The following is a 72089-nucleotide window of genomic DNA, read 5'->3' as shown; positions in this document are numbered from 1 at the left end:
TCTATCTCAATTTTTCAATATTCGGAGTGGTTTCCATAGGGCAGTAATTTTTCACTTGACAAAAAAATCATCAGTTTCATTCAATGAAAATTTGCCACGAAGCCCAATTCTCATTCTTCTCATCATGGGCGTGAACCATCAATTTCAAAAAGTTTGGCTAGGCATTCTTACCCTAGGCATGCTCCTATTTTCCCCCCACTCAATCGAACACTCAAGGTCATACCCTACCGGCATCGTCCCTCAAATGCCTTAAGTGTGAAAAATTGTCAAAATTTGACAAGTTCTATCTCAGAATCCGTGGCACCTACAGATGATTTGTTTGAACTTACAAGGTCACGTGAGGGCTGCCTACAATAGCTTGTCTCGGATTTTCAAGATTTAGAGCAGTTTTTGTAGGGCAACGATTTTTTACTTGACAAAAAAATTGTCAAATGCATTCAATGAAAATTTGCCACTGAGCCCAATTCTTGTTCTTCTCGTTGTGGGCATGAACCGTCAATTCCAACACATCTAGTTATGCATTCTTACCCTAGGCATGCTCTCATTTTTCCTCCCCATTCAGTTGAAAGCTCATGGCCATACCCTACCCTCACTGTCCCTTGAGCGAATTAAGTGTGAAAATTGTCAAACAAGCCTATATTAAATGATAATGAGGATGAAAAGGATAAATATAGACTAAAAAGCCTATATTAAATTATAATGAATTTAAGGAAGCAATAATGATCATGATCATCAATATTTGCATATATTCTAGACACATAATTACCATGACACTTACATATGACATCCATGAACTTACATAAGTGGGCCATACACATAAGATTTGTTAGTCTATGCATGTTTTTTCATCATAATCAATACAACTACACCAATGTACTCATGTACAAATACATTATATATCATCAATACAACTAAACTAGTGTACTCATGTACAAATACATTGCATATCATCAATACAACTACACTAATGTACTCATGTACACTTAAATTACATATCATCAATACAACTACACCAATGTCCTCATGTGCAAATACATTATATATATTTATAATCATGTACAAATACATTACATAACATCAATAAAACTACACCAATGTGCTTAGGTGCAAATACATTGTATCTATTTGTACTCATGTACAAATATATTGTATATCACATAACTAAGTCACATCAATGTACTCATATACAAATACAATATCCCACGTCATGTGTATATGATATCCTTACATCTTAAGTGCCAAGCATATGTAGAGCAATGCCTACATATAAATGAAGACCAACATAAGAAACGTGAACAACATAAAAAAATACCTACATTTTTAAGAATTATTAATCTACACATAAAAAAACATGATAATAAATGGAGAGGTGGGATTATATACGATGAAGATAGGTCCTTTCAAATTATATTGAGTGTACCAACAACGTTGATGCAAAAATTGTGATGCAATATTATTGTATATCATCAAAAGACTTGCATTTTTAAGAATTGTTAATCTACACATAAAAAAATGAACATAAAGTTTTTATGATCATTATTTGAAATGAAATACATGATAATAATCGAAGAGGTGGTACTATATGCTGTGAAGATACATGCTTATGGATTATATACCATGGTGATACATCCCTTCGAATTATATCAAGTGTATCCACTATGTTGATGCAATAGTATTGTATATCATCAAAAGGACTTGCAATTTTAAGAATTGTTAATCTACATATAAAAAACATGAACATAAAAGCTTTATGATCATTATTTTAAATGAAATACATAATAATAAATGAAGAGGTCAGATTATATGTCATGAAGATAAATCGTTATGAATTATATCGAGTGTACCCACTACGTTGATGAAAAAATTGTGATGCAATAGTATTGTTCATAAAAAAACATGCATTTTTTGAATCCTTAATATACACATAAAAAAATAGAACATAAAGGTTTTATGATCATTATTTGAGATGAAATGCATGATAAAAAATAAGAGATAATAAAGTCCTGCTACTCAAGTGTGCTTGAAGGGTCATATCTTTGCTTAAGAGTATCTATCATTGCTTCATGATCACCACTAGTCACTATCCATAGTTCTTTTGTCTTCCGTCTTGCTTGATACTTCAACAACTTGACATTTGTAGCTATAATAAGGTGTGAACACATGAGAATGGTTTTGTGTCTCTTGTAGTCTTCAAATGCTTCTTTTCCATTCTTTCTAATCATGTATGCTCACAACCAAGTACCTACAACAACAAGTGAACATGTGGGATATGTGAACCCATCATCATTTGTCATCGGTCGTGTTAGCTTCTACTTTCCCTGTACACACCATGCTAATGAATATTTTGATCTCTCTTCATTCCCCTACAGTGAAACCACTGCAAAAACATGTCCTGGCTGTAGAAGATCTAAAAAATGGTCATACTCAACTGAACTTTCCATTTCATCATTTAACATGGACATTGTTTGAGATAAAGGAGTTAGATATTGTGGAACCCACGTATCAACCCACTCACTTGACTTGCACTGATCCCAATCACACTAAACACAACTCTGACAAAAATAAGACAACTCTTGTGTCCAAATGGTCCATGTACTTGCATCTGAGCTGTGAAATGAATGTATCTTTGAAGAATCTTTAATTTTTTGTCTGTCCAATTTGTCTCCCATTGTGTCCTCCTCAACCAACCAAAAGAATTTGCACATTTTTTAATCAAGAGTCCCTCCCTGTGATATTGTTGAACTACACCAATCAACAATAGAACATGCATCAGATAATTTTGCACCTGAAATCCTTTGTTGCTCCTTAACTAGAGCTCTCTTCAAACATGCACTTGCTCCATCATGCTCCCCCTTGTTGGCATTATACACTCAAATAAGAATAGTTGATGTTGTCATTAATGGCAACCAACTGGTAACATGGTTCACAGGTTACACCGGCAATAGACATCATCTACCGACATCCAGTCTACATCGATAGCAAATTATACCAGCACTCTAAGCCGACTTGAAATAATATTGTTTTGTATTGTAATTATATGTGTATAGCTGATATGATGTATTGTAAAGACTCATATATGTATGAGGGTAAAAGCACAAAACTTTGTCACGTTTCAGGCTAACTTATCAACACAAGTGAATTTAAGTAATTTTAACTTAAATTTAATTTTATTCAAACATATGGTCTATATAGATTCATTATAGCTAAGTTATATGTGGACCACAAATTTTCCAATTGGAAGTGTGTACTAAATGTATGTTTTATACCACTTTGGGTCCAATTGCAAAAAAAATAAAGAATAAAAAAACTCGATGTTTTAACAACTCCTGCTCTTATAAATAATATTTTTTTTGAAATGTAAAAATACCCTTTTATAGATCTATAAGTGAATTTTCAAAAATATATATCTTTTAATATTTTAATTACTCTTTATATTTTATATTTTATTTTTATTGAAAGTAGGTCATCAACACTAAAATATAAGGTTGATTATCTTGTCAAGGAAAAATATTAAAATTTATTTAAAAATTTTGAAAAAAATATGATGCAGTAGATAAGGGAATTTATGTCAATATGATATAATTCTTTTCTAATTTGGATAAATAATTAAGAAAAAACTGGTGGGAATTGGAAAGAGTTATATTCCAGCACACACAACTTTTTCAAATTTATTGAAAAATATATCCATGCACTAAAGTTTCAAGTTATCAATATACACAAAAAAAATTGATTAAAAAAGTAAAATTTACTAATTAAAGTGTGGTGGCTTGTGTAACTTCAATTTCAGCATTTTATCAGCAACTAAATTATGGTGTTGACTTTATAAAAACCTACATCCAAATAATTTTTTAATTTTTTTTTAAAATTACAAACATAAAAGAGACAAAAGAATAGAAATTTTATTAGTTTACATCATTTCAAAATTCAAAACATATATTTCATTTTTTATTGATTTACTATAAAAATTTGAATCAGCATTGACCATTTCCTTTATAAAAGTGTGACACAACTTTGTACTTTTACCCATGAGATCTTGTAGGTCATTATGAAATGTAATTTAGGTAATGTAAGAAAGCGATATATGAGATGCGATAGGTTATGATAGCGAATGAACTGCATATGCATTGTGATGTAATTATCCTATGAGCGAATAAGAGCAAAGCAGAGCGAAGCAAGGTTTATGGCAGAGGTATCCGATAGAGCTTAAACCGGTACTAAATCTAGCATTGTAGATGCTATTTTGAGCAGTGCATTGTTATTGGATTTAACCATCCAATTTTAGTCAGTGGGACTCCATTTTTGTATTGAGCAGTGAGCTCTAGGCTGTTGGCCTTCTTGCATGTGCAGGCCCCTATTATACAAGTAATATTTATTCATATTGGCCAGTGAGTAAATATTGTGGGTCACAAATCCCACCGAGGTTTTTCCCCTACCGGGTTTCCTTGCCAAAAATATCTGTGTTATGGTGTGCATTGATGGTTATACTTTTGTTTCTCTTTACTGCATTATTATTTGTCTACTGGTATATTAATTTGGGTTGTAGTTACAAATAAGTTTAAATCTTTTATCTACCAGTTAGAAATTGATTCACCCCCCCTCTCAGGGTCTTTGGGACTGTCCTAGCATCTAACAATTGGTATCAGAGTGTAGTCCTCTATTTGCAGAAGCTTAACAACTTGAGGAAGATTCTAAAACTGGTACCGATGGAAAGTTTCAGACAACAGTTGGAAGGAGCTCTTGAAGATTTTGATGCAAAAAAATTGAAGAATATCAAACTGGAAGATGAACTCAAAACTGCTTGGGAATTTATCAAATCACTTCAAGACAACTTGGTTATAGCAAAGAATAAGAGAAAATAATTACATGTACAATTGCAAAATCAAGATGATGAATAAAAGGAAACTCTTAGAGATATTGTAGAGAAATTGAGACAAGAGAACACTAACATGAAGAATGAGATGCAAGATTTAACCATGAGATTATTTAAGGATATTGAAGATAGAAAGAGGAATGAAGAAGATTTGGCCAGAAGACTTAATGAAAGATCAGATGACTCTCTAAGGCTTAGTTATGAAAATGATATGCTTAAAACAGATTTGATTCACATGCAACATGACAAGGAGGAACTTATGAGACAAGTTAGCACTTTGGAAAGTAAGTTAGTCACTGCAAATGAATACAAAGATAAATTCAAGAAGAGTTCAAAGAAGCTTGATGATTAGCTGAAAAGTCAGAAACCTGATGGAGAAACAATTGGACTTGGATTTGAACATGGAGAGAGTTCTAGGACTGCAAACAATCACAATCACAACAAACTAGCAAGGAAGCCTAATGCTTATAAATTCAATGGAAAGTGTTTTAATTGCAACAAATTTGGTCATAGAGCAAATCAATGCAGATTTAGGAATAATCAGAATACAAACTCATCCATCGATCAATGTTTCAAATGCAATAAACATGGTCATAACTCAGACAATTGCAGAATGAATGTGAAATGCTATGTTTGTGGTAGATTTGGACATTTATCTAATCAATGCAGAACTCAAACCAGTCAAGGTTATGGAAAAGCTATTCAAAGAAACAATGTAGCTTGTTATGCATGTAACAAGATTGGGATTATTGCAAAATTTTGTAGAAGCAAGAGTGTACCAGCGAACAATAAAGGTAAAGAAAAAGTGAATGAATTCAAGCAAGAATTCACTAAACAATGGATCGGGAAGAGACATCAGAGAATTGATGAATCTGTCTCTACATCGGTAGAACATGGCAATCCTTTACTAGTAGGAGATTCTTCATCTAACTAAGGAATAATCCTTAGGGGTAAGGCAACTAATTGAAAATCATGCATTTACCCTCAGTTGGTGGTAAGAAGTTATAATTCTTCTTTACTGGTAGATATGTGCAGTTTTCACTTCACCAACAAAGTATTTATTGTAGTTGTAAGTTAACTTTTTTGTTATAAAGGCATTGTAACCTCTCATTTCATCCCACCAAGCATTCAAGAATTTGAAGAGAGAAAAATTGAGAAAATGCATACCAAAGGCAAAGCAACAAAGGTTTCTCAGAGCATCCAAGGATTTCTCAGCTAAAAGGTATTTATCTTACGCAATGACATCTTCATCTTCTGTTCCTGAATTTGTTGCAAACCCTACCATTATGGAGAACATAAAATGACCTAGACCCATTTTCAAAATAATTCCTAAGATAGCAAAACTGGATGACTCCATTGGTGCATTTTCTAGAATTCCAAAGGGATTCACGTTTGTTGAAGACCCTAGGGCATACATACATTGTAACATTGAAATTTTAGGGTCCGAAGATTTGAAGAATATGTTCATAAATGTTATCACTAACAAACATGGGGTAGTTAAATCAAAACACAAGGTTATTGAGGATTTAAGGTTCATTGACATCCCCCATATGCTGGAATTCTCATATGAAACCATCCGCTATGTTCTTAGCAGGGTTTGTGGTGAATTCATGTGGTTAGACTCAGCATTTAAGATCACTAAGGAAGCTATAAGGGCTATTACTGGTTTACCCTCCACTAGTGCTAGGCCTAACAAGAAAAAGAAAATTCTAAACAAAGAGGTTATGAGCTTAACCAGAGCTACATTTGACAACAAATCACTTAGGGTCAATGATATAAAATATAACAATGTTAAATTTGCAAGTATGGTCATTGGTTATAAATTTTATCATACCAACAGACTGAATTCTGTATCTAGTTTATGCATTCATAGTGCTCATGAGATGATCTTGAATAATGCTAAAATTGACATCTGTGAATGATTAAAGGATGAATTGCTAGAGAATTTGGATAAAATAAAAGGAGATAAGAAGGGAACCTTTAAATTTGGAAATTTGATTGTGTGTTTAATGCTTTACTTCTCAAATAAGATTCCCGGTATTGGAGATAAGTATTTTCCCTATGATACTTCTGTTGGAAAACAGATAAAGGAGGCAATTACCGGGATGCGACCTAATAGTGACAAACTGGAAAAAGAATATTTCAAGATTTTTCAAGAAAAAATGAGACAAAAGGAAAGGATCCCCAAAGCATTGCTGATAAGTATGATAAAAAAAATGCTTTGTGATTAAAAGAGATGAAATTTGGATGGAGGCAGTTAAACCTAGAACTGTCTGGATTACAGAGATGGGATATGAGGTAGATTCACACATATTAGATTCATATGCTAAAATACTCCTAGATGCTCTACTGGAACCGACAAAGGAGATATTTGGTAATGTTGAAACTATTGAGAAAGGTATTGAAGTTAAGAAGCAAAAGAAGATAAGAGACAAGGTAATGAAATATGCTTCTAAGTTTGTAGAAATTGTTAAGATGAGCTTATTGAAACTAGATCTAATGAAAGATGTTGCTGAACAAGAAAGAAAAATAGAACAACAACCGGTAGCATATATCTCTCCTGTGGCTACCTCATCTGACTCTAATAGTGATAAGGAAGTTGAATTCAAAAGGGTGGATATGAAGAAAAGAAAACCCTCACCAACACTTGCTCCATCTCCTAAGAAATCAAGGACACTCAAAAAGAAGCAACAACCTGTAAGAGAGCCTAGTGGTCCTAAGAAGAAAGTTACTCCAAAGAAGAAATCTGAACCAAAGGAACCGGATACTCTTTCACCAGAAGAGTTAGTCAATAAAATCACCCAAGATGGTAACCTCAACAATGTAAATAAATTTTATCATTCTTTTAAAGATTTGGATAAGGAAACTATAGAAGAAAGTATTATTTTGTATCTAGATATCTACAAGAAGATCCTTATTGAGGTAATAGATGTTCTACCAAATGATTTGTACTTAAGATTAGAAGCAAAGAGAATGTCTGTTATGGAACTTGATAAGAAATTGAAGGTAGAAGCTCTATTGGTTGTGCATCTTGTTAATTCCAAGCAGGAAATTGATGACCTTATATCAGAAGCCAATAGAACTATTTTTGTGAGTGGTCATCGACAAGTTAGTCTTATGGCCAATAGAGTTAAAGAAATTGCAGATGAAACGACTGATAAGTGGGACATTTTTTTTTATTGAGAAAGAGAAGAAAGAAGAGAGAGACAAACAAAAGGTGGATAAGTCATTTACTAAGGTATATCAAAAAGATAAAGGTAAGGGTAAGATTGATAGTATACCAAATATTATAGTTAAAGACAACTTACCGCCACCGACACAAGACATCCCACCAATAACTTCAGAGGCACCAGCACAAACGAATAGTCATCCTGGAGAAGATAAGTCAGAGGAAGCAAAAGCAGATAATGTTGATCCTGAGTCAGACATTCTTTGTACCATGAATGTGGACACTCAGGATTTTAATATTGTAATGGACAAGGAAACAACTAAAGTTAAGAGATCAGAATCCATCCCTGATGATACTCAGCTTAACACTGAAATACCAGTAGAAGCAGAAGCAAAAGCATAAACTGGAATAGAAACAGGGTATGAACAACCGACAGATAGTAAGACATAAAGTAAGGTTGAAAGTAAGGTTGAGGACAAGGCAAAGGAAGTAGTCAAGGTAACTGTGAAGACATATGGAGAAGAAAAGAAACCAATTGCAGAACCAAGCACTCCGCCTAACACCTCTACTATGGATTATAGACCAACGATTGTTACAGATGTACTTTTAGATTCAATAAAGAGGATTACTGAATGCAATGCCTTAGCATTTAAGGTCATTGATGATACTTTACCAATTTTGTAAATGATTGCACCAACATGTAAAGTTGATCATATTGATGGATCTATAGGTAAATTGGACACATTGTCCAAATTCATTGCTTCTAACATTCAAATTATGGATAAAATAAATGAAGAGACCGTTAAGGAAAGAGTGAATAAGGAGAAAAATGAATTCTTTGACAGGACAATTAAAGATTGTACTGGGCAGATTGATTCTTTGTTATCGACACTAAATTCCAACATTTTGGAATACAAAGAGTTGTACAAGGAAGCATTTAAGCCTCACCATCTAACCAAGGATATTGATAAGGAAATAAGGAAAACATAAAAGGAAATTGATGATATAGCTGATGATATGATTGGTTCTTCGAAACTTACTTCAGTCTTGGATCAAGAAATGGCAATCTATGAAGAAAAGATTGAGAAATTGGAAAGGGAGAAAGAAAGGCTAAGAATGAAAACCTGGGAGTTGAATAACAAGCTTGGTCCTAGATTGGACAACTTATTAACACACCAGAATGAGCTATCTAAAGTGACTATTCAAGGAGAAAGATCACCGGAGCAACAAATGTATTATCTGACTGGGATGATCTGATAGATTGAGACCATAATTTCTAACAGTACTAAGTTTTTGCATGGTCTTAACTTAGTTTTGGCAGACATTTTCTAGATTGTACATAGCCAGTTACAGGTTTCTAGGTAAATTTTGAATTCCTTTGATTCTTTTGACATTCTTTATCATTGATGCCAAAGGGGGAGTAGTGTATGAGAAAAATGTACAGAAGGAGATCATTTTCTTAGGGGAGCACTCTCTATTTTGGATCAGTTTTTGGACTTCATTTTTGGATATCAGTTTTTGGATTTTTCTCATGAGTGTTGCCATCAATGCGAAAGGGGGAGATTGTTGTAATTATACACTCATATGAGAATAGTTGATGTTGTCATTTATGGCAACCAACTGGTAACATGGTTCACATGTTACACCGACAACAAACATCATCTACCGACACCAATAGGAACTCCAAGTTTATTCACACTAGCATCCAGTCTACACCGACAACAGATTATAATGACACTCTAAGCCGACTTGAAATAATATTGTTTTGTATTGTAATTATATTTGTATAGTTGTCATGATGTATTGTAAAGACTCATATATGTATGAGATCTTGTAGGTCATTATGAAATGTAATTTAGGTAATGTAAGGAAGCGATATCTAAGATGTGATAGGTTATAATAGCAAATGAACTGTATATGCATTTTGATGTAATTATCCTATGAGAAAATAAGAGTAGAGCAGAGCGAAGCAAGGTTTATGGTAGAGGTATCCGAAAAAGCTTAAATCGTAACTGAATCCAACATTGTAGATGCTATTTTAAGGAATACATTGTTATTGGATTTAACCATCCAATTGTAATCAGTGGGACTCCATTTTTGTATTGAGTAGTGAGCTCTAGGTTGTTGGCCTTCCTGCATGTGTAGGCCCCTATTGTACAAGCAATATTTATTCATATTGGCTAGTGAGTAAATATTGTGGGTCACAAATCCCACCGAGGTTTTTCCCCTACCAGGTTTCCTCGCCAAAAATATATGTGTTATGGTGTGCATTGATGGTTATACTTTTGTTTCTCTTTAGTGTATTATTATTTATTTACTGGTATATTAATTTGGGTTGTAAAGTTGCAAATAAGTTTAAATCTTTCATCTACCGGTTAGACACTAATTCACCCCCCCCCCCCCCCCCTCAGTGTTTTTGGGACTGTCCTAGCATCTAACACCCCTTCCCATGCTCTGCTTCAAAAAAAAAACTCCAACTATGAGGTACACACCTCTCTACATGCATTCTACTCAACCAATAAAACATGTGAGCATTATTGAATTGATTCATGCAATTATTTGACCATATGAGATGTCGATCTATTACAATACATTTCTCCTGCAAGAACTCAAAAAAATTCTTGAAACAATGTTGCACATACTCAGAGGAGTGAGATCTATTATCACTCATATAAAAATGATACTCCTTGATTATCTTCCTATTCTCTTATGTACTATCAAGGGCATGTCTATATGTTATGTGAATAAAAATAGCAATCTGAATTGAATTGTAATATTGAGTCTGTACCTCATTTTGTGGTTGCAATGTATAATTTTTTGCAAAATTGATGACCGATATAATATTGCCAATCAAGAAAGAGTTCTTACACATCCTGAGCTGTTGATCCAACCACTAAGACCTATGGGTGTGCCTTGCATACTTGTAGAAAATATTTTCCTTAAAATCCAAAATAAAAGCAGCAACACTAACTTATCTAGAGACCAACTCACATCTAGAACCTTGACCTCCACTTTTCAAAGTATATTTCACTGTCTCATGTCTTTTTTTCTCAACAATATTCTTTCCAAACTCATTTTCACTGCCCTCATGAAAAAATGAAACAAAATTTGACAACCCACCACATTGTGAGCACTTCTCATTCAAATAATCATTTCTATAGAAAAAGCATTCATCATCTCTAGGACATAAAAAAAGATCTAGCAAGTCTCTTGATGATCTTAGAAATTGCATTGCACCGCACTCCTCCAACATATCATTAGTATGCATTGAAGAACAAATATAGCATAAAAGTTCATGGTACATTAAAAAATCCACATGGTATTTGCAACAACTATTATGAATCTTAAGAGGTACACCAAAAAATGGATTCAAATATTCAAATGCCCTTTGCGATATTTGCAGAGTTGGATGTGTTTCACAATTTTTTTTGTATAACATTGTTTGGATTGATTCCAAGAAATGTTTGGGATGTGGTGGTGCGGTCTCGGTTGTTGATTATTAACTTCAAAACATCCTCTATATTGGTTGATATTCTAGAATTAGAGCGAAAATATTTGAATTTCTTGTTGGATATTAAAGTTGTTGGAATGTGTTGTTGTCATTGATGTCAACATATTCTTGTGTTCTTATGTTTTGGTATTGCAAAGAGTTGATTTGGTTGGTATATTGGTTTGATATGCTGATGCGGATTTATGGATGCAGATATTAGTATCTCTAGTTGATTTAGCATAAGTTTTAGTATTCTGGAAGGTGATTTGATCATGTTATGCGGTCCAGTATGAGGATAGGTTTTGTATCACAAAGTTGTGGTTTCTGGTTTATATTGCTCCAGAATGATTATATCTTGAGTTGTAGATCTGGGAGAGAGTTTGGGATGTCCTTGTGTGTCTTCAATTTAGATGGTTCATGATTTTGTGCTCTCCAAGTTATCCTTCAAAGTTTCTGATGTTTCTATTGAGTGTTCTTGAGTATTAGTGTGATGATCCATGAAGATTTTGATAAGTGGTGTTGGTGCAGCTATTGCAGATAGATATAACATGCTTGTTGGTTTTCCTAATCATGTCCTATTTTATTTTTTATCCGCATTGATCATTATGCGCGATATTGAAGAGTTTATTGATTTGGTGGTGGTGTTCATGTTCTTAGCCGACATGGTGATTGTAGCGTGTTGCAAATGATCTTGGTGAGTTATTTGGTGGTGTTGCATGTTCATGGATTTCATTTAGGTCAATGTTATGTCCTTGCCAACATTGTATTGGTCTGGTTATTTATTTTGTGTATCATGTGATGTAATTTTATAATTAGGTCTTATGGATTGAGCCAACCTTGTGATCAAGGTTGATGATTCGTATAAGTAGAGGTATTAGTGAGCAACTAGTGAGAGAGTAAAATTCTCTATCTTCTCTTTTTATCAGACTACACCTTCTTCTCTCCTGAAGGGGTGGATGACTGGATTTGGATGCATAAGTCCTTAGGAATCTTCTCTATTAATTATGCCTATCATAATATGGAGGAAGACCCAAAATAAACATTCAATTGAAAAAATATTTGGATTAAAGGCCTGATCCTAGAGATCAACTACTTCTGGTGGGTCACGACTCATGGAAGAATCCTAATGATAGATAACCTAAATAAAAGAGTGTTTTCCTTTTAATAGGAGTGTGTTATGCTACAAGGACCTAGAGAACATTAACCACCTCTTTCTGCATTGTCAATATGCCAAGGAAATATGGGATGACCTATTAGGAGACTTAAATACATACTAGATCCTACTAGAGAAAATGAAAGATCTTATGGAGCAATGAGCCCTTACTCCTTACATTCATCATGTGTCCAAAAATATTTGGCTTCAGATCCTATCGATTATGGAATGAAATATATGGAAATAATGGAATAATAGAGTCTTCAGGGATGAAGCAAGAAGAAGTAAGGTACTATTTAATATAGTAAAGTAGCAAGTAAAAGAAAGAATTAAAGCAGATCAACCATAGAGTTCAAAAGTTATGCTGACCCTATTGGATCTAAGGCTATAACAAAAATGGGGAATAAGTCATGGTCTACAAAGGATGAACTGGCACACTATGTTCCTAAGAAAAAATTGCATTTGGACTCCTCTTGAGGATGGTTGGCTAAAGTGTAACTTCGATGGTTGTTGAAAAGGGAACCCGGGCTTATCGGGAGCAAGAGGCATAATAAGGGATTGCAGAGGCTACATGATAGAAGGGTACTGCACAAATATAGAAAGTGGGTTGAATAATTTAAAGAAAAAGAAATGGAAGAATGGATGGGTCTTATACGACTATAACACCATAAAGGCATTAATGTGATTCTAGAAGGCGACTCGAAACTAGATGTCGAGTGCCTAAAAAATATGGTGAATTCTCTGTGGGAGATAAGAGGAATAATTGAAAAGTATAAGAAGCTATTCAGTGCCTTTAGGAAAATAATAGTGCAACATTCGTATAGCGAAGAAAATGTGACAACGGATGAGGCTGATAATCTAGGTTTCACAAAAATTGGATAGTGTTACTTTAGTTATTTGGACAACCCGATGAGATTAAAACATATTTTAACCAAAGAAAGGGTAAATTCCTCTCTAGATGATGTAGTCAACTATTCGAAGATGTAGCGGTGTTGGTGGTATCTCTTCTTTAAATTCCATGAGCACCAAAAAATTTCAAATTCAAATTACCCGCACGTACCCCTATAATGTGATGAGTAGGATGCTAATTACTTGGCTGATTGGGATGATGTGTAAGCTGCCAAGTTGGTAGGTTGTAGATATGGTTGTCATAAATGCAAAAGGCCTAGTTGGCTATACGAGACTGTGCTTCCTTTGCCAAGTAGTGATTTTAAAAGATGGTGAAATCATTTGTGGGAAAGGTAGTGGTTTTGTTTCTTGAGATACCTTAATTTCCCATAAAATGAAAAGAAAGTCCAAATGTGTAGATAACGCTACTCATCAAGCCAAAAATAACCTTTTCAAGGAGTATTGTTTGAAGGAAAAAGAAACTTCTAAAAGTCCTAACTGCTCTACAAGTGAATTTCACATCTACTATTTCTATTCTGCAAAGAAAAAGATAGACACGGGGGGTCCTCTTAAAATAACAGAGACAAAGAATTGTGAAGGTCTTCAGGAGAATTAAGAGGTTTGGGAGCTTTTCCTTAATGTGGGTATGACTGGTGCAGGGGAACCTCTTCAACAAGCCAATCATGGATTTGATGATGAAGATTAGGATCCTTGAGTCATTGTGAATGTCTTTTGTTTGTGAAGTTTTCTTGTATCCAATAAGGACCCCACCATGTAAACCATTGTCACAAATTAGGCAGCTTGATAAGCCAATTTGGACAATTTGGTGTATAAGGGGTGATTGATGTTTTTTTTTTATGTTTGATAGGATTTTAGGGTGTGTAGGTGATTTTTGGTTTATCCAAGTTGTGTGGATCCCAAATTTGTGTGATTTGACAACTTTATCAAAAAGTGCAACTTTTGAAAATGCAACTTTTGCAAGCAAAAGTGAAACTCTTCCACTTTTGGTTGTTGTAAGCCTCTCAATGGCTCCAACCTCTTCAAAAATTGGTTGGTAACCATTGGGGAAGGATATAAGCCTTGTGGACATGATTCCCAAGGGGAGAGTTACTGTGGGTTGAAATTTGAAGACAATTAAACACTGAAAATTGAGTTTTTCCCAGAAATTTTGAGTTTGCAGAGGTTGTACACCCTTGTATGGATTGAATTTGACAAAATAACTCATGGAGTAGATGGAGGGTTGAGTCACCTTTGTTTTGGTGGTGGTTTGAGGATTTTATCTTTTGTGTGTAGGGAGAACCCTTCAGTTTGTTGACTGCAACCCGAAAAACAAGGGTTTGGCTAGGGTTTTACCTAAAAATGGCCATATCTTGCACCTCCTTCCTCTAGAAGTTCTTTCCTTTAGTGGAGTGCAGGGTTAGCCAATGTACTTTAATTTTTTCATGGGTTTTTGTAGGGAAGTCTCAGTTGTGGAGAGTATGATGCAAAACTAGGTAGGCATCTCTATGTGACTACCTTAGACAAAATTAGGACAATCACCCTAAATCTTGTAGCGGTGGATTCCAAGCATGCAACCCTAGAACATGAGGTTATTTTCCACCTCCCACATGCTCATGAAGTTAATTTTTTGATTGAGGACCAAGAAATAGGTGTTTCTTTGTAAATTAGGCCTAATAGCCCTAATTAGGTCTCCAGGCTCCTAAAGGATTCAAACCCCTAGATTTCAGATATTGCCAATCCCTTTTGTAGATGAGTGTAACTCCATAAAGGGCATTTGTAATGGTAAATGTTTTACTAGGTTGTGTTCAATATTTTGGAGTTAAAGGCAAAATACCCGTCAAATAGGGCTACCAGCCAAGGGGGTAGGTTTCCAAAGGAAGTAGAGGGCATTGATGCCAAAGCCTAAAACCAATGCTTGGAATAGTTCTTAGATGTCATGAGTGGACCAAATCCAAGGCCCCTAAGAGGAAGAATCATGGTGAGGCATGTTGGGAATGTTGAAGCAATTGACTCATCTTGAGTAGGTGCTAGGCTTGAGTAGTGGAGAGTAGTTCAGTTCCTTAAGGTGTGGATCCCTTCTTGTAGGATCCTTATTGTCATTTTAAGGATCAAACCCAAACATTTAAGACTCATCCTTAGGTGTTTGAATCCCGATCTGCATCAGTTACCCTATTTTTCTCGCCATGAAGGGGTATAATAGGGCTTTATCTGCAATATTATGTAATTCCTGGCAGAATGGGAAAGTAACTATGGGTCAAATTTTCTTTATGGTGTCACCAAAGTTAATTGTAGAAGTTACTAGGCTAAACAACTAAGGGGAGAAAGTGGAGAAGAAGAGAAACGGTGATTACAAATCTTACAAGAAGTTATTTGAGAAGGGCAAATGGGTGGTGGTTGTTCAAAAAGGGTATGGTCACTCTACTCTCCCAAAACCCTATCCAATAGTTAGTTATTTAGTTATTAAAATTTTACTTTAGAGGGTTGCTACACTTCAGTTCATGGGTACCATTTCCTCATTTTAAATCATATAAGACATGGGGAAAGAATTAACCCGCCTTATTTCCTATTTACATCCCTAAAGTCTTGTATTGCAAATAGAGCGAATCCACCGCTGCACCGAGGTTTAATCTAGTTGATGTATAAAGACCATTTATTGAATTGAAACTATATGCTCTCTTTATGTAGTAGTGACGAGCCTAAAAAGAAAAAGAAGGGGTCCTATGTGAAAATAGAATTAATTGAGTCAAAACCCCTTCGCTCTCCTGATTCCACCCCCCCAGCTAATCTCATGAGAAAGAAAGCACCGATGCTGCAATAAATTAAGGAGGACTCCAAGGATTTTGTCCAGAACTCACAACCTTCAACCCCTCATGAGGATGCGGAGATGGTTCCCTATTCATTAGATCTGCCATCAGAGAAAGAAAGTAGAAAAAACCCGGAGGATCAAATTACGAAGCTTAAAGAGAGAGTCCTGAACTTGGAAGAGAAAACTAATGACTACATGCAATGCTTTGATAAAATTTGTGAGGCTTTTGGCTCACTTTGCACTATCACAGATGGTATCATGAGGAAGGTTGTTATGGGGGTAGTGTCAGGACAAAGAAAGATAAAGAAGAAAGTGAGGAAGATGGAAAAGGAAGGATAGATGGATGAGGACAGTGAAGATAGGGAGGACAATTAGGAGGATACTTGGGCATGTTAGGTTAACAGGCTTCAACAAAATTGGAGTATGATCAACAATGAGCAAACTGTTTTTCTTAGTTTTTGTTATGTTTTAACACTCTACTCAAGATAGTAGATGATGGAGTTAGTATTTTTGATAGTATGAGGCTTGCATTCCACTTAAATCAGACTTTTATGAAGACGGTTTCTATAGTTAAAGTTTTTAGTATTGTTGATACTCATATCACTTTTAATATACTTGGAAGATGGTGGTTAGTTAATAGTAGTATGTTTAGTTATAGAGTCATGTTAATTTTTTATTACTTCTAAGGAACAACAGGTTGGGATTTCTTGACTGGTTGTTTGATGGCAGCTCTTTAGTTGTTGTACTATGCTTTGTTGTTTTTTAGGTTCGAGGCCTTCTCCCTACTAATATAATAAAAAACAATATAAATATTAATAGAATATAGAAATATGATACTAGCATACCTATCTTTAGAGAAATATATGTAAAGTACACCGAGAGATATCTTTGATTGAAGCTTAAATTTAAAATAAGTGTATACAATCCTAATTTAATTATAACTATTTTTAAATAGTAGGCTGAAGTGAAAAAAATTTGATGGTTTATTAATTAAAGTATATTTGATGTGAGTACTCTATAAATCAAAAGATGGTAGTCTTTCTAGAAATGGTAATTGTATTGAATTCATAACTATGTTTTTTACATTGTTGATAATCTAAGGCTTTAAACTTTTTTTTTCTTCTTGCAATTTATTTTTTGTTCTTTATTGTTAGGGTTAGATTTAGGGTTAGGGTTAAATTGAGTTTCATTTTCAATATACATCAACATAGATCACAATGATGGTGAATCTAATAATTCATCCAAAATGGGAATAGATTTTGGAAAGACAAATACTCTAAACCTTAGATCAGACAAGCTTGATAATGATAATATTACTATATTATTATTATACTAACATAATATTAATAAATCCCCCCTCATTAATAACTTAATAAAGGTTAGGGTTGAATTAGGTTTAGGTTTAGGGTTAGTATTCACTTTGATTTATTGATAGGGTTAGGGTTCAGTTTGATTTAGTGTTGGGTTAGGTTTAGGGTTTAATTTAGCATTAGAATTAGGGTTCAATTAGGTTCATATTTGCGGTCAGGGTTTAATTTGGTTTAGTGTTAGGGTTAGGATTAAAGGGTTTAATTTAGCTTTATTTTCAATACACAATATTATAATACTAATATATTTGGTTTAGGGTTAGGATTCAATTTTTGTTCATGTTAGGATTAAGATTCATTTTGTTGTAGGCTTAAGATTCAACATGGTTTAAGGTAAGGGTTTATTTTGGTTTAATATCAAGCTAAGGGTTCAAACTAGTTTAATGGTCAATTAGGTTTTGGGTTTACATTTAATATGATTTAAAATTAAGACTACAGTTCAATTTTCATAGTTTTTGATGTAGGGTAGAATTTGACTTAGGGGTTAGGGTTAGGGCACCATCTAGTTTAATATTTAATTAGGATTAAGATTAGGGTTCAATTTGATCTAACATTAGGTTTAAATTTGGTATAGTGTTAAGATTGAATTTAGTTTAGGGTTCAATTAGGTTTACAATTAGCATTCAAATTGGTTTAAGGTTTGGGTTTATTTTATTTCAACATTAGGGGTAGAGTTCAATTTGGTTTGGGTTTGAATTAGCTTTAGGGTTAGGGTTCAATTTTCCTTAAAGTTATGGTTCAATTGGTTTAAGGTTTAATTAATATTTTACTATTGGGGTTTAATTTGGTTTATGGTTAGGGTTTTTATTATTTTAGTGAGCAATTTGGTATAGGGTTAGAGTTCAATTAGGTTTGCAATTAGCATTCAATTTGGTTTACTATCAGAATTTAATCTGGTTTACTATTAGGGTTTATTTCATTTTAGTGTTAGGGTTATAGCTCAATTTGGTTTAGGTTTAAATTAGGTTTATGATCAGGGTTTAATTTTGTTTAGAGTTATAGTTATGGCTCAATTTGATTTAGATTTCAATTAGTTTTATGGTTAACATTTAATCCAGTCGCCTTTAGGGTTTTAATTTGGTATATGGTTAGGGTTTATTTTATTTTAGTGTTAGGGGTAAAGGTCAATTTGCTTTAAGGTTTAGGGTTATAAATTAATTTGGTTCAGTGTTAAGGTTCATATGATTAAAAATTAAAATTTATTTTTATACCGTGTTAGGGTTAGAGTTCAATTTTGTTTAGTTTTCAATCCAATTTAATGTTAGGATTTAATTTGGTTTAAAGTTTAAGTTATGGTTTAGTGTTTAAGTTTGTAATAGAAATTTTGTCTAGGATTAAGGTTAGGGTTACAATTCATTTTGGCTTAGTGTTTGGGTTTGATTTGGTTTAGTGTTATAGTTAGGTTTCTATATGGTATAGGATTTCAATTTAATTTGGTTTAGTGTTATGCTTATGGTTCAAGTTGGTTTAAATTTAATTGTTCAATTTTTTAAGGGTTTATTCAAGTTTAATTTTCAATTAAGTTAAGTTTAGGTTTAATTATATATTTATAATTAAGGTTAGACAAGTTCAATTTAGTTTAATGTTCAACTAGATTTAGGGTTTTAGTTAAATTAGATTTAAAATTAGGGTTAGTATTAGGGTTTAAGATAACATTTTACATGCAATATTTATTTTTAATTATTTTTCACATTTAATTACTATTGTCATGAAGGATTGCACCCATGATGCTAAGCTTAAAGCTCAACAATCCTGTGAAACATGGAAACACCTTTGAGCCTGTGGGTTGCTCAAAGTGAAGGTGAATCTTTGGATTATAGGTCATCTTCCTGCATGATGAATCTCCTACAATTTAAATTTTTGTTGAGAAAAGGGATAGAAATCTTGTATGTAATGAAAACCTATCCTAAATGAGATGATTGAACCAAAATTGTGTAGTTCTACTTACTATCCTAAAACTATAACCAGTTGTAATAAACATCAATAATTATCTCACAAATCAAATAAGATCCTAAGATTCATCAATATTTCATGTGAACCTGTTCGAAGTTCTCTAATGTTGTATGAAGGAAAAGTAATTTTCCACAACATGCAACTGATTGGAGACACAACCCACAACCTGAAGTTACTATGAAATCTTCCTATTTCTACAAAGCATAAACGAGACTAAGCAAATAATTCAGAATCAAATCACAATAACACTAGCAAATCATTCATCTGACAATGGAGAGACAAAAATAATTAGGTAATCTAAACTCTCTATTACACATTGAAAATAAACTCTATTACAATGCTGAAAATTGAAAAAAGTTGAGCTATAATGGTTTTTGTTGTATGTGTAAGAAAAAAAAAAAAACCAAGAAATAATAGAAGGGAAGAGGAGAATATATAGAAGACAATCTCCTAAGAATAGAGAGCTAAAGCTAGCTGAGCTATAATCTAAAAAATCTGCATGAAGAAACCCCTGGTCAAGTTTGCCTGAAAAAGCGTGCAAAGAGCATGCACAAATCTGCCAAAATCACTTTCTGATGATAAAAATAGCTTCCCATCTCAAACTACATGGAAGTGATACTCAAGCTGCTGCAAACTAACAAAAATAGCTCCTCGAAAAAGCACTTTTCCCTTTGTAAAATCTACATGATTACATATATTTTTTCTTTTGATCTTTTTAATAATCTTATTTTAACTTTTATTAAAATAAATAATTATATTATTTTAATAAAAGCTAAAATAGAATTATTAAGTTCTTTTTGTTATTTCATTTATAATTTAATATATCTTTATTAAGATTTTTTAATAAAATAAATCTCAATAAAGATATATTAAATTATAATACATAAATATAACACAATAAATAAAGAACCCTTCCTTTCATTTTTATATAAATTAATATAACTATTTAAAAGTTTTTAATAAAATAAACCTTAAAATAGTTATATTAATTATAAAACAAAAGAAAAGAAATAAAAGCTTAAAAAAGCTTTTAGTCCCTTGTGCAGACTCTTTACAACTGCGTAGGTCGAAGACTTAGTAGTCTTGACCATGCAGGAAATAAAAAGGGATTTGTATTATGAAAAACAAATAAAAAAGCCATCTCTTGCCCTCGAATTAGGGATTTGAAGTAAAAAGCACTCTCAAAACCTAAATTTTCTTCGTTCTTCTGATCTTCTTGAAGAAGCTTCCTTTGTGGCCACCATCTTTCATCTTGTGATCTCGAACTAGGGTTTCGAACAGGGGTGGAACTAGGACTTTTCTCAAGCTTATGAGCACAGTATGTGACTTATTTCCTTCTTTCATGCTGGTTATCCCTTTGGAGGATAAAATATTGCAGAATATTTTCTTTTTTATGCATAACATTTAGGTTTTCTTGTAACCCTAGCTTTATTCTTTGTCTGTGATTATTGCTCCTATATGGATTGTGTAATACTGAGGATGTGACAGTAAATCTGCTCGAAATACTGTAATCGTGCTTTTTTATGGATGAAACAGTCCTTGGACCTGGATAAATCTATTATTGTGCAGAGATAACTATGTGTAGGGTTAACATAAGGCTTTACTACTTTAATCGCCGAGATTTCTGTCTTATTGTGACTCTATGGTCTAATTGCATGTGATATTATTCTCTTTTTGTTGTTTAATAATATTTGCCTTGTTATCTTCATTGCCAATCAAATAAAGGATTTATATAAGCCTTTTCAACTTTACGATTTTCTTGATTTTGACAGTATGGAGAACTGTCTTTTGATCACTTTTGTTCATTGTCTTTGATAGGGTAAAAGAGCTCTGTGATTGATATAATGGCTTGGCTTTTTACTGTGAGTGTTCGACCATTTTGACAGGGATGGACACTATCTCTGGTGCTCTTGGAACTATTCTTCAAGGCTGCAACATGCATCTTGTGACCGTGAATCACTGGTTAGCTGATAACATGGGTTTGCTATATATATCTTTCTTGAAGATTTTATTGCTTTGTATTAGTTCTCATTCACTATGTATCCTTCCTATGTCAAATAGGTCTGCATTTACTGTCATAAGCTCTTATAACTGCTATCATGGCCCTCTCTATGCATTGTTATTGTCCTTTGATAAGGTTTGTGCTTGTGATCTTTTGAACTGATTTTTGGGTGTTCTAACCCTGCCATCATATGCATATTGACTGGTAAGCTTGATTGTGGGAGGTCACTATTCAGGTATCTTGAACCTTATCTCTGAATTCAGATGATACGACTGCACCTGCTCATTATATCTACTCATTGAATATTTTCTGGAGATGATATTGTTCTAATTGCTTGCCCAGTACTATGAAACACCCTCTTGGTGGCTGTTATGAATTGGGATATCCGTCTTTTTTGTCTTGATGTTTTGAGCGTTGGTGGAAGGCTCTAATGACTGAAATATGTTGTTCTTTGTCTTATTTTGATAGTGTGTATGTCATATGATATCATTTTTTTTGTTAATCTCTATTGCACTGAGACACCGATTGGTCTGAGACCATAGCTATTTATGAAAATCATCTCACTGTCATTAGATTTCTTTTGAGACCATAGCTATTTATGAAAATCATCTGATTGTCATTAGATTTCTGTCAAAAGATTTATGACTGACAATTGCTTCGATACTTGACCAATTTTTTTTAACCTTTTTTAATGCTTTGTATTCATATTGATGGTGATGCCCTTTCAATGGTTCTAAGTGATATATGTCATATTGCTCTAAATGTGACTATAGTAGTGCTTACACTAGTACATTTGGAGAAGTTTCTTGAGGACCATTCGTCGGAATTCAGACAACTAAACGTTGAAATTCAGACGTATTTGTTCGTCGCTATTTTTTTTGTTGATGATTTCGACGACAAGTTTCACATTGAAAATCAAATGACACCATGTCGAAAATTTCTATGCACCTACGATATGTTTTTTTGACGAGCAGACGTCGAACTTCTGACCTTGTTGCATCCTTTATCTACGTACAACCTTTGCCGATAACCCTTTATTTATCGTTGTAACCTTTGCTGATGCATTTTTACTTTGGCAGTGTCTATCGGGATAAGTCTTATCGATAGCATCATCGACTATCGGCAAGATATGATTTCTCCATTGTTGCTAGTGTGTGTTTTGTTGATGGACCATCTTCAAGGATATGTTAGAATTTTGACGACTAAGACAACGAATGAGGCTATATTGTGCGATGTTTTTGTTGTTGCAGGTAAGGCAATATCATTGGTTCTCTTGTTGTGTTCGTCGGAATTTCAACCTTCCCCAAGATTTAAAAAAAAAAATCCCAATTGCTTGTCTACATCGATGAACCTTTATCATTGTAACCTTTGCCGATGCATTTTACTTTTTGCTAGTGTACATCAGGATAAGTCGTACCGATAGCCTCATCAACTATTGGCAAGACAAGATTTCTCCATTATCGCTAGTGTGTGTTCTGTCGATGGACATATGGTGTATGCTATCCCGATCACATGCTTCTACTTGTCAGTGTTATCATCGGGTTGACTTTTTTCGATCTCAAAGGATTAATATCAGCAACATTAATATCATTGAGCTTACCAAGGATTAAGTGTAGTAGGTACTTCATTACAAGGAAGATAAAGATGAAATAGCTACAAGAATGCATGCAATAAGACTTATCATAAGGAATCATAATAGTAAATGCCAAAAATGTCTTGGAGCCAATACATAAAGCATTCATAAATATAGTCATACATATAGTCATTGTTGTTTAAAAATACTATCAAAGGAGGATATTATAAAGATAGAGACCTAGAACTTAGTATGTAGTCATGGATAACAGTGTAGGGTTAGGTATAGTCTTAGACCTTGTTTAAAGGGAAACATGTGATAGTGCACGTGCCTAAAGAAAACTCTACAAAATAGTGAGCAGTAAAACTATCAAGAACAATATTTTAGTCTTAGGCATACATAGCTCAAGGAGATAATGATTAACAAAGAAAGCACTTACAAAAATATATCTAGTCATAAAAGATAATCATCCGAGTTGGAGAGATGAGAATATTGTAGAACAAAAAGTAGACAATGCCATCATAAGACGTGCACTTCATTTCAAGGCCCCAAACTTAAGGGAAATACAAGGACATTCCATCATTGCCAATTGTAGTCCATAAAATCCTCGTCGCAAAGCAAATCAAAGACAAAGTACAGTCAGAAAGATAAGAAGATCAAGTCTATCAAAGAAAAAAAAAGAACTCAAAGGCATTCAAAGATGTAATAGTCATAAGGCATGCACAAAGGCTCAGTACAATGGTGATACAATGTTGCATACCAGCAATGAAGATTGAAGAATAAGGATTGTGATAGAAATCAGGTTCTAAATACACAGGCACATGACAGTAAGTTTGAAATTAGACAATGCAATATGGAGATATGATCAACTTCTATGAGAAATGAAAGTGCATTCATGATAGTATTTTTTAGTAGATTGGACTACCATAAAAATGCAAATTGAAATGACTAAAGGGTGGGAGTTTCAGTTAAGTGAACTTCAAGTTAGAATGCAAGTTCTTAGTATCATTCATCAATTCAAACATTAGTTTTTCAGAGAAAATATGGATTTCTAAGTTCATCATCAGTTTGAGGCCTGAAGAGGTGGAGTTTTCAGGACAATTTCATCAGTTAGAAGCCCCTCATAGGTCATACATGAGACAAGATGGCTTTTCGATAATTTAATAGCTAAGTTATCAATTTGGGTACGCATATAGATATAGAATCAGGTACAGATTCACAAAATCAGCAAAAAAAATTCCTTGGGTATGGGTACGAGTAGGTTCGTACACACACACACACATATATATATATGACAAAATCTACTCCAATGATATAAAAGGCGCTGAGAGAAAATGTAATCTTGAATTTATTTAGTTTATGAGACACAGAAATGAAATCAAAGTAAACATTCATACAGTGAATTGCATAGATGCAAAAATTGATTTGATTAATGATGCTCAAATAGGTCTTGAAACCCTAAAAAAAATTTGACAATACCAGATCTAGTCATCAAGATAGTAGGATAACAAAATCTAGTGATAAATAATGCCACTATAACTATTGGAAGATCTCAGAGTTGATTACTAATCAATATGATAACTGGTTGACCAATAAGAAATCACTAATAGCAGTTTTGTATCCTTATGACAGTATGAAAAAATCAACAAAAATAGAAATAAAGATCAGATTGCACCAATGATGACAGGTTGTGTATTTATGAGAATTGCAATTTGAATAGCATGTTGGGTTAGATCACACCCCTTACAAAAGGTTGCAACGTATATGAGATAGTAATTTAAATTGTACACTTTTCAGCCAGCACCACTTTATTAATTTGCCCCAAAATTAAGCACAATAGCTAATGAATAATCACTGAGGACCCAACCATGTAAGGGCCTTGGAGGAATCCAAGGGGAATCAATCTCGAACCAAGACCTAGGCAGAATCAAAATCAGGATTTAGGGGTTTTAGTGAAGAATCAGTAACTTAGTTTAACAGTCAGTTTCCAGCAATTCCACCTTTTATGCATGTTTTTTCTTCAAATTCGACCTGAAATGAACGAACAAAATGAGGCAATGTGTCTATTCTAAAACAAAATGAACAAATGTTAAGGAATGAACAGAGAAAGTGTGTCTATTCTAAAAACAAAATAAACTCACAAAACCAATGAGGCATGCATTCACTTCTAATGAGGAATTGTCTCGTAGAAGAATGTTCACAACCTGCCACACTGAATATATAACTTGCAAACAATATGCTTAGCATCAATAAGATTAATAGTGGAGCATAATGAAATATTGAAAAGTTTGTTACCTTATTGAGCTCCTCTTTGTTTCATGAATAGTTTAACATTCTTTATTTAACAGGGCCAACCACGCCAAGGTGGAAGCTCATTTGGCACTCCCTCCCGCCCTCCCCTAATATCACTCTAAATTCCCCTTTAACGTCTAACATTCTTTCATCCATTAATGAAACATAACATTCATTCATTATCACGTAACATTCATTAACACATAACATTTATTAACATTCATTAATACATAACATTCATCAACATTCATTAGCACATATCATTCATTAACATTCATTAACATGTAACATTCATCAACATTCATTAACACATAAAATCTAGTTGTTAATATATAATAAGATTATAATCATTTTTTTTTCATTTTTTTTGAAGCTTGGAGGTAAAGACTAATTGGACGATCGTTGTCTTCACCATTTGTCCCCTCTTCAGTTCTTCTACCCTCTACTCGTGATCTAGTTAATGTATGCCTAGTCCTGCACTCACGATAAGGACGCACATGCGAAGGGGGGTTCACTGCAATAACAAAGAAATGGGTTAAATTCATGAGTTTTATTAATATTGTTACAAGTATTTCATTAATTAAAAGAAAATTATAAGGGTGCTCTTTATTTGATGGGGCCACATCATCTTCCTGATCATTTTGTCTAGCCTCATCCTCAATATCCAGAACACCCTCTAAATCCTCTGGAGTTGAAACATGAAAGGTTACATTAATCAATACACCAATTACAATTAAATTCGTTTAAAAGAATAACAGTGGTCATCTTTACCTGGTGGGGAACCATCACGTTCTTGATGTTGTCTACCTAGATCATGCTCAACTTGCTCACCATGGTCTACATAATCTAAAATAAAAACTAAAAAAGTTACATTAATTACTACACCAATTTCAATTAAAGATGTTTAATTGTAATAATCATTACATGCTCATCCTCAAAGGTTACATTAATCAATACAACAATTACAATTAAATTTGTTTAAAGGAATTACAGTGGTCCTCTTTACTTGATTGGGCCCCATCACGTTCCTGATGTTGTCTACCTAGATCATGCTCAACTTGTTTACATGCTCTAAAATAAAAACAAAAAAGGTTACATTAATTACTACACCAATTTCAATTAAATATGTTTAATTGTAATAATCATTACACAAAAAAAAATATTTAGCATGTGAATACCTCCAGTACTTGGATGCACACCATGACCTTCATCATGTGCAGGTTGTGTTCCACCTTGTGTAGGTTGCATTTCAATGTCATGTGCATTGATATGATTTCTTGATTATTTAAAACAAATATAGTCACATTATGTTAGAAATTAATATTGAATAGATTATTGCGCAAGTATTCAATTTTAAATAATTTTCATTTAGCTTATTTATATGATTGATGGATGCACTGGATTATTTTGTTTGCCCACTCAATCCTTTTAGACGTTCAACCACGACTCTATAGCCCTCCCAGAAGACAATTTTCATGTCATCTTCTATGGGCACTCTATTGAATTTAGAGCCTTGCATTTTTTGCTTAATATCATGAATTTTGCTCGTATTATTTAATGATTAAAAAATTTGTTTGCAATTTATTATTTCGATGCGATATTTCATTTATTGATACTTACAATTTGTGCGATAACTTTCATATAACCACTAGAGTCGAGTTTGTGTTGTTCATGCTTTTCTATTCTTGCCTTAGTTGCCTTTGACATGCTTAGTAGTCTATGAAAAGTTTGAAATATGTTAGATTATATAAATTCAAAGAGTAATTAGTACATAATTACATTCTTAATAGTATCACATACCTTTTTCTGCCTGGTGTTGTTTTTTCTTTTTTCCTTTCAACTCTCTCCTTTGCATCTAAAATCAGGTCCTTCCACTCCCTCTCTAGAATCATGGGGGGGTGCTCATACTTTTTGTTCTTCTCTAAATGTGTCCTATACTAGTCCCTCACATACTTTAGATGTTTGCCAGCTTCGTCAAGGACCTTGCTTTTCTTGAATGTGTCATTTCCAAACAACCCAACCAAACGGTTTATGAGCTCATCTTTTAACTTTTTTTCTTGCTCATTCTAGCATTTATGTATGGTGGGCCCAAAGATCTCCAATGTAATTTCATTGAGATTTTTATAAAAAATATCATTTCTTGCAAACAAATCATGTGATGATTAGTCCAAAACGAGTGATCAATAAGTAAATTACAATTACTCTATACAACATAATAATTTTAAAGTACCTGGAACCTTCTCTATCTTTATGGGAAGCAAATCTTCAGTCAGCACAAATGTGATCGGCAACGTTCCCGTACTAGCAATACGAGAAGATCCAGAAAATGTTGCTATGGTATCACCAGTAGTTACCTCTGCATCCTCATGTACATGTCTTGCTATAGAAAATGAATCCACTATGAAATGCCCCCAAGAAAGAACACTTAAAGGGAAATAAATACATAACAAAAGAGAGAGCAAAAGAGGGATCTACCAACTCCGAGGTCAGTATGATGTGTACTATTGGATGCCTGCATGCTACATTTTGTTGACATTGCAGTTGGCAATATAGGTGGGGATGATGGGATCTAATGAGCACAGGAACATGGACATCACCTGAAAATAATACATTAAATATACAAAACATTAAATATATGAGCAATAACATAGTGGTGTAGGAGCACCAAGAGCACAATGAGGAATTAGGACTAATTATTTAAAGCAGTAGTTTTAATCTATGGAAAATGGACATCACCTGAACTACTTGGAGTACCTTGATCATGGCCACCAACTTGATGAGGATGCAATATTTCTTGTAAAAACAACACGTACATATTTTAGTTCCTGACATAAAAGAGTATAAAATATAAACCATTTTTGAACTTATGTTATAATTCAAGATCTTATTACTGCTTACTTGCATGTTTTGTGCTCTCTACATCAATTGTTGCAACCTCTCTTTTATTGCATCAGTTTGAGGGACTTGGTATGCCAGAGCAATAATTTCTCTATTAGTTTTTTTTTTTATCTTTCTCATCATTGCGATAGGGTCTGTGGGATATGTGATGTCATCATCGCATAATAGTGAGTCCACCGCTATATTGTCATCAGGTAAGGCAGGTGCCTTTCCCCAAACATCCATCTCTAACAAGAGTATTAGTAACATTATCAAAATTACTCAAAAACCCTTAATGAAAGAACATAATAATATAACATTTTGCTTCTATCTAATTTGTACAATTACAATGAGGTTTACCTTGTGGGTAGAAAGGCTGGGACCTACATCCCTATCTGTGCTACGTGTTGGATGAATGTCGCCCTATGACAAAGATTAAATATAAAAAAAAACATTAGCAAAATGAAACCAATAGACTTAGCAAAAAAACTTAATAATAAAATGGTATATTGGAGTCATTAATTGAAGGTTGGTTTAAATGGTATATAGTATGTACCAACCCCATGATAGTAACTTTGTGTGTATCTATGCGATTCAAATTGTAATCAATTAGCAGCTCTTCCCCTACACTTATTGATTTTATCGCACATACAAATACACGATTTCCCTCGTGCACATCAAATGTGCAATTGGGTTGCTTATTAGTTGACCCAGGTCGTGTACTATTTATTAAACCTGCAATATTCCCTGTTGCTTTTGGCCTTCCATCAATGTACATAGCCACTCTTTTACTTTGATCATTATCTTTCCATTGTATATAATTCGCCAAGAGTGCATACCTACACATATTTTTTTTATATCGAACAATTGCATCCAATTTTTATAATTGTAACAAGGTCCGATATATGCCATCAATTCAACAATTTTTTTTTAATGGACGTTTATGTCGTCCATGGAAAATAGGCCCAAACCCTGTAATGATGATGGTGCTATGTGATATATCCTCTCATTAACAAAAAAATCAGTGTTTATTGGAGGAAGTTCCTTCCTCGCACCCATTGTTTCTATAGATGTTTGTAACTCAAGGGCACCTCGATGTCGCCTATGCTCTCATCATCATAAGCATATGAACCCCCTTGAGCAAGAAAAAAATGCATGTGTTTATTGAATTTTCTCCTAATCTTTTGACCTCTAGTTGATCTCCCTCTTTTAGACGTACTAAATGTCTCATTTTCATCTCCTCTTCTTGAATTTCCCTCACTCAAGGAAGATAGATCTAACAAATACCTATTTAGTGGTACCTGCACTCCATCAAATGAAGAAGTCGGCCCTAAAGTTGATGTTGAGATTAAAATTTGAATAAGCCCAACTAGGGCCTCAAGTGTTGATAACTATATTAGATTTGTTGTATATAGGAGTGCCAAGAAGGTGGAATGAACTATAATGTATGTGGTTTTGATGAGAAAAAAAATTTGAAGTTTTGACAAAATATTGTTGCTAAAACCTGGCTTATTATTAAGGAGAAAACAAATAATTAATAAATGGTTTCTATAGGGTGTATTGACTTATACCTGTCGTTCCATGACACTATGCAGGATCCTTATCAAATGGGTTCAGTTTCTTGCATATGTAATTCATTTATCTTATGTTAGCTAAAAATTACATGATACGTATGCTAAAAATTGCATAGTAGACAACATGAACAATATGCGGACATCATAATCATTGTATATTTTTTTTCCTTACCTTTCATTTATCTAGAAAGTGCATGGTCCTCAACAAAAGGGTTGACGATGTCTGCAGTCAATTACCTATTTCCACCAAGGACGACAGAATCAGACAAAATATATACATATAATCAACACCAACAATTGAGCATCATAAGCATTACATGATACGTATATTTTACCCAAGTGTATATTTCAAAAAGAATCTCAGAGATCATGGCAAGAAACAAAAAAGCTCCTATGTGTGTTAGAGGTTTTGTTCAATTTATATTGAATCCATTAAGCAAATTATAATCATTTGTATCCATAAGATGAAGTAAAAGTTGTATATAATTGAAACTTGTACTATTGACCAAAGTTATCTCGATGAAAACACTTAGACAAAATGAGTAGTGCATGGTCAGCATATCATATACTGATGTATAAGCATGATAAGCCGAAGGATGCATTGGTGGAAGTCGTATCGATCATTGCCAAGGAGCCAAGGAAGTCAGGTAGATCGAGGAAACATATACTGATTATGATCATCGGTAAAACATACATTGGCAACAAAGGAAAAATATTGTCTTGCCGAAAGCCGTTGAGGCTATCTGTAAGACTTATCCCAATGAACACAACCAAGGATAGAAGTTAATCGATGAAGGTTATAATGAAGAAAGATCACCGACATAGCCAAAGGAGTCTGGATGTGTCATTTTAAGTCTCCCTGATGCTCGGTGAAGTGATTGGTCAGAAGATCATTAGGAAAGATTATGTCGATGGAACATGATGTAGCGGGAAAAGTTACACCGAAGGAAAAGGTCATCAGGAAAACTATGCTTGTCGCCATAACACATTTGAAGTTACTGCGATGCCCAATGATAGTATCAGGTTGGCATATACCGATAAAGCAGGAGTGTCATCGGCTTAAGTTACCCCGATAGGAAAGATGAAGTTTCTAAAAGAAAAAGGGATTTTGCTAATGGCGCCAAATATGAAGTTTCACCGGAGAGACATGTACGCCTATGAGCTGTTGTCATATCAGAATTTAAAAATGAAACAGGGAGCTTTTATTAAATGCTTGCATCAGGTAGATTTATTTATGGTTCACATGAGGTATATTTATAAGAGGATCATCATTACAATATTTACACAACAAAGCAATTGATAGAACATAGAATTGAATTCCTGAGAGTTGGAGCAAAAAATTGTGATTGCAAAAAATGGAGTGTGCGAGTTCCAAGGGAAAGAAAAGAGTGACAAAAAGCTCTGAATCTAGGGCTAAGAAATCTAAGAAAGAAGAGGAAATCTTGATTCAAAGATTGAATCAAGATATGATACAACAAATGCAAGCACCAAGCCCTAAGTCTAGAAGATCAAAACAACAGTTGTCGGGGAGGGACCAATTGGAAGATAAATACAAAAATGTTGGAGATGTGTGGACCAAAGTGAGAGGATACAAATTGTTCTTGTTTCACTACCCGAGAAGAGACAAGGAAATGTCACTTTGCAACCCATGGAAGACCAATTTGGGTAAGCTGATTGTCTCAAATGTGTTTGTAAGTGAGAAATTGCTAGAAACCCTAGTGAAAAATTATAATTTTGTGGGGAGGTATATTCAGGCCCCCAATGGAGATGCCTTTACTAGGTTTTTTGTTGGTAAACTGAATGAAGTATTTAACCTGGATCCCAACCCTAATAAACCCTTGTATTTCAAAGGATTGGAAGAAGAATTCCTCAGAATGGATACAACATATGCTGGGTGGAAGTTAGTTGTCCATAAGAAGGAGGTAGGTATACTGACAAAATAGGATGGGCCACTATTCAACATTGAGTTATTCAAACATTACCTACAATATACTTATATGTCTTGTGGCCAGTTAGGAGGAGGTGAAGTTCTTGATCTAATGAGTACTAGGCCGTTAGTATTAGCCTCAGATATCCAAATGTATGAACCCAAACCATTTGGTTACGCCTCTTATTTGGTAGAAAAATTACATGAGGGTTTCCTGAACCTTAGGGATAACAAAAGCCCTAATTTCAAGTTTTATTCATTGTTGATGCATTTAGTATTATTTTATGGACATTTCAGGGGTATGTGGCCCAAGGAGCTAGTGCTTAATAGTAGAAATAGGGAAGGGGAGGAACAACCGGTTCAATTATGGACTTCTACTTGGGACTCTCGTTATGTGAATTCAAACTACATAAAATTTGAAGAGTGGATAGCGAAACCATTATACAGGATGTATGGAGTTCCTTGTGATGGATCAATTTCAAATGAGATTGAGGCATTTTTAAGGCCTAAATATTTTGATGATAGGCAAATTGTGAATCATAACTAGAGAGATTGGTACATGCACTAGAACTTTACTTGTTTTAGGATCTATGGATTTGAAGGAAGCCCATGCATGTTACCAAAATGTGTTCCTAATAGAATAACATATTTGGAGATTGTAAGACAATTAATTGTCTCAAATGCTAAACACTTTGGAGATCAACATAAGCAAACTTTCTTGCCTGGAACTCTTAGTTTTGGAGATTTCATTATTGTTTCTATAAAGGCATATAGCATAATTAACAAAACGTTAATGGAGGAGTATAATTTGTTTGAACATATTGCAAGAAAAAACTATGATCCAGAGGGGTACATCCACTCCTGTAAGAAAAGACAAAATCTAGGAGGTTATTTGCACTTCATTTTGGAGGCAGAAGACCTCTTCAGAAATATCGAAGATGTAGAAGAACAAGAGGCAATTGATAATTTGAATAGAGAGTTGGAAGAAAGAAACAAAGGTTGATGGAAATGGAGACAGAAGAAGAGATGTCAGAAAGTGAACCGGATGACCATGAAGTTGTTTCTAGATATCAGGCAAAGGAAGAAGAAGAAGAACCAAATGAAAATGAGCAAACTGTGACTAAGATGGAGATTCATGCAGACTCAAGGTTAGAAGAACATTCTACTTTTGTAGCAGATGATGTATTTGTGAATTCTAAAGAATTTAAATCTTTTCTCTATAATTTCAAAGGCAAAAGGTTGAGGGAATCTATCCCACATATAACACCTGAAAATGAGGTAGAGTTGTTGAAAAGGTTAAAGGAGGATATAGAAGCAAAGTCGGTTATAATGACTCCCCAAAAAGGGAGGCAATTACTTGTAGAAGCCAAAGTAATTTGTTTCTAGGATGGGATTTGGGTGCATCTTTTATTTTTGGCAGTCTGTCACACTTTGACAACAAGGATTTCAAATTGGACATTCAAGGAGTAAATGATGTGTTTATTGGATCCAGGTTTGATCAAGATGGGGAAGCCTTACTGTCATGGGCATTGTATCCTTCAAATAAAAGGCCTAAAATTATTGATGTGGATAAAACATTTGGCCATAGGATGAAATTGTAAGCTGGGGAAATTGATCCTATTATCTCAATAGACATTGGAGTCGACATTTCAAAGTTTAATAGAGCACAAATAATTAGAATAGTAAGGGAAAGAGATCAATACAAAGGATTGCATGAGGAAACCATAAAAAGATGTGGACAATATGTGCCAATGATACTTTCCCCTGATAATTCGAAATGGAAAAAGAAATGTGAAGAGCCGCAACAAGAAAATCAGAGAATTCTTAAATAAATGTAGAATGTAAGAGTTGATACTACATCTTTTCTATTGAATAAAATATTTGAAAATTTGAAAGGATATTTGGAAGAGTTCTGGGTTGTTTTTCAAAAGATTATGGACAATGCTATATCACATAATAGGATAAAGAACAGATTGGGAACCAGACTACATGACAAGACTTTGGAAGGGATAGATTCTAAAGAAATTGAGAAGATCAAAAGGTTTCTTGCAAAACATGACAAATTTGATGTAGAGTTACAAATTGAATATGATGAATGTAAAGACATAGTCCAACATGGTATCGCAGTGCTAAATAATCAGAGGGGAGAAATCAAGGATAAAGACAAGTGGATTTCAGACTGCCAAAATCTACTCAATGTTGCCCTTAATGTTGCTCGATCAAATGGAATTGATTTGAAGGAAACAATTACACCGATGGAACAATTCGTCACATGGGAGATCGTTGTTAGGGACTTGATCCATGATGTAGACACCTACAAATCATAAAAGTACTTGGAGCATATTCAAAAATGTGGGGAGATACTTGGGGATTGAAATTGTTTTCAAATATTTCAAAATGTTTTTGAATAAGGGAAAACAGGTTTTGGTGGGACTTTGAAACCCAATACAACCAAAAGATCAAAAGATATACATTAAAGCGCAACAAAACACAAAAGACAACAACTAAGAAAAGGACAACTGGCAAGCAAAAAGCCTACAAACTAGAGACAACTAACATAAACAAACAGGATCGATAGAGAAAGAGCCCAGTGTTAGGTTAAGTTCTGAAGCATCTCAACGGCTTCCACCTCCAGTTGTTCCATATTATCAGCCGCTCGCTTGATATTCTCAATTTCCTTGCTTTGGCTTTGCAACTTTCTTTTGCTCGCACACATTCTTCTACCAAGCCCAGTCTCCTTATCATCAGGGGTATCTTCCTTCACATCAATGATGCCCGCAAAAGCCTTATCCCCATGGTCATTCTCAAGCTTACTGATAAGAGTCTTCATACTAGCTGAGGCGGTCTTAAGGATCGTATGAATTTTCTCACCAATCTTTTTGAACGTGTTCTCAACTCCTTTGAGTCTTTTTTTAGTAGCCCCTGCTCTGTTCTCCAAGGTAAGAAATCTATTTTGATTATTATTGATGATCTACTCTACATTACTAATAGCTTTGGTGAGCTCACTGAGATATTCTAGGAGGGAGTTGAATTTACCTGAGCCTGTTAGGATTCCCACAGATACTGAGAGGGGGGGGTGAATCAGTATCTAGCTGGTTATTAGATTTTCTTGACTTAAAACATGTAGAGCATATTAATACTGTATACCGATAAATAGAAAAATAATGCAATAAACAGAGATAAAAACAACCACATGAAAAACACACCATAACACAGTAGTTTAATGAGGAAACCTGGGGTGGGAAAAAGCTCGGTGGGATTTGTGACCCACAATATTCACTTACTGGCCAATAAGAGAATATTATTGCTACAAGAGGGGCTTCCACATGCAGGAAGGCCAAGTGCCTAGAGCTCACTACTCAATTACAAAATGGGAAGTCTCACTGATCTACAAATTGAATTATATAAATCCAATGTGTTGTACTGCTTCAAAATAACATCTACTATGCCAGATCTAGTACCAGTTTATAGCTCCACTTCATACATAAACCCTTAACCTATAATTCGCATGATAGGTCTGCCTTATTTCACCTAATTACATTCCTCCATGCTTTCATAAAATCATTACCATGTTCTACAATGAACTCTCTTATATATAAGAGTCATTTTACAACTTGCCAAGTCGGCTTACAATGATTTTACAATAATAAACAAAATATATTATAAACAAAATTCCTATCAGCTTCTATGCCGGTATGCTTCCTTTCACTGTTGGTGCCAGTGGTCTGTGTGCCGGTGTAAAGTCTAACTTTGCTAGTGTCGGTGGATTGCCTTGCCGGTGTCATATGTGGCAACACTCATGAGAAAAATTCAAAAGTGTATCCAAAAATTGAAGTCCAAGAATGTTACCAAAAACTGTGTGCTCCCTCTGAGAAGATGATCCCTAAGTTATTGGAGTTTTCTCATACCACTACTCCCCCTTTAGCATCAATGACAAAGGTTGTCAAAGTGTCAATAGAGTGTGGTTTCCTGCTTCACCCTTGTAACTAGTTGGTTACAATCTGAAAAAGATCCACCAAAACTAAATTCAAGCTTTCAAGAAACATTTTGCTATCTTTTATTGCTGCCTCTATCCTTTGAACTGTACTGGTGAGGTGTTGCATTTGCTCTGCCAGTGTTTTCTGTCCTTGAACCAATACATCAGATATTTCTTTCCTTAAGGATGCGAGGTAGTCTAATTTTGGACTTAGTCTCCATTTAAGATCTTTAGCCTTAATTTTTATTCTTTCCTTTTCTCTTTCCAGCTTTAATAATTCTTCTTCAAAACCTATTATCTTCTGCTCAAAAATTGATAATGAATTAGATGAATTAATGAAATTGTTAGCTAGTTGATTTATTTCCTCATGTATCTTGCTAATCTTCCTATCTATATCAACTGTCAAAAAGTTAGTCTTACAAGTATCTCTGTACAAAGTTTTGAATTCCTTCAATGTACTACACAATTCTGATAGAAGTGTGTCAAACTACCTTGTACAACACTTTATTTCTTCCTCAAAGAATTTGTGTTTTTCTTTTTCTAATCTCTCCTTGAATGCTTCCTCTTTTATTTGTTCAATTGTCATAGTGTTGTCAGTAATATACTTAGACAGAGTGTCAAGTTGACTCAAAGAATCCTTATTATCTATATTACATTTTGGAGCTATCATTTTCAAAATTGGAATTGTGTCATCTATAGCCTTGTACGCTTGTGAGCTACAATCTATTATTTTCTTTATGGAATCCAAAAGAACTTTTGTTACATTTATTGATTTGAATCCTACAGTTGAAGAGCCAACACTCTGAATTCTGTCGGTGGGAGCAGTATCCTTGCTTATGGTGATATCTGGTAGGTCAGTTTGTGTTTCCATTTCTTTAAGCAAAGGTTTGTTTTGCTTAGCTGTTGTTGGTGGCACCGACTCTGTATTAACCTGTTGTTGTGATGGAGCATGTTGCTCTACTTGTTGATCTGTCTGTTGATCAACCAGTTGCTCTGCTTGTTGCTCAGTATTACCATCTGCTGGTTTACCTTCTGTGTTATCTATTACCGGTGCCTCACTACCCATATCTGTCTTTCCAGTTGTGTCCTTATCTACCACAATATTGACCTTCTGAGTATCAATGTCTACTATGTATAATACTTTAGAATTAGGATTGGTGTCCTCTTGTGGTATATCCATACTCTCATTAGCCAGTTGATCTTCAATTGTAACTACCGGTGGAGTATCCAAAGGTGGTGGGGGTAGATTATCTGTTATTTTTATGCTTGGAGGTCCACCAACCTTGCCTTTTCCCTTGTCCTTATCTTTCTAATATACTTTGATAGGTTTGGGATTTCTATATTCTTCCTGCTTTTCCTTCTCAACAAGGAATATGTCCCATGCATTTGCAGTTTCCTCTGCAACCTCATTTACTCTACCAACCATAAGTGCTATATGTCGGTGTGCAATGGAGAATACTGACCGGTTAGCCTTTGCAATCAGATCATCTATTTCCTTTGGTGACTTAATAGATAAACAACAAGTAGTTTTTCCACTTTTATTTTCTTGTCAAGCTCTACAACAGCTTGCCTTCTTGCTTCAAGTCTTTTAACTAGTTTAGCCAATAATTCATCCACAACTTGCATCAAGAATTTCTTGTAAATGTCCAAGTGCAAAATTACACTGTTTTCAACTTTTTCCTTGTCATCAACTGATAGTGAATCATATAATTTGTTGATGTTCTTTAGCTTTCCTTCCTCTGTTATTTCATCTAAAAGTCTGTCAATTGGAGCAATATTTTGTTGAGTCTTCTTCTTTGGTGTTAACTTTTTCTTCTTAGGACTTATCTTCTTAGTCAAGGGCCTTACTGCCTGTTGTTTTTGTCTGGTTCTTCTAGGCGAAGGTGTAGATACCAGTGAAGGTTCTCTTTTCCTCACAACTCTTTTAAATGTAGCTAGCATATCACTTTCCGAAGAAGTTACTATTGGTGAAAGGTGAGTTTCTGGTTGTAGTGCTTCTAACTAATCTTCAGTGATATCGGCTTGTTTAAGTACATCTTCTTTGATAGCCTTAGCCTGCCTTGATCCTCTTCTCATTGTTGCTTCTACCTTCTTTACTCTTTTCTTAGATTGAATTTGATTTTCAATAGTTTCAGCACTGCCAAATACCTCTTCTTCAGGTTCCTTGGGTGCTTCTAGAAGGGCTTTTGCATATGTTTCAATTATGTGATCATCAGTTTTATAACCCATCTCAGTAACCCAAATTGTTCTTGGGATAACTGCCTCCATCCAAATCTCATCTTTCTTAATGACAAAACATATTTTATCCTTATATTTATTTACAATTGCTTGTGATAGTCTGATTCTAGTGTTCATCTGGGCCTTCAATGCTTGAAAGTATTTATTTATATTCTTTTCTCTGTTTTCACCCATGTTATTTAGTAAATCAGACAGTTGTTTGCCTACCGGTATGTCAAAACCAAGATTCTTGTTACCTATACCGGGCACCTATTTTGTTATGTGCAGCATTAAGCAGACAAGTAGGTTACCAAATCTAAATGTCCCCTTTTTGTCCCTCTTGATCTTTCCAAGATTATCAATCAATTCATCCTTCAACCATTCACACACATCAATTTTTGCATTATCATTGGTCATGTCATAAGCACTCTTTATGCATAAACTAGAAACTGAATTTAATCTATTTGCATTTGTTGTTTTATAGCCTAGAATCATGCTGATGAATTTGAAATTGATGTCGGTTACATCATTCACTCTTAAAGATCTTTTGTCGGATGTTGCACCTGTTAGGTTCATCACTAGGTTATTTGAGACCACCTTTGTCTTATCAGGTCTGTTACCGGTGGAGGGTAACCTTGTTACAACTTTTACTGCCTCTTTAGTAATTTTGTGAACCGAATCCAACCAGAAAAATGCACCATGTATCCTGCTCAATACTATCCTTATAACTTCCTTAGGGAAATCCGGAATGCTGAGAATTTCAGTGAATCCTAGGGTTTCAATTATTTTGTGTTCAGGTTTCACTTTACCGGAATCATCACAAATTACAGTCTTGTACATGTTCTTAGTTTCCTCATCTCCTAATTCTTTTATGTGGCAATGAATGTACATTCTAGGGTCTTCTGCAAAAACTACTCCTTTGGGAATTTGAGAAAATGCACCAACATTATCATCCTTTTTAGCTATTTTGGGAACTAACTAAAATATGAGCCTATGGCATTTGATTACCTCGACTACGGTAGGGCTTGCTATAAATTCAGGTACAGAAGAAGATGCCATGATTATAAATACCTTTCTCTGCCTTTGGATAGATTGCTTTGCTAAATTGATTTGCTTCTTTCCTCGAAATGCCTCTGCTTTGGAATTTTCGCGCTCTTCGAATGTTTGAATGTTCGGTGAAGTAAAATGGAGCCAAAAACATTGATTTATAATGTTAATTTGCCAACTAACACATTTAATGCTTTTCGGTTAAGTAATCACTTAACTTTATCTGCCGGTATAGAAGTAATTTCAACTTCTTACCATCAACCGAGGGAATAATAGCATGTTTCACATTTGATTGCCAAACCCTCAAAGGAATTTTCTTCAATTAGATGAAGAGTCTCCTGCCGGTGGAGTGCTACTTTGTTCTGCTGGTGGAGGAGTATTCCTATCAACATTTAATTCTGATTTCCTGATCCATTGTTTTGAGAATTCATGCTTAACTTCTTCAACATTTTCTTTTCCTTTCAAATTAGGACCTTTGTTGTTTACCAGTGAGGACTTGCTTCTACAAAATTTAGCAATATGTCCAATTTTGTTACAAGCATAACAAGTCACATTGTTTTTCTGAATAACTTTCCCATATCCTATGCCGGTTTGTGTTCTGCATTGATTAGATAAATGTCCAAATCTTCCACAAACATAACATCTTATATTCATTATGCAATTTTTTCAGAGTTATGACCAACTTTGTTGCATTTTGAACATTGACCGATGGGTGTATTGGTATTCTAATAATTTCTAGATCTACATTGATTTTCTCTATGAGCATACTTATTACAGTTAAAGCATTTGCCATTGAATTTATAAGCAGTAGGTTGTCTTACCGGTTTGTTATGATCCTGTGTGTTTGCAGTACTGGAGCTTTCACCAACTTCAAAGCCAAGTCCACAAGTGTCACCATTAGGTTTCTGATTCTTCAACAAGTCACCATGTTCTTCTGAGCTTTTCTTGAATTTCTCTTTGTGCTAATTTGCAGTATCCAGTTCTCTTTCTAAGATCTCTTTCTGTCTCATAAGTTCATTGGAGTCATTATGTGTATGCATCAGATCTGTCTTCAACAAATCATTTTCATAGCTAAGTCTGGTGTTCTCATTTGCAACATCACTTACTCTTCTAGTCAAATCTTCTTCATTCTTCTTTCTATCTTTAATTTCCTTACAAAATCTCAGTCATATCCTGCACCTCATTCTTTATTGTCATGTTTTCTTGTTTCAGCTTGCTTACCAGATCACCAAGAGTTTCATTTTCATCATTCTCATTTTGCATCTTTTCACAAAATTCTCCTCTTATTTCTTGCAATGGTAAAATTTTTTTGAAGTGCTTGAATAATTTCCTGTGCAGCATTTAGATCATCTTCAAATTTGATATTTTTCAACTTTTCTGTATCATAGTCTGAGAGAGCTACTTCTAATTGCTTCATCAAGTTTTCCATCTCTACCGGTGTCAAGATCTTCCTCAAGCTGTTAGGCTTTTGAAAATAGAGGACCAAGCTCTAATACCAACTGTTAGGATTCCTACAGATACTGAGAGGGGGGGGGGGGGGGGGTGAATCAGTATCTAACTGGTTATTAGATTTTCTTGACTTAAAACATGTAGAGCATATTAATACTATGTATTGGTAAACAAAAAATAATGCAATAAACAGAGATAAAAGCAACCACATGAAAAACACACCATAACATAGTAGTTTAACGAGGAAACCCGATGTGGGAAAAACCTCGGTGGGATTTGTGACCCACAATATTTACTTACTGGCCAATAAGAAAATATTACTGCTACAAGAGGGGCCTGCACATGCAAGAAGGCCAAGTGCCTAGAGCTCACTACTCAATTACAAAATGGGAAGTATCACTGACTTACAAAATGGATTATATAAATCCAATGTATTGCACTGCTTCAAAATAGCATCTACTATGCTAGATCCAGTACTGGTTTATAGCTCTGCTTCATACATAAACCCTTAACCTATAATTCGCATAATAGGTCTGCCTTATTTCACTTAATTACATTCTTCCATGCTTTCATAAGATCATTACTATTTTCTACAATGAACTCTCTTATATATAAGAGTCATTTTACAACTTGCCAAGTTGGCTTACAATGATTTTACAATAATAAACAAAATATATTATAAACAAAATTCCTGTCGGCTTTTGTGTCAGTATGCTTCTTTTCATTGCTGATGTCAGTGGTCTGTGTGCCGGTGTAAAGTCTGACTTTGCTAGTTCCTGTGGATTGCCTTGCCAGTGTTATAGGATTGTAAGGTTTCCATCAATGACAAAACCTTCAATCACCTACAATGTCTAATTGGAGTGTGCATTTGCCAACAAAGCCTATAGCTTTTAAAGTCTCAATTTTTCTGGCTTCCTAGGCTAGCTTGGTTTTTATGCCAGTAATTTCCTTTTGCATCTAGTGGAGCACCTTGTTGAAGCTATCCATGTCATTATTGATGCAAAGGTCGATATCCAGGTGATGGTCTTCCTGGGTCTTGTCTCCAACAGGCTCGAAATTCACCTCAATACCCACCTCCCTGACATCAGATCTATGAGCTTCTTTCATAGCCGTGTCCTCCCCCATCAAGCCCTTATCCTTAGAGTCAGTCGTGAGAGGTGATCGATTCTTGGTTCTCACATCCTTAATTTTAGGATTTTTCCTTTTCTACTTCTAGCTTTAGCGGATTTGGACCTCCTCGCTTTTAGTATCCATGTCGTTATCAGTCTCATTATCCTCTTCATACTAGCTAACCTCATCCTCCCCTCTCTCCTTTCTTTTGGTCGACCCTTTGATCTATAGCTCATGCCCTATTTTTTTCTTTTTTTCCCACAACCCAACAATTTGGGGGCTGTCCTCTGCCTCAACTTCCGTGTCATAGCCTTCGCCTTGGTCATCATCAAAGTCATCGATGTCCTCTTCTGACTTAGAGACCTCAACAATATTTAGATGGATAGTAGTGTACTTAATGTGATTATACATAATCACCATTAAACCCTCATGCATTGCTAGATTGGTATTGGGGTTGGATATTGCATCCTTGATCCCCATCATTTAGGGCACAGAAAAGATAATATGGAATGAAAATTTTCTCTTTATACCCAAAGTGGTTGAGAATGACAAAATGATAGTTGTAAACCCTAGTAAATCTACCATCTAGAGTGATAAATTCCATAATAGCAAGCAAAACCCTTCGCCAAATTAGCTTAATTACCTTTGGCTAGTAGGTAAGTATGGTTGCCCTTCATCAATCTGGCTTTCTCCTCATCCTTTAGAAATTTCTTCACAGCAGTGTTTGAAATCTTCCTATCCCTATAGAACTTGATGTCATCCATCGAAAGACCCATAGCCTCAACGATCATAGTTTCAGTCACCTTGACCTTCCTATTGCCAATGGTCAATGTGTCTTTATTCCAACCCTTATTGAAAATTCTTACAATTTTGAGCCGTTTCTCTTGCATTCTCTCCATGTAATTAGTCATGTTGGCATCTTGAAGTATCGCCCAGACCTGAGGATGGTTCCTCCATTTATCAATAGTGGTAGCCTCCGTTCTCTTGTGATTTCCCCCCATATTGTTATTGATGTCTATCTACTGTAAATTCTTGCAAATACCTTTCTTCATAATGAACTTCCTGTGAGAAACCACTAGAAGCCTATGGAAATTTCTAATACTTTCGTAAAAACACCCATAAAGCATGCAAAGTGATCCTGCAATTATTATTGTACATCCTTCTCGGCTGCATACAAAACCAACTCCTGTTGCCACGACCTCCCCTATCATCTCGAGAAATGATTTCAAATCCGACCTTGCTTACCATGAAATCTTTCATAAGTTAAGATATCACATGCCGCACAAGGGAGCTCCCCCTCGCAATTCTAGATCTTGATTTTCTTGCTTTGTACTGCCTCATTGGCAGCCCAGTCAGCATACCTATTGGCCTCTCTGTAATCATGGGAAATGTGGCACTTCTCAAACCCTGAAGCAGCTCCCTGGCATAATCAATGATGTTTTTAATCGTCCACGAGGGTTGGTGTTTACCAAGGATGAAATTAATAACATTTTGACACCCAAATTATAAGCTAATTTAATAGTTTGGAGGGCGCCCATAGCTTCAGCTAGATGATTAGTCTGAATCCCCAAGGGATAGGCAACCACCTCAGCACAAAAGCCAACACCATTTCGGATAACTTCACCACAACCAGCAGGTCCAGGGTTCCCTTTAGCAGCACCATCAAAGTTGGCCTTAAACCAATCATTTGGGGAAAAAACCAACTACACATCTTTTGATTTGGTTGATGTTGGTGCCCATCTAGGCTGGGATATTCCAGCTCTTAAGAACATCGAAGTCCTCATTATTACAACAATGCTCTCCCCTGGCCATCACATTCTCAACACAATTATATTTTATCTTGGCCCACACCAGTTCAGCGGTGTTAATATCATTTCTGAATAATCTGTTATTCCTCTCTTTCTATATACCCCAAAGGATATGAGCAAAGGAAAACTTTCATAAATTTCTTATGATCAGATTATTGGTCTTGTAGTGCCAACTTTTGAAATAGTCTTGAATCTCCTTTGGGAAAGCCCAATTCAACCCCCAAAGTTGAAAAAACATCCCCCAGATTGGAAGGACAAAAGGACAGTTTATAAAACTATGGTTCATAGATTCCTCATTATTGAGACAAAGATAACATCTGTTGGGGATACAAAAACCCCTCTTTCTTAAATTATCAGTAGTTAGAATCTTATTTTGCAAAACAATCCATAAAAAGATATTGATTTTAGGAGTCAAACCTGGATACCATGCCTTAGCCTAGCAAGGAGTAGGGTCTTGGTCCTAAGCCAACAAAAAGATAACAGATGAAACAAAATAAGTCCCTAAAGAGGTCTCGCTCCACACCATGTGGTCTTCCCTTCTGGTATTTAAGATAACATGGTTGATCATTAAGTTTACCTGCTTTAGGTTGGGATCAATAGAGCTGAGGTCCACCCACTTTTGATCTTTCCAGTAATCAGCCACTTTAGCACCGAACTTCTCCTTACAATTTTGGATGAGCATATGAGAGACACACTTATTAAGAGGGGCTCCTCCAATCCAAGGATCATCCCAAAAATCCACCTTCCTACCATCACATATGGCCCAGACATTGCCTAAACTAACAATATTTTTAGCCTAGATACCATTGTTCCAAATAAAAAAGCCACTTAGAATCTAATCAGAGGCAAGAAAATCTTCTATGGTGGGAACCTCTCATAAGTACTAAGCCTTCCAGATATCCTTCCATTCTCCATTTCCCTGATAGGTTCTACAAATTTATTTGGAAAGAAGAGTTTTGTTCAAGGTTTTGATATTTCTTAGGCCCAGACCCCCCTTCTTTTTGGGTTTACACACATTATCCTAGGCTATGAGATGCATTCTCTTCTTCTCCTCAACCCCAGACCAAAGGAAGGCTTTTTGAATTTTCTCAATAGCTTCAACAAATTTTCTAGGGATTTTGAAGAGGCTTAAAGAATACACCGGAAGACTTTGGAGAGAAGATTTTAAAAACTGGATTTTTCCAACTTGACTAAGAAGGGTACCTTTCCAATCAGCCAACTTCTTATTGAATCTATCCATAAGACTATTCGAGAACAGCTCTGAAGGTTTCATACCCAAAGGGAAACCAAGGTAAATAGAAGGAGGCTTACCAATTTGGCACACAAGGATCCAGGCCATCCTCATCTGTCTGTCCTCCGGGGTGTTGAAGAAGAAAACAAAGCTTTTCTCCCAATTGATTGTTTGACTTGAGGCTGAACTATAAGTATTGAGAAGGTTCTTCAAATTGGACACTTCTTTGATAGATGAAGAACCCATTAAGATGGTATCATCTATAAATTATTGGTGGGTACAAGCTCTAAAACCAGAAGAGGGGGAGATACCACAAAGAAGCCCCAAAGAAACAGATTTGCTAATAAATCTACCTAGACATTTAGCGAGAATGATGAAGAGAATAGGGGATATAGGATCCCCCTGCCTGATGCCCCTAGAAGTTTTGAAGAAGGGGGAAGGCACACCATTCACAATAAGAGAGAAAGAAGGGGTCGAGATAAGTTGATCAATCAACTGAATAAACCTAGCACCAAAGCCGAAAGCACCAAGCACCTTACCCAAAAATCTCCAGTCAACACGGTCATAGGCTTTTGACAGATCAAACTTCATTAGAAAGCCTTGTTTTTTTGAATCCACCAACGAATGAATATTTTCATGGATAGAAATGATAGATTCAAGGATTTGTCTACCAGGAATAAATCCACTCCGTTGGGGCGAAATGATCAAAGGAAGAATCCTTAGCAGTCTACCAGTCACCACCTTAGAGATGATTTTATAGAACAAATTGCATAAGCTTATCAGATGGAACTTATCCATAGATTCAGCCCTAGGGCATTTGGGGATCAGAACCAATAAAGTAGCATTAAGTTACTTTAAGATAATTCTAGCCCCAAAAAACTCTTGCACACCTTTAAGCACATCACTTTTGAGGATGTCCCAAAAGGCTTGAAAGAAGAACAATGGAAATCCATCCGGGCCCAGGGCTTTATTACCATCAAAAGAAAAAATTGTTTTTTTAACTTTTTCCTCAGAAGGAATGGCCACCAAAGCCTTGTTCTGAACCTCATTAATAATTGAAGGAATTTTCTCTAAGAGGTCTCTCTGAGAATGACCATCCAGACCACTATCCGCCGAGAGGAGGAAAATGAAAAAGTTCCTAGCTTCCTTCCCAATCTCATCGTCCTTCCTAGTTTCAATTCCCCCAATTCTCATCTTTGAGATTCTATTTGCAGCCTTGTGTTTCATAATAGTCATATGGAAGAATCTGGTGTTTATGTCCCCAACTTTAAGCCATGGAGATTTAGACCTTTGTTTCCATAATTCGTCTTCTCTTCTGATAATGTTATGGCACTTCACAAGCACTTCATTTTCCTCCCTAATTGATACTTCATTGTATCCACTAGTTTGGATTTTATCATGCATTTCCTTGAGTACCAGCTGGATTTTGGACTTGGCAACAAACAGATCCCCGAAAACCTCCTTGTTCCATTTTTTAATATTATTTTTCATGTACCTTAATTTTTTAGCCATTCTATACATAGTAGTTCCTTTGACATCAATAGACCACCACATCTCAATGACCTTCTCAAGGTTAGGATGGTCTAATGACATCCTTTCAAATCTAAATGGGAAGTTTCTTTTAACAATTGAATTATGAGCAACAAAAACCATAGGGAAGTGGTCAGAACCAATCCTAAAGATGGTCGATAGGGAGCACTGATAATGGTTAAACCACTCAGTAGAAATAAGGGCCCTGTCAAGTTTGACTTGAATGAGATCTTCCCCCATCCTCCTAGATTCGTCCAGGTAAAATTAGCCCCTTGGATATCAATATCATGCAGACCTTGGTTGTTGACAATGTTAAAAAGATCCATTCTACTATCTAACTGAGAAGGGACACCTCCAAACTTCTCATTGTCACAGAGAGGGGTTTTGAAGTCCCCCATAACAATCCACATATCATACTTATAAAGAGCCTGAATAGCTTCCAGCTTCTTCCAAAATTTACTTCTACCTAGTCTATTATTAGGGGCATAAATATTGGTAAGGAGCAAAGAGGTGTCATCCCCAATGTGATGAAACCTGATAAAAGCCAAATTGCTATCCTGCTTGACAGACTCCCCAGAAACTCGCCTTAGATTTCAGAATGACAATACTCCCAGAAGCACCATCAGAGCTACCACCAAGAGCTTCCCCATCCTTAAAAAGATTTATCTTTTCTACTTTCTCTTTTGACATTTTAGTTTCTTGGATAATAACAATGTCCGGTTTATGTTCTCTGACTAAATTTTTGAGAACATCCTGTTTATGTGGACTATTCAATCCACGAATATTCCATGAAATAATTTTCATTTTCTAACTAGGGAACATACCTCATGGATGGTCAATTGAGTGTCATCCGCTATATTCTTGCTTGCCTCTTGATCTTTGATTTGAATTTCTTTTTTTCTCCCAGGAGGAGAGGGGTTAAACTTGTGTCGGCTTTGGTCTTTTTTCTTGTTTTAACTAGGGTAGCCTGAGGGGTAGAGTTCGACCCTTTTCCCCCCCCTCTCTTTCGATCCGCTACTTCACTTATCTGACAATCTTCCTCTTCAATATTCTGGGTGGTTATCTTCTGGTCAACATCTTCAACCTCAGCCCACTTAAAACTTATATTAAGTAGTGAGGTCGTTAGTGATTGCTGGAAGGTGGATTTCACCATCTCTATCGATTGTTATGATTCTAATGATGAGATTCCTCCAAGGATCAAACACTTCTGGGCTTCCTCATAGTCAATTCTAGGGTCGTCTCTGGTGGTGTTTTCCATAATGTGATTCACATCTGCTTCCTCCTTGTCCTGTAACACCACCTGGATTTCTCCATCTTTCGAGTCATCACTTCGTTGATCCTCCTGATTGATATCTAGTTGTTCTCTTTCGTCTTTGCCTGTTTGATCCTCTTTACCATCTTCAGGCAAAGTTTTTTCTTGGTTTTCCATATTTATATTCTCTTGTTCTACCGTGTTAGGGATGATGACACTCTGGGCCTCTTCAATCATTTTCTCTTTTTCAGAGCTCTTAGGTTGCTTAACAGGATTTTTTGCTTTCCATTGCATTGCCTTTTCTTTCTTTTCTTTCTCTTTGACAGCTTGAAGAGGGTGTTTCCTTTCTATATGTCCCAATTTTTTGCAATGAAAACAAGCGAAAAGGACACTTTCATATTCCATTCGTTGGATCCATTTTCCCAATCTAGAGTTAATCTCAATGGATAGGGGCATGTTCGTGCCTTGCATAACTCCTACACAAATCCTAGCAAAGGTAAGTCTTCTTCTAGCAGCTGTGATAGGATCCATAGAAAGGAGTTCATCGAAGGAACTAGCAATTCCTTTAAAAACATCTTCCACCCAAAATTTTAAGGGAAGTCTCGACAGTCTAACCCAAACTGGAGCTTGTACAAAAAGGATTCATTTAGGTCCATCTTAGGCATCCAGTTTTGCAAAGCGAACGTTGATTTACCAATCAGTCAAGGGCCATCGTAGAGCACCCTTGACATGTCTTCCTTACATGAGAAAGCCATTGACAACGCCCCTTTGGACATAACAATGATTTCCACTTGACTTTTAAGCACCCATTTGCATTTAGCAAATGCCCTAAAAACATCAATATTTGATGTCGGGCCCAAATTTTTCCCAACCAGTGTCATTGCCATAAGGTTAATATTATGCCCAATAACTGGGTCTAGAATTTTAGTAGCAAATCTACCTTTTTCTGGGTTTGAGATATTATGAACTAGAGGGAGCGAGGACTTTCCACTTTGTTTGACACCGAATAGAGAAGTCCAAGACCGGCCACTGTCCCTTCGAACAGGTCCTTGCCTTGGTATGTCTCCAGCACGTGATTCTCCATTTTCCCCATCAAGATCAATAGGCTTGTCGCTTGCATGTGGGTCCCCATCCACCTGGTCTTTTCCATTCAACTCAGAGGAATCCGAGTAGTCTAGGGAATTGTACTTTCATTTCTCCCCTTGGCTCGCCTGTCCATTGCAAGGTTTCCCACCCTGCCTTGAATTCAAATGTAAAGTCGCTCCCTTCTCCCGCTCCCACATTCTCACTATCTCACACAAGAAGATCCTGAAAATGATGAATAAATTGTTATCTTCAATGCTTTTATGTAATATGTCTAGTAGTTAAGTTAGTTTTAGTCAATTAGTATTTAGTTAGGAGTTTAAGTCTTAGTTAGTTTAATTCCAAATGAAAGGGTATGCCCTTTCATTTTGGAATTGAATCTTCATCTATTTATAGGGGATCCTTTTGATTAGAAGACATTCATGATCATTCTATTCAAGACGTATGCAAGTCCTTTTGAAGTTTGTTTTCTAGAAATACCAAAACTGGCGAATAACATTATGTTGTACTGAAGCCAGTTGATTATCTTATGCTTATTTCAATATAAAAAACACATGTTCTACATCTCTGATGGTATCTATGTTTTTAATTGTTTGATTAGTTCCTTGTGATAAATCTATTCAGTTAGATTGTTTCAATGTGTTATCTCATGTTATTATAGTTTGAATTAGGTTTCAATTTGAATTATCGGTTTGAATAATTCTTGTAGATGCCTTTGAAGTGATGGTCTTGTTTTAAAGAGCAAGTTTAATAAGACTATCTCTATGGTTATATTTTAAAAATGCCAAACTGGTGAAAAGACATTGTGCTATATGTAATCAGTTGATTATCTTTTGTTTATTTCAATACAAAGACCAAGTGTTTTTCATCTCTGATGGTATCTATCTTTTTGATTGTTTGATTAGTTCCATGTGATAAATCTATTCATTTAGATTGTTTCAATGTGCTATCCTATGTTATTATAGTTTGGGTTAAGTTTTAGTTTGATTATTAGTTTGAATGATTGGATGTCAAGCTTCATTCTATCTTATTGGTCTTTCAGAGCAAAGTTAAATTCCCTAAGACTAACTGCAACATTATGCCAGGGGTGAAGACACTGGTCTACTATTATTTGAAGATAATTTAATCAAGTGTTTTCAGAGTAATATCAATTAAGAAATTATACTTATAATAAAGTAACATTTTATTTAAAGCATTCATTTACAAGCAAGCAATTCAAAGTTTTCAGTAATTATTTAATTGAAGTGACAATCTTAGGAATCATTTGCCCTCTAATGCATATAAACCTTGGAAACATTCAATTCCAATCAAACATACTTGACAACAATGGGATTAATACCCATCAAAAGTCTCTTCTCAATCTTCAAAACACTCTTACAAGACAACAACTTAATAGACACCAACCATACTTTGAGGAAGACAAACATGACAAAAGCTTCCCTTTCCTTGTAATGAAGCCAATCACTCCGTTCAGTCTCTTGATATTATTGTTATAGAATTATCCTCCAATTTATAGAAAGATCCAACAATTCAAATGAAAGTTATGATAATTCTTCTAAAACTGCTACAGGATACAAGAAAGACAATATTAAGATAAACTATACAAGATACACATTATGAAGAAAACTACTCAAAATTATTGATAACAACAAATGAAATGTATTGTTTGATTAGATTCTACTTTCATTTAAAGTTATATACAATACCCAGATTTCTATTAGCTCATAACAAAATACGCAACTAACAAATAAAATGAGAAATTATGCATATTTCAAGCCTCCAATTCAAAACAATTCTACATGATAGAACCAATATCCATTAGGACTCGTTTCACCTTGCATTTTATGATGATGAATTCAATGTTTAAGGAAAAATTTATGGGATTGTGAGGCATGTTGTGGCTCTTGGTCGGTATCTTCTAAATCCATTGGCCATGGTTGCAACATTATGTGGTCTTGGCAAAGAGATATTATCAGTGAAGCTTCATTCACTGGAACATTTCCTTAGTCCATATGACAAGTATGAAGTTGTCGAACAGGTAATGGTTACAGTAACCAACCAAGTTGGTGTTGACATAAACCTAGCAACATCACATGAATGGATGTTTTCTCCTTTGCAATTTGTAGTTGGCCTTGGACCTAGAAAAATTGCTTCCATACAAAGGGCTATTTTGAGAGCTGGAAGGGTTTACAGTTGCAGAGAATTATTGACCCCTCTAGAAGCTATGAAGAAAATTTTCTTTATAAATGCTCTTGGTTTTTTTAAGGGCTAGAGGGATCAGGCAAGCAACTTTTGGAAACCATGTTATGGATCCATTGGACTATACTAGAATTCATCTCGAGTCATATGAACTAGCCAAGAAAATGGCTGAGGATGTATACTGCGAAGATGCAGGTCAGGATATAGATGATATGGATGAGGAAACACAAGAAATGGTAGTTTAACCTGTCAAAAAATATCCCCATGTGTTAAAGGCCCTTGATATTGATGAATATGCAGAAGTGTGGAACGACACACATCCAATAAAAAGCAGGAAACTCTTGCTGACATAAAGATTGAATTGGTGCATGGATTTAAGGAATGGGGAACACCATATAAAGAGCCATCCCAGGATGAGGAATTTTATCTGCTAACTAGAGAAAATAAAGAGACCCTTCCAGTGGAGAAAATTGTACAAGCAACTTCCCGCAGAGTCCTAAATAATCGTATTAAAGTTTCTTCCATACAAAGGGCTATTTTGAGGGTTGGAAGGGTTTACAGTCACAGAGAATTGTTGACCCCTCTAGAAGCTATTTAGCGACTTATCTTTATAAATGTTGCTAGTTTTTTAAGGGTTAGAGGGACCGGGCAAGCAACTTCTAGGAACCATGTTATGGATCCATTGGATGGTACTAGAATTTATCCAAAGTCATATGAACTAGCCAAAAAAATGGTTGAGGATGTATACTGTGAAGATACAAGACAACATATAGATGATATGGATAAGGAAACACAAGAAATGACAATTGAACATGTCAAAAAATATCCCCATGTGTTAAAGGCCCTAGATATTGATGAATATGCTAGAAGTGTGGAACAATGGACATCCAATAAAAAGTGAGAAACTCTTGCTAACATAAAGATTGAATTGGTACATGGATTTAAGGATTGGCGAACACCATATAAAGAGCCATCCCAGGATGAGGAATTTTATCTACTAACTAGAGAAAATGAAGAGACCCTTTCAGTGGGGAAAATTGTGTAAGCAACGACCTGTAGAGTCCTAAATAATCATATTAAAGTTACTTCCATATAAAGGGCTATTTTGAGGGCTAGAAGGGTTTATAGTCGCAGAGAATTGTTCACCCCTCTAGAAGCTATAAAGCAACTTGTCTTTATAACTGGCAATCACAAAATGAAGAGGTTAAGGAGGTTGAGGAATTTTATCTGCTAACTAGAGAAAATAAAGAGACCCTTCCAGTGGGGAAAATTGTACAAGCAACTTCCCGCAGAGTCCTAAATAATCGTATAAAAGTTGCTTCCATACAAAGGGCTATTTTGAGGGTTGGAAGGGTTTACAGTCGCAAAGAATTGTTGGCCCCTCTAGAAGCTATTTAGCAACTTATCTTTATAAATGTTGCTAGTTTTTTAAGGGTTAGAGGGACCAGGCAAGCAGCTTCTAGGAACCATGTTATGGATCCATTGGATGATACTAGAATTTATCCAAAGTCATATGAACTAGCCAAAAAAATGGTTGAGGATGTATACTGTGAAGATACAAGACAACATATAGATGATATGGATAAGGAAACACAAGAAATGATAGTTGAACATGTCAAAAAATATCCCCATGTGTTAAAGGCCCTAGATATTGATGAATATGCTAGAAGTGTGGAACAACGGGCATCCAATAAAAAGCTAGAAACTCTTGCTAACATAAAGATTGAATTGGTACATGGATTTAAGGATTGGCGAACACCATATAAAGAGCCATCCCAGGATGAGGAATTTTATCTACTAACTGGAGAAAATGAAGAGACCCTTTCAGTGGGGAAAATTGTATAAACAACGACCTGTAGAGTCCTAAATAATCATATTAAAGTTACTTCCATATAAAGGGCTATTTTGAGGGCTAGAAGGGTTTATAGTCGCAGAGAATTGTTCACCCCTCTAGAAGCTATAATGCAACTTGTCTTTATAACTGGCAATCGCAAAATGAAGAGGTTAAGGAGGTTGAGGATCCATATTTTGCCAAAGTAGATACCATTAAACAAAGTGAACAAGAGAATGCAAGGAAAGAAAAAGAACTTGCAAAAAAATCTTGATGACAAGAACGAAAGGACTAACCTCTTGTACAGTTGCTGCCGAGCATCTATCTGCAACAATTGTGCCCTAGTAATTGCCCTAATTTTAATTTTTACTCATTATTGATGCATTTAATTTTTTTATATGGACGTTTTAGGGGTATGTGGCCTGAAGAATTGAAGCTTAACATCAGAAACAACCAAGGGGAGGAGCAACCTGTTCAATTATGGACTTATGTTTGGGATTCTTGTTACACAACATCAACTTATATCAAATTTGAGGAATGGATAGTAAAGCCAATTTATTAGATGTATGGATTTCCTTGTGATGGATCAATCTCAAATGATATTAAAGATTTTTAAGACCTAAAGATTTTGATGATAGAAAGATAGTGAATCATAACTAGGGAGATTGGTATGTCCAACGACTTGTCTTTATAACTGGCAGCTGCATAATAGAGAGGTTAAAGAGGTTGAGGACCCATATTTTGCCAAAGCCAATACCATTAAACAAAGTGAACAAGAGAATGCAAGGAAAGCAAAGGAACTTGCAAAAAATCTTGATGACAAGAACAAAAGGACCAACCTCTTATATAGTTGTTGTCGAGCATCTATCTGCAACAATTGTGCCCACTTTCTCCCAATTTTCGCACCCTGAGCCTGCGTATAATGATGGTGCGTGATTACTTTAAAAAAAAAATACCGCACGTTCATTGGAATTCTGATGTTAAATATGAAATCTGTGCTATTGGCAAAAATCAACCTGATGGTAACACACAAGTAGAAGCATGTGATCGAGATAAAATACATCGATGAAGTCCATCAGCAAAACGCGCACTAGCAACAATGGAGAAATCTTGTATTGCTGATAGTCAATGATGCTATCGATACGACTTATCCCGCTAGACACTGGCAAAAGTAAAACGCATCGGCATGGTTTACGATAATGAGTCAAAGCTTATGTTGAGGAGACATAACATATCGGGAGGAGCTATGCCAAGGGAAAAGACATCTGGGAAATTATGCCCATCCCCTGAACACATTTTAAGCTATCCTGATGCCCAATGAGACTAGCAGGATAACTCGCACCTATCAATTGGCAGAGAGGTCATCTACTAATGTTATCCCGATGAGTAAGAAGAAATCGAGAGGCTATGAAAATCATCGGACCAACATATGCCGATCAACAGGTAAAATCCGTGTTCGTCAGGATGCCGATGTGAAATTTCAACAAGTCAGAATTCTAACGAACACGGGGTATACTTTTAAAAAAACAAAATTAATCCGACAAAGAAAAAGAAATCCCATAGTCGGTTGGAAATGTTCGTCGGTTTTTCGTCTGACTTCCGATGGGAAATTTTAACACGTCAGAATTCCGACGAACACGGGGTAATTTTTGAAAAAAAAAAAAAGTAGTCTGACAAAACAAAACAAATCCCATAGCTCATCGGAAATGCTTGTCGAAAAATCACTCCAAATGTACTAGTGTTATCAAAGGGTATCACTATCATTGATGAGGATTTGGCCTAGTCTTCTTGCATTTTCTATCTGACAGTGGTCTTATAATCTTTGACATTGGGGCTGGAAACTTTGCAACAATTGGTTGATGCTCTGTATTTTGGATTGTCCCTTGAATTCTACAGACTGTCATTGTCTTTGTATACTTGTGAAAGTCTAAATATTGCTAGAGACATTCCCTCTCTTAATTACTTTCACGAACTTCTTTTTATTTGTTTGTCCTTCCCAGTAATGGGACTGTATTTGCATATTTGTGATTGCTCTACAAATGACCGTGGGGTCTGCAACACTGTTATGAGACTGATCTACTGTCACTATCTTAAGGCATTATACCTCTGTCATGAAGTTTTCTCATTGTCTTTGGTAATGAATTGTTCTTATTATGATTCAAGTATTCTTTAACATCTTTACCTCTTTTGTTGAATTTCCAATGAATCTGTGATTGCAAACTTTGTGCTGATGCAAATCGTGCAATGTCACTGTATTTTGATTACTAATTGCTTATGCACTGTGATCTTAGCCATTTTTCAGTGACTTTTTATTCATTGTGTAAACTAGCTTAAGGTTACACAGAGGGTCATTGCAGCTTCAATGGCAGTTATCACTGGTTATGGATCTTCTTTATCACTGTATTCTTAATCTACCCATTGTTTTTTATTATTCACTGCTCACAAAATGACCGTGGAAAAGGCTTCTAACGATATTGTATATGTGTTCACTATCTTTGAAGATCTTTTGTTGCTCTTCTTAATTACATGTTTCTCTTCTTATTCTCAAATGATGATTATTATGTCTATGTAATCTTTTCTTTTTTCACAACCATAATAAGAAGGCCCTGCTACTGAGAAAAGGCCATTAATAGGGTTATAAGACTCCTTATAATCTAATAGCCCTCCTTGATAAAAGGCTCAAGGCCATTGACTGATCAACATTGCTCTTTGGGGTATGCCCTTGTTATCTCAAGCCTGCACTTAAACCTAGAACATTCATCATGATTTGAACTATCTCTTGTATGACTGAGTGCTTGACTGTTCTCTATAATGGTTTTGAGAGTTTTGGTAAATTGTCTAAAATCTTGTAGTTGTTCTTGTGAGCAATCTCCTTGTACATATTGTGCCTTATCTTGTCTTAGTAGCTCTTTTATTATTGTCAAACATTAGATATTCAATGAAGTGGTGTGCCTTTTGTCAACGAACTTGTGCTTTCATTTGTGTGATAGCCATAGTGCTCATATAATAATGAAGAAAGGAAAACTTTACTCTTCAACATGAAAGCTCAACATGCCCATGCTTGACCAATATAATAGTGTCCACATGTCTTTGTAGTAAGTTTCATATTCTAAATCTCTATGTTGATTTCTCTCAGGGTGCTTTGGGATACTGTATGAATGTGCATAGGTGATTATATCAGAGTGTAACTGACATAGCACTATCTGCGAGACTCTTTTACTTGAGCTTCTCCATGTATGAGATGGTGACCGTCATTGTATCTCTAGGATTTTTAACTTCTCACTTACTGCATAGTGCCCTATCCATTATTACGGCATGAATAATTACTTCATGACTGCATGACCGTCCTATGAGACTGATTTGCAACTTGTGACTGCTATAACTCTATCATGACATATGTGACTGCAATGTTGATAATTGCTTCCAATAATGTTAAAATACTTTGAATGAGAGCTCCTTGTTATTACTCTAAGATGTATTGAGACACTGTCATGACTGTCCTCAAGTGCATTTACATAATCAATGTATTTCTCTATTGTCATGATATGTAAGACCTCGAAGTTCATCTAGTTTCTACGAGTGATATCATGGAACATCTTTTCATTGTCTTTTGATCTTATCGGTTTGTCACATCTTTTAAAACCTTGACATGTTTTCAAAGATTTATGGTTTGTCACCCTTGTATTGAAGACTGTATTCTTGACTATACCTTGGACAGTGAGTACTTTTTGACAGTGAAAGATTTGTGACTGTGATTTTGTAGCATCTCTTTGTATATACTGTGATTCTTAATGATCTTTGTCATTATTTGTAAAACTCATTGATGTTACTTATGAATGTAGCATCTCTTTGTATATACTGTGACTCTTAATGATCTTTGTCATTATTTGTAAAACTCTCTTGGTATCTCGTACTTTGTGCACACTTTTCCTAACCCTCCTTTTTATTCCAAGTCTGTTACTTTTCATCTTATTTGACTCTCTTCACCCTAATGATGGATCATGGAGTGTGATCTGAAACATTGATGCAAAAATCTTACACACAATTGAATCCAAAAACTATACTGAATAATAACCCTCCCTATCCTTTTGGTACTGTTCATGCACTGTCATATGATGAGCATTCATTGATGAATAATGATGAATAACTAATACTCTAACCGGTACTGAGAGGGGGGGGTGAATCAATACAGACAAAAAGTTGCTTTAATACTTTGACACTCTTTGAACATAGATAACCGGTTGTCTATATCACTGTACTTAACAATAGCAATACCAGTTAATAGAAATACTTCAAACAGCTAAACCGATAAAACAAAAGTACATCAAATAGTATCTAACAATTTTCAAATCTAGATAGCTATTTTACCAATTTGATCATGCATGAGATGCATTAGTAAAATCACAACCATTAGCTCTGCATGCATATACAACTGAACAAAAACTACTCAATCATCACATGAAAAATGCACAGCCCATGACACAGATTTTTCACGTGGAAACCCAAATGGGAAAAACCACGGTGGGGATGAATACCCACAAGCTTGTTTTTGAACTCTTTTCAAGTCCGCTCTATTAGAAGCCTAGTCCGGTTAAAGACTTTACACTAACATTCTGTTAGGAACCGGTCCTATTAGGGATCACCCGGTTAAGGGATGGCTATAAACCCTATTAAAGGTTACCTCGCTAGAGGATTTAAAGAACTCAATGAGCTTGAGTCACCTGGTTAGAGGATTTTCAACAAGCCTGTTAAAGCTACCCGGTCAAGGGATTTTCCTTCTATTGAAATTGTTAGAAGACAATAGGTAAGACTCTAATCTGATAACAACACTACTTTGCTAAGGTGGATCCTTTTCAGTTTCTCTCTTCTGTAATCACACTCTGCAGACTCCTCACTTTGGTTTGGCAAGTATCAAGTCTTCAACATACAGACATAAACACAATTTTTGCCAACACAAACAATAATAAACATCATCGACCTTATAGACAACAATTAGGTCGGTAGCATAAACCCTAAACCCTACACATTTAGGTTTTTAGTTACAAGTGGTCTGATCCTGATCGTTAAAATGCATTGCATAGAATAAAACAATCTGAGAAATATCTCAAGTTGTTCTGCATCGTCTAATCTTTACCGCACCTGGAAGTCAGTAATCCATCACGCGTTCTTCACACACCGCTAAGAGAAACACACATTCCCGAGGTAGACATTTAATGCATTCGCTCTTCACGCGCAAGATCCTCAAAGAGATTCTTCACATGCACAAGCTGACATGGCATCTCGGTCTCATCCTTATCTCCTAACTAACTCAGCATAGAATATCATCAGTTGCACCACACAAGTCAGATTGCCAAACCGGAATTCCTCGAGTTGAACTAAGACTACAAACCGGTAGTCAAACCATGAACCCTAAACTGTGAACCCGACACCGGTTCACTCCATCTTGGTTGACTATAGCCGCTTCCAGTCTTCACACTAGTTTATATAGGTTCACCTGCTTGAGTACCATATACATGTTCACTTATTGACATCAATGACAACATACATTATCACCGTTTCATCATATGCCAACAATCTCCCCCTTTGGCATTGATGGCAATACTCAGTGAATCACTGCTTAGTAAAATATATACACCGGTTGACACTATACCTATGCAACTTAAAAGATCACCATCACCTGGAATAGTCAGTGTGTACATGCTCAATCATCTTCTCCCCAAACAATATATCTTCTCCCCCTTTGACAACAATGCCAAAGCGGAGGCATAAGCTTCCAAGCTCCACTATGTTGTTCCCCCTATGGAGTAGCATCCTTCAAGACATCAATGCTGTAAGATCTGACACGGTAGTACCTGACTGATGTGGAGCACACAACTTTAGTTTACTTCATGAAGGGACAGAACCCCTAATTCACCTCTCAAATAGGTAAATGTAGTCTTCGGTAAGGGCTTAGTGAATAAGTTTGTTAGTTTCTCCTTACTGGAAACATGTTCTAAGACAACCTCTTTATTCTGAACCTTTTCTCTCAAGAAATGATACTTGAGCTCAATATGCTTGGTCCTAGCATGCAATACCGGATTTTTGGAAATCTTGATTGCACTAGTATTATCACAGAAAATACTCACCGGTTCAAATACAGTCACTTTGAAGCCATCCAATACATGCTTCATCGAGATTTTCTGAGTGTAGTTCATAAATGCTGCCACATACTCCGCTTCAGCTGTAGACTAGGAAATATAGCTCTGCTTCTTACTTGTCTAGGAGACGAGTCTTCCATCGAGGAAGAACGCTCTGTCGGTTGTACTCTTCTAATCATCCACATTACCTGTCCAATCTGTATCGATAAACACTTTGAGATCAAAGTTGCCATTATATAGATACCACAATCCATAATCAATTGTTCCCTTCAGATACCTAAGACTTCTCTTTACCGCTACCAAGTGGGATTCTTTTGGACTCTTATGAAAACAGGCCACTATGCCCACTGCATGAGCAATATCCGGTTTGTTGTGCACCTCATAGTGCAACTTACTGATCATTGACCGATACTCCTTCTCATTCACCATCAATGAATCATCCTCCTTAGTCAGTTTGCAGCCAGTCACCATCGGTGTTCCAACCGGTTTGCTATCCTCCATGCCAAAGGTCTTCAATACCTCTTTGATATACTTGGATTAGGTAATGAAGATACCCTCCTTCATTTGTTGAATCTATAGACCAATGAAGAACTTTATCTCTCCAATCAGAGACATCTCAAACTCTTTCTTCATTTCATCTGCAAATGTATGACTCATTTCATCATCTCCTCCAAAGATTATGTCATCTACAAATACTTCACAGATCAGTATTTGATCACCTTCATATTTCAAGTAGATGTTGTTGTCCTCACTTGTTCTCTGAAATCCTATCTTCACAAGATGAGAGTGTAACCATTCATACCATGCCCTTGGTGCTTGTTTCAATCCATACAGGGCCTTGTATAATCTACACACCATGTTACTATCTTCTGACAAAGCAAACCCATTCAGTTGCTCAATATACACTTCTTCTAGGATTCCATTCAAGAATGAAGACTTCACATCCATCTGGTATACCTTGAATCCTTTGAATGCTGCAAATGAAAGTAGCATTCAGACACCTTCCAATCTAGCCACTGGGGCAAAGGTTTCTCCATAGTCTTCTCCTTCTTCTTGAGCATATCCTATGCATACAAGTTTTGCCTTGTTTCTTACCAATGTGCCTTCTTCATTCAGCTTATTTTTGAAGACCTGTTTGGTACCTATGACATTCTTGTGTTCCGGTCTAGCTATCAAGGACCATGTTGCATTTTTCTCTATCTGGTCTAGTTCCTCTTCCATTGCCTTTATCCAGTCTTCATCGATAAGTGCCTCTCTAGTGGTCTTAGGCTCAAATTCTGAAATCATGCAGGAATTTTCTTTCACCTTTCTCCTTGTGAGTATCCCTGCATCTTTGTCTCCAATGATCTGCTTTAGATCATGATGTAGTTTTACCTACCTAGGAATGACCCTAGCTGGTTCCACTTGCTTTTCCTCTTCTTAATCCACTTCATCTTCTTCTTCTCCTATTGCAACTTCTACTGGTATAGAAACACTAAGGTCTTCATAGTGTTTATCACTTGTTTCTTTCTTAACCGGTTCCCAGAAGGCTAAACCCGATTCATCTTCTGTTTGATTGTTGCTGGTTTCCTTAGGTTTCTCAGGGGATTCATCAACTCCGACATTGATACTCTCAACAATTTTCTGAGTCCTATTATTGTAACACTTGAGAGCTTTGCTTTTAGTAGAATATCCTAGAAATATTCCTTCATCACTCTTAGCATCAAACTTTCTCAGATGCTCACCTCTCCTGATATAGCACTTGCTGCCAAATACTTTGAAATAACTTACATTAGGAGTTCTCCCATTCCAGTATTCATAGGGGGTTTTGTCTTTACCTTTCTTGATGAGTACCCGATTCATAGTATAGACTGCAGTGCTTACCGCTTCTCTCCAAAATGTGTGAGCTACCTTTCCTTGGATCAACATAATTCTGGTCGCTTCCACTATAGTTTTGTTATTCCTCTCTACTATGTCGTTCTATTGTGGTGTACTTGGGGCAGACAACTGCCTCTTGATGTTGTTCTCTTCACAATACTTGTTGAATTCATCAGAAGTGAATTCACCTCCCTGATTGGTTCTAAGGCATTTATTCTTCTACCACTCTCCTTCTCAACCAATGCTCTAAAGGCTTTGAACTTTCCAAATGCCTCAAACTTGTCTTTCAAGAATGTGACCCATATCACTCTTGAGCAGTCATCGATAAGAATCATGAAATACCGATCTCCCTGAATACTTCTTATTTGCATCTGACCACACAAATCGGTGTGCACTAGATGAAGTAAGTTCTCTACTGAAAAAGACTTACCTTTGAATGTTGAGGAAGACATCTTCCCAAGTTTACATTCTCTACACAAAGCATTCTCTGGTTTGTTCAACAAAGGCAATTCTCTTACTGCCTTGATCTTACTAGCCTTTACTATATTATCAAAGTTTATATGATAGAGTCTCCTATGCCATATCCAACTGTCATCAAACTTCACCATTAGACACTTACTAATCTGGGCATTCAGTTGAAACAAGTTTCCTTTGGTCTGTTTACCAATGGCAATAAGTTCACCATTCTTTCCAATTATTCTGCAGACTCCACCTTTGAACTCCAGAATAAGTCCTTTGTCGTTCAGCTGAGCAACACTCAAAAGGTTTTTCTTATGGCCTTCCACCCAAACATCATCCGCACTGCTCTTTCCATTTAGTGAGATGGATCCTTTTCCTTTTACCATGCAGGGTGCATCATTACCAAACTGGACAACACCTCCATCATATTCTTCCAGAGTTAGAAACTTTCTCTGGTCACCAGTCATGTGGTGAGAACACCTGCTATCAATGATCCACTCATTAGAGTTGTCAATGCGAGAGACAAGGGCTTTCTGGTCAGACAAATCTTCCTTGACAGCTACGAAAACTATGTCCTCACTCTCTTCGTCCTCAGATTCTTCATCAGTAACACCTTCATCCACTGCAACAAGATAATTTCTCCTACCTCCTCCTTTATACTTTCTAAACCTTTCCAGTTTATCCTTATTGTCATTCTTAGGACAGTTAACAGCTATATGTCCTATATTATTGCAGCAAAAATACTTCAAAGGAAGCTTACCTCTGTATTTTCTGGTGCCTTTTGGAAGTCTCTTGGCGAGAAGAGCTTCAAACTCCATCATAATCTCCTCATCATCCATATCTCTGCTTGGCCTGGATTCATAACTAGTGCTAACCTCTTTTCCTCTCCTGGTAGGTGCGGAGGAAGGTGATGCTTTGAAGGATGACTCAGTCTTCTGAATGTTACCATCATAGCCATTCAATTCATATGCAGTTAATTTAGCAATAATAGAGTCTAATGATACCTTTGTTTTGTCGATAGACCTAAGCTATTGGACAAGGGCAACCCTGATTGCATAGACCAGTAACAATGATCTCAGAACTTTACTGACAACTGTGGCATCATCAATTGTTCCACCATTGCTCTTGATATCTTCAACCATAGTCTTGATCCTTATGCTATATTGTTGAATGGTCTCACCTTCAACCATCCTCATGTCTTCAAATTTTCCTCTGAGGCTTTCTTCCTTAGCCTACTTGACATGCTCATCACTGCCATAAATGGTTTCTATTGTGTCCCAAACATCCTTTGGACTGTCCTTATCTTGTACATCAATGAACTCAATATCAGACAGGCTGCTAATAAGGGCTTTCATGACTTGCCCATTTTCTCAAATCTCTCTTTTCTGATCATCGGTTAAAGTGCCAGTAGGGATTACATAGGCATTCTCAACATAGCTCCAGTGTTGAGTACCCAAACTCTTGATATAAATCTTCATTATGTTCTTCCATATCTCGAAGTTGTCCCTATTGAACTTAGGACCTTCCCTCTTCATCATTAAAGCAGGATATTTTGCCTCAAGCGGTTAAGTTTATATCACCGAGGACCTGGAGGTGCTCTGATACCAATTGATGAATAATGATGAACAACTAATACTCTAATCGGTACTGAGAAGGGGTGGGGGGGGGTGAATCAGTATAGACAAAAAGTTGCTTTAATACTTTGACACTCTTTGAACACAGATAACCAGTTGTTTATATCACTGTACTTAACAATAGCAATACCAGTTAACAGAAATACTTCAGACAGCTAAACCGGTAAAAAAAAAGTACATCAAATAACATCCAACAATTTTCAAATCTAGATAGCTATTTTACTAGTTTGATCATGCATGAGATGCATTAGTAATATCACAACCATTAGCTCTACATGCATATACAATTGAACAAAAACTACTCAATCATCACATGAAAAATACACAGCCCATGACACAAATTTTTCATGTGGAAACACAAATGGGAAAAACAACGGTGGAGATGAATACCCACAAGCTTGTTTTTGAACTCTTTTGAAGTCCGCTTTGTTAGGAGCCTAGTTCGGTTAAAGACTTTACAATAAGGTTTTGTTAGGAACCGATCCTATTAGGGATCACCCAGTTAACGGATGGCTATAAACCCTGTTAAAGGTTACCTCACTAGAGTATTTAAAGAACTCAATGAGCTTGAGTCATCTGGTTAGATGATTTGCAACAAGCATGTTAAAGCTACTTGGTCAAGGGATTTTCCTTTTGTTGAAATGGATTGAAGACAACAAGTAAGACTCTGATATGATAACAACACTACTTTGCTAAGGCAAATCCTTTTTCAGTTTCTCTCTTCTGTAATCACACTCTATAGACTCCTCACTCTGGTTTGGCAAGTATCAAGTCTTCAACACATACATAAATAGAACTTTTGCCAACACAAACAATACCAAACATCATTGACCTTATAGACAACAATTAGGTCGATAGCATAAACCCTAAACCCTGCACATTTAGGTTTTCAGTTACAAGTGGTATGATCCTGACTATTAAAATGCATTGCATAGAATAGAACAATCTGAGAAAGATCTCAAGACGTTCTGCATCGTCCAATCTTCACCACACCTGGAAGTCAGTAACCCATCATGCATTCTTCACACACTACTAAGAGAAATGCAGATTCTCGAGTTAGACATTTAATGCATTCACTTTTCACTTGCAAGATCCTCACAGAGATTCTTCACATGCACAAGATGACGTGGCATCTCGATCTCATCCTTATCTCCTAACTCACTCATCACAGAATGTCATTGGTTGCACCGCACAAGTCAGATAGCCAAACTAGAAACCCTCGAGCTGATTTGAGACTATAAACTGGTAATCAAACTGTGAACCCCGACACCGGTTCACTCCATCCCGGTTGACTATAGCCGCTTCCAATTTTCACACCGCTTTATACCGATTCACCTGCTTGAGTACCATATACCTGAACTCACTTATCGACATCAATGACAACATACATTATCACTGCTTCATAATATACCAACATTCATGTGTCTTGAAGTTTTATTCTTTCTTTCCATTAACGATTGCTAAATATTTGAGACCCTAATAGGGATGCATCTAGATTTTTATTATACTAGTATAGTTCCATTGGTCATATGCATTTCATCTATAATAGTGATCCTGAAAGTTTCACTATTGTGAATGATGGGTCCCTTCTGAATGAAATAATATTGGCATATTATCATGTTGGGCTCAACCCTTGTGGGAGCCTCATTTTACACCACATACTTTAGCGATAAATCCATAATGCACTATGTACCTGTATTTGCATAGTGAACAAACAAGTTAACTAAAAATTAGTGCATCTTTTAATCTCATGATATGATGCCTTTGGAATTGATATTTTTCAACTTTTATCATGCATCTGATATTTGTCTGATCACTATGGCATATGCAATGCACTATATTCTGTTAGTAGAACATATAGGGTCTCATAGTCGGAGCTTTAACTGTTTTCTCTCATCGTTTGCAGCTTTGTTCGAGGATCAAGAGGAAGATAACATGACAACTTTGAAGACTACCTCAAGACTGACATCAAGCAAATATGGCTATTTTTCCTTACCTGTTCTCTTCCTCTTTTATTCAATTATATAGTTCATTTCATATGTCATATGATGGTTCAACTACTCCCACAACTTATGTGGGACTTCTAAACACTTTTTCTTCTTCAATGAATAAAATGGAACTATTCTTTTCAATCTTTTATACATATTCATAATGAAATGGAAAAGGGCAACAATACTATGCATTTTCTAAAAAAATTATAAATCTGAAATTTATTGAAATTCTTCATTTCAAAAATGATTAATTAGCATTGAATACATGCACCTTTTACCATTAATATCAATAAGTACTCCAAGTTTGCCAATTTGAGTTGTGTGCAAAAATTGGTAACAATTACAAAAACTATTTATGTTGTACAATCATGCAAATATTTATAATTAATAAATTTAGATTTTTAACATATTAAATTGAAGTTTATATAACAATTTTAAAGAAAGTGTGCTAAAAATTTAAAAATAGTAAAAGTTGGATCTATTTAGGCTTTTAAATTCAATTCAAAACAATTCCATTTTAAAAAATTTCAAAGCGATCACATTAAAGATTAAAAAATAGTAAAACCAAGAAATATTTGTTTTTAAATTCAATTAAAACAAATTCTCCTAATAAAAAAATTGATGTGCATATCCACAATTGAAGGTTAAAATTTACTTGCAAAATTTATTTTCAACTAATGTTCGCATTTAATTACACAAATTATTCATCCAAATATTTATAATTAATTAATTTTGATTTTAACAGGTTAAAATGAAGTTTCTAAAATAATTATAAAGAAAGCACGCTAAAAATTTAAAAATTGTGAAAACAAAATCTATTTGGACTTTCCAATTAAATTTAAAGTAATTCCATTTTAAAAATTGTTTTTGATAACTTTAGTAGGGAAGGGGCCCTAAACCCCGACAAAACAACAAAACTAGAGAGCAATCAAACAACCATACATTTCATACAACAAGACACCCAAAAAGCACTAAAACAACTCTCAAAAGTAATAAAAAACTAACATACTGACATAACTAAATATAATCACCCTACCTAGCTTCCTTCTATCAAGATTAAAATAATTAGTGCTCATATACTATAAAGAGTCCATAATAGTAACATGGTACTTGGTATGAACATAAACTAACTAGAGAAGGCACACATGTATATTTAAACATATGTCCACTGTAATAGAGAAAAAAAAAACTTATAGAAGAAAGAACAAAAACTATCAGTATCATCCTTCAAAATAAAAGCTATCCAAAAGAGGCACCAACCTAGTAGCATCCTAATCATCCTTGATGAGGTTCTAATTTCATAAAAGACATTGCATATGCTCCTACTATATTATAGGACATGACATCTCCTCTTTCTACTCCTCCTCTTGGAGGTTGTCATTCTTCTTTTGCTTTTTCACTTTTTCCTTCATCCTACTCTATCTTGAGACTAACTCATGGCCTCTTTCCTCATGACCCTGTTAATAATTGCACAAAAGGGAATTCAGGACATCCCCCATCAGCCTATACCCCTACCTATATTCCTCCACCTTCACTTTAATGTTCATGACCTTATCTTGAAGATCAATTATTTGATTTTGCTTCTTTTTGGCATTAAAATTTGGTCATTAATAGGAGAGTCCTGAGAACAAGGAAGCATTTCCACATCTTGAAAAGTCATCTGAGGTGGGGATTTTTGTTCTGAATCCATCTTGTCTTTGTGAGAGTCACTCAAGCCCTTTGAATCCTCTTTACTACCTTCCCCTTGCTCCTCGCCTTCCACCTAAAATTTCTCATCCTCTAAACCCTCACTAGAAGAGCCATCATCATCTTCACGGGTGAATATCTTTGCCGGTTCAAGGGACACCTCTTTAATTTCAATTGTTTCTTTCTTGACTCTAGCAAGGATTCAAGAAGACCTCCTTTCCCTAGAGAGTCCCTCATGCTTCTCCTTATCATTTAGGTTTTCCTTCTTTGCCTCAAAATCATGTAGGTCTAGGTCAATTTTTATCTACTTATTACTAGGGTCCTTTTCCATCATTCTAGCCTTTGTCATACTATTTTTTAGGGGTTGTAACTTTTCTTTTTTAAGGGTTAATATTGAGTATGGAAACTTCCAGGACTTCCAAAGCAAGCTCAACACTGAGATTTTTACCTTTAGTCTTGGAGATAGGTGTGTGCTCATTCGACAACAAAGGGTTGGTTTCAATGAGCTGAATTTTCATAGATGAGTAGGGGGGCTCATTTCTTATCTCAGGGTTCCTAGGAAGGGTAAGAAAGAAACTTCAATGAGGGTAGTGATCAAATGCATACTTGTAAAGGGCATAAACAAGCCCTTGGTGGAGCGGTAGGGTAGCACCCTTCAAAATGCTAGCAAATAGTGAAGTAGAAAGGTAATAAGGTAGAGTTATTTTATCCCTGTGCCTAATGTGATTAAGGGTAGGGAAATGGTAGCCATGCATAGTAGTGTAGTGGCCCTCTAAATTAAAATAATTCATAACAAAATAACAAACAATTATATAGGGTTTATGGAGGACCAAGCGATCATACCCATTCTGCACCACCACTAGCCTTTTGCCCTTCTGAAAGAATTTCTTCAGATAGTTCTTGTACTCTGTCAAGCTCCTATTTTTAACCTTCTTCCCATCATTCCTCAAGCTAGACACCTCAACTATAAACTCCGGTGAGATGACAAAGAAAATGCTACTAATAGAGACTCTGCCATTCTGCTAGGAGTTGCAGAATATTTGACAAAAGTGCTATGTTATAGCCTTTCATGGCAAAAAAAAACTATGTCATCCCAACTCTATGGAAAAGGTCCCACACTTCTTCATTTTTTGAAGTTCTTTACAAATTTTCAGCTTCGAGCTCTTCAATGGACCTCCTATGTCAATAAACAAAAAACATAGTACCTTGGCAAGGTATTTGAAAGTGATACAAAGAATACCCACAATTCATATCACTAACCCCACCAAATAAGGAACAACTACCAAAAAGGAAATTTTTAAAATGATCTTCAAGGCTTCCCACACAAGTGAAAAGACATCTCACATCATGAGAAAACTTGCCAAGAACTGAGACACAATCGTTGCCTTTCCATCTAATTATTTCCCCATCCTTAATAATTAAGACCAAGTGGCTATATGGCTACTCCATACCAATGAAAAAATAAATAATAATAATTTATCCCACGCCAGCATAACTCCTAATCGAACTTTGATACAACATCAACATATATAGCTAGGTCGGTAGCCAACTCATCTCCCTTGTTTGAATATGAAAAAAAATGGTGCCCATTCACTTAGTTTTTAAATATAATTCACCTTTTTTCACTTTTCATTAATACCAATATAGGAGACTAAGTTGGTCAAATAAGACTTCATCCTTTCCTTAGCCAAAAAAAATTTAAGCTCAATAGAGATTTGCATAAAATTGAAGAAAAACCATTGATTGTGATTTAATCCTTGATTGGCCACACCATCGATTGCACAATTCCCCTCGAAGATATGTTGGATTTTTATTTTGGGTAATAAGCCAATCAACCTCTTTCTTTCTTCTAAAATGTTTTTGATTTCCCAAGGAATATTCTTCTTTCCATTTAAGCAACCCACAATAAGTTTAGAATTGCCCTCCAGGATAACATTTTGACACTTTAAATGGTAGAGGTGTCTAAGCCCTTACTAGGCAACAATAGCCTTTGCCCTATTATTGGAACCCCTGCTGAAATTTATACAGTATCCTTCTATAAGGTGACCCCAACTGCTTTTTTATAATAACCCCCACTCCAAATAACCCAAGGTTGCCTTTTTAATAGCCATAAAAGTTGTGCATTTAGTCCATCCTTCATCCAAATGAGTCCAAGAGCAGTCATTTCTTAATATCATTTTGTTCCTATTCAAATTTAGGAGATTATGAGTTATACCCCAACATTTTTTAATCCTTAGATCAAGCAGGCTTGTAATGACCTTAGAGGCTGAATAAAGTAGCATTTAAGTTCTCTTTAATCTGTTGTTTTATGATAAGAAACAACACCTTGTTGTTTCTAGCCTTCTGTCTAAAAATCCTATTGTTACACTCCTTCCAAATATTCTACATAATAAAAAGGGGGAATTTGGAATCATTGGTTTCTTATAATTGGATGAGTAAAAGGGCTATGATTCCACTATTCCATCAAGTCTCTCAAATTATCTAGGAAAATCCACATTATCTTGGCAAATTGGCAATGTAGGAAAATGTGATATGTACTTTCAAGATCCTTGCAACAAATAATGCACTTATTAATAAGAGATAAACCTCTTTTGTTCAAGTTATAAATTGTCAAAATTTTATTGTGAGCTATAACCCACCAAAAATGGGTAATTTTAAGGATTAGACTTTTAACCCATATAAGATTCCAACTAAATTATTCCCTTGAATCTATCTCAATTGTATTGTACACAGATCTAACTAAGACACCTAAGGGATTATGACACGATATCAATTTGTCCTCTCTATGAGGGGAGAAGAAGGAGCAATCACCCAAGGTGTAGCCTAATTGTTGAGCCTCCTCCATCATTCGCCTCTTGATAGCATCAAAGATATCTTTGTTATTTCTAACCTAATCCATGAAGTTTCTTTATCTAACCTGGTCTCCCTATCACAATAGGTATCCTTGAACAAGGGTTCCATAACATTGGGTAAGAATATTTTTAGGGTATGTGCAAGATCACGAGGGGCCAACAAGAGGCAATGGGGAAAAAACATGGTTTAAACTTTGTCAAACATGCCAAATTCCGCTTTGAATTTTTGTATGGGTTAGCCAAAATTTTAATTTGGTTTGGTAATACCAAACCAAAATGGATATCCATTTTGTGATGCCATGTTTTCCAAAACAAATATCCACTTTGCTCAACATAAAAAACATACTTTAGTAAAATGGGCATAAATTTTGCATTTCTTGTCAAAATTTTGATCTTTTGTAGACATTGAAAAGGTAGTTCAAAGACCTATCAAATAGATATGATAATTGTATTATAGTATCAACCAATAATTAATTATAATCATTTGAAATTAATCCTCCATTTTTAAAACTTTAAGTACTCACCAATTTTGCATACAAAGTCTCTTTCTTTTCCTATCACCTCCTTTATCTATCACTTGTCTATCTATACTTCTATAAATGTATTTTATCTATATCTTCCTTCTCTAATTTTCTCACTCCTTTTCTCATCCCATATAGATATTTTCACAGTTATATCTGTGTATGGTGAAAATGGATAACAATAATAACAAGATTGAAAGGCTAAATGAATCCAACCACAAAACCCTAGCCTAACAACAACAAAGATCCACCATAACATATGAAGATTACCTAAGACAATGCAAAATAAAACAAAATCACAAAGATTATACCATCACATGTTCAATAGGGTTTTGATCTCCATTCTTCCTATCTCCATTGATCTTGCTTGATATATTTGCTCTCAGATTTTATATGCACAAGAGCTCAACAAAGAACGGAATGTGGTTGCAAGTAGGATCGTAATGTAGTCAAGTCCTCCAAATTGTTGATTAGGTCATTAGGATGATTGATTAGCAATTAGGGTTTGATAATGAAAAAGGCATCTCCTTAAATAGAAGACACAATATGAAATGGAGGGATAAGATTGAGAGGTGTAAAAAAGGAGGTCGGCTAGGATTAGAGGGTAGGTAGAAGAAATAATAAAATAATGAAAGAGGTAGGTAGTGTAGGAATTAAGAGATGAATGACATGTGTCATGTGTAGAAAAAGCTAATGAATTAATTAAATAAATAAAGATTTATTTAATTAATAGAGGAAATGGGATAATTAAATAAATAAAATATTTATTTAATTTAGGAAAAGGATAATTTAAATAAATAAATGTATTTATTTAAATGAGAAATAAGGCTAGAAGAGGATAAATGAATTAATTAAATAAATAAAGATTTATTTAATTAATAGAAGAATTAGGCTTAGATAATTAAATCAATAAAATATTTATTTAATTAGACTGGACAATTTTAGGTGTCTACATTTTGCCCCTCTTTGAGACAATGCGGCTTGTCGTGTTGTTTCAAAGAAGATAAGATGAACTGATATAGAGTTGCCCTAGTATGGGAATGATATGCCCCCTCGAGAGATTGGATGAAAATGTCTAAAAAGATTGCAGACAATCTCTCGATAAGAAAAGCGGGATAGAATGGACTGACCGAATAAAGTGACAAAGTCACGGGATGAAGAAGACTGACTCGGGAAATGAGGGCTAGGGCTAGGGTAGGCTATAAGATAGACCACGGGCAAAATACATCCTCATTGTCATCTACACCTTCACGAGATCAAAGTGCAGAGCGAGAAAAGAGCAGCAACAGTCAGCAGCAATGGCTTTCGTACACAAATTCGACCGTGTTTGCCGATTTCAGAGGCCAGCAGAGGCAGGAGAGCCGGTAAGTACCACCAAACCTCCTTGTACTTTGACGCATTTGCTTTTGTCATTAATGCATGCTAGTTAGAGCAATAAATGTGCTTAGGAATAGGGTACAAAAATGTGCAAAAACGTCTAACCGCATCTGCGTCGGTGCCAGGCGTGTCTGTGTCGGTGCCAGGCGCGTCTATGCCTGGAACCGCGTTTGTGCAAAATGCGGGCGCGTTTACGTTATGCAGGGGCGTTTGTATGCCAAAGTCGCGTTTATGAAAAATGTAGGCACGTTTATGTCAAACAGGCACGTCTGTGATGTTTAGGCGTGCTTGTGCAGTATATAGGCGCGTTTGTGAGTTAGAAACGCGTTTATGTCTGAAAAATGCAAGGTTTTGTCTTCTAGGTCAAATTGGCAGTTCTGTGATGAACATACGCTGTCGATTGGATAAGCTGCTGAGAGGATACACTCAAGCAGGTCCTCTAGGAAGACTAGGATAGAGCAAGGCACTTTGTGATGAACAGGGAGCACCAAGATAGAGTACTTTGTGATGAACAGGGAGTACCCAAAGTATGAGCAGCACTTTGTGATGAACAAGGAGTGCAAATGTGAGTAACACTTTGTGATGAATAGTGAGTGTCACGCACGTAGTACTTTATGATGAACAGGGAGCACTACTAGGATAGATAGCAACACTTTGTGATAACAGTGAGTGTCACTAAGATAGATAACCATATGCATTTAGATAAAAAGTAGCATTTTGTGATGAACAGTGAATGCCACGATGACTGACATGATTGATTTGCTTGACTGCAGGAGTATTTGCCTATGTTGGAGTCACGAGAGAGATTCTCGTCGACACAAAGGTTGCAACCGGAGTTGTCGATTCAGGATAGAGTTGCCATCGAGGAGATGGGCCTGAGACACGTGTTGTATGTGCCTGA

At 35.5% G+C, this 72089-nt stretch overlaps 1 long non-coding RNA gene across 1 annotated transcript; it reads left to right on the top strand.

Moving 5' to 3' along the window:
• Positions 1 to 20780: 20780 nt before the first annotated feature.
• LOC131859927 (uncharacterized) lies at positions 20781 to 64869 on the top strand. The gene is made up of 3 exons (XR_009359501.1): positions 20781 to 21014; positions 21583 to 21658; positions 64668 to 64869. It is a non-coding gene; the product is annotated as an uncharacterized LOC131859927 (long non-coding RNA).
• The last annotated feature ends 7220 nt before the right edge of the window (positions 64870 to 72089 follow it).

The sequence above is a fragment of the Cryptomeria japonica genome, chromosome 11, assembly GCF_030272615.1.
Source record: "Cryptomeria japonica chromosome 11, Sugi_1.0, whole genome shotgun sequence".
Taxonomy (NCBI): domain Eukaryota; kingdom Viridiplantae; phylum Streptophyta; class Pinopsida; order Cupressales; family Cupressaceae; genus Cryptomeria; species Cryptomeria japonica.
This window is presented reverse-complemented; position numbering and strand designations above follow the sequence as displayed.